Source organism: Pan paniscus, chromosome 13, assembly GCF_029289425.2.
Source record: "Pan paniscus chromosome 13, NHGRI_mPanPan1-v2.0_pri, whole genome shotgun sequence".
Taxonomy (NCBI): Eukaryota; Metazoa; Chordata; class Mammalia; order Primates; family Hominidae; genus Pan; species Pan paniscus.
This window is the reverse complement of record NC_073262.2, coordinates 55,625,030-55,697,118: the sequence shown is the minus strand read 5'-3', so window position 1 is coordinate 55,697,118 and position 72,089 is coordinate 55,625,030.

The following is a 72,089-nucleotide window of genomic DNA, read 5'->3' as shown; positions in this document are numbered from 1 at the left end:
GGTGATCTGAAATTAGACAATGTTGCACCAGGTTCTCATACTTTAATGTTCATCAGAATCACCTCAAAGCCATGTCAATAATTCAAGTTTGGACACCTTCACCCTGGAGCATGTGATTCTTCAGGTCTGAGGTGGAACCAAGGAATATGCATTTTTGCCAGCATTCCAGGTAACATTAACACAGGTGATCCTTAAACTTCATTTTGAGAAACACTTGCAGACTGATAAGATGTCTATTCCCTTTGGGAAAATTATTTGTTTTTATCATGTGGAAAATCTAAAGAAACTCATTTTTTATTTTTGTACACAGACCATACTTGATTTTTCTTCCTTACGCTGAATTTCTGTTCACTTTGAGTGTTGCATTTTATGGATACATATATTTTACAGAGTTTAAAATGTTAATTTTATAATTTTTTTTTTTGAGACGGAGTCTCACTCTGTTGGCCAGGCTGGAGTGCAGTGGTGTGATTTTGGCTCACTGCAAGCTCTGCCTCCCAGGTATAATATTTTTATAATGAAAGCCTATATGATTTGTATCTTTTTTATTAGAGGCTTTGACAGCTGTTTAACTTATCACTTGATAGTACAATAGCAATACTTTTGCATTTTTCTTTATCTATGAAATCTATCTGTCTTCATTTACTTTGAAGCCCCAAGGATTATCTAATTTTTCCAGTTTAAATTCCTACCTTTAGGAATTTTATGTGAAAGAGAAGAGATGTCCTGAAATTCCCTTGGGAATTTTCTCCTAAGGATATTTACTAACTATATCTTGTCTATCCTTTCTTTTGTTCCAATAACAAGTCATATTTCTTTACACATAGTAACTGATAACATTACAAACACAAACTTGCAAGCTTATGTAGAATTGAAGCCAGGCAAAAACCTGGAGGACGGCTATATGTCTTTTACAGAATTGCTTTTCAGTAGCATTCAAAATACATAGTTCACATACCAAATAACAAGTAAATGTAATGCTTTCCAAGATGGAACATGAGGTCTCAGTCTATTTTAAGAGGAAGAAAAGATTGGAAAATATCCCAGAAATGTCATTGTGTGAGCAGGTTGAACAATCCACTAGCATAAAAGAATTTTTTTAAAAGAAGTCACATTACACATTTATTACATTTAGGGAAGATGGTAGAATAAAAATTGTCAGATTTCCTTAGGGAAAGCATTCAAATGAAACTCCTAAACTATAACTGAATATCACAGTTTCATCCATTCTGTTTGGAATCATGGGACCAGAAAGAATGACAGGCACTCATCTGGCCATTTTCCTACCTTTAGTCAATTCCCATTACTAAAGTCACCTAAGATTAGTAAATAATCAATCCCAGTTTAAATGCCTGCAGAGGAACAAACTTTAAAAATTCTTTATTTACCAGTTCAACAACCAATGTGCAAGTTGAATCCATTTATTCCTTCTTTTATTCAATCCAAAAATATTAAGATACTATGTACAAGGTACATCATTACCAAAATCTCCAGACAAAAACTCCATAAAATTTAGTCAATTATTGAAGCATCTTTAATACATAAAATCAAACATTAGATGTGTTCCAGTGAGGCAGACATTATGCAAAATTGTGAATTTTAACTTTTTCTGCCCTGTTCCTTTTCAGTTCATTACCCACTCACATCTCTATCCCCAAATCACAGTATAGAGAAGATTTAAGGAAATTTAAACTGTTCAGCTCAGGAATTCTTGAATACTTGCTTCATTTACAGGCACATGAATGTTTAATGTTGATATTTGATAAGCTAATGATATGCACAAATGATATGCCAAATGTTGATATCTGATAAGCTAATGATATGCACAAATGTTTAGGGTTGATATTTGATAAGCTAAGGATATGCACAAATTTGTAATCTATAGAAGCTATTGGCATGTATTTGTATTCAATCAGAAATGGCATACCTATTGTTACAGGACAGGAAAGAATTCAAACTACAGATGCTCCTCGACTTACAATGGAGTTATATAACCATGGTAAGCTGAAAATATCATTAGTCGAAAATGCATTTAATACACCTAGCCTACCAAAAAATGTAGCTTAGACTACCCTGCCTTAAACGTGCCCAGAACAGCTATATTAGCTTACAGCTAGACAAAAATCATCTAACAAGTATTATTTTATAATAAGGTTTTGAGTACTATACACAGGTGGGTGTTTTGTAGACATGATGTGATGAGATAACACAAAACACAATATTCCAAAACCACTGGTAACAGTACTCTACAGAGTATTAGTTGTCTACCCTTGTCACATAGCTGACTAGGAGCTGCAAATCACTGCTACTGCCTGGTATCTTAAGAGAGTTTCCTAGCACATATCGCTAGCATGGGAAAATACCAAAATTCAAAATTCGAAGTACGATTTCTACTAAATGCATATTGCTTTCACACCATTGTAAAGTTGAAATATTCTTAAGTCAAACCATTGTAAGTTGAGGACCATTTGTATTTGGAGCTCCCCCCAACCCGTTATCTAGGTGGGAGAAAATAATAGGCAAGGGATGGGTTATAAAATGAATGCTCTATACTTACTAGAAGATGTAAATTTTTGGAAAGATAAGACTTTGATGGAAAGAAATGAGGAAGTGTTAGCCACTCTAGCTGTTGTTGGGCTAAACTCTTGGAGGTGGAATATTTTCCCCCTATATACCTATGTACTCCAATATAACAAGTCTGCGTATGATTGACGGGCATTTGGAGCTTCTCCCTTGCTTACCCACAGGATGCAGACCCCTATACTTACCTCCAACTCTGCCTTCTCTAATGTTTCTAGAATAGAAATGTCTAGAATAGATGACGTTCTCCAAACACATCATATGTGTACCTGACCTGTGCCTTCACTCTATCACAATAATTTGTCTTTGTCATGTTTCCCAGTGCCAAAATGTTCCACCCTGTATATTCTTCATTCAGAATCTTACCTGAAGTGTCCAAGGTAAAAATCATGGACATATCATGATATAATAATAAGAAAATTAACTAAAGTGCACAAAACTCAGACTTTTTCATAGCTGATACATTCTTACAAGTCTTCTTGGTTTCACCTGTCTCTCATTCTAGTCACCAGTGCAACAAATTCTTCATGAGCTCTTCCCAGCTTCACAGTGTCTTACCTCCATCCCACTCTATATGCCTCTTTTCTCCAGGCCTAAGTTTCTCTATGGAAATACAAGCACTCATACTTTACACAGACACAGCCTTGAATGTAATTCCTCATGACACAAAGTTGGCCAAAGGAGAACAGAATCCAACACATCAATGCTTCTCCCATTCTCCCCTCATCTCCTCACCCTTGGCATACAAGCATATGGTATGGAATAAATTTTGCATGGTTACTCGGCTGCACGTTCAGCCTCTCATTGCAGTAAGCAACTCATAGTCTTATATTGCTCTCTTTTCTATTCTGCTTCATTCCTCTATCCTTCACTCCTACTCCCTGGAATTATTATCCAATAAAATACTTATACATAGATTTTTGATTTAGGCTCTGCTCTCTGAAGGAACCCAGGTAAGAACGGCAATGACTTCATTTTCATACTGGTTTCCTAGAAATATTCTTCCCAATCTGTATTTATTATAGGTCAGTTAGGAGAAGAGGATATTATCAATAGAAATATATTTTGGAGAGTTCTCCTCAACTAACATACCAGACATATATAGACTGCATATATTAGACTAGTTCTGGATACTATTCAATATGATTGCATTACTTCTTGGAGTCATATTTTGTTGTTGTAGAAATATATCTCTTTTAGAAGACAAATTTCTTAGAAAACAGTAACTTATGTCAAAATGTTTAAATAACTCACTTTTTCAAAAGGCTGTTTAATGTTTAAGTAATATGTGCTTTATAAAAAAAATTATCTGCACTGCTATGTCTGGGAACCCCTTTCATACCTCCCTCACTCCCCCAATATGAGCTACAATATTCTACTTTTTAAAGAAATTTAAATTTTTGATAAGCAATAGGAACTTGGTTATTTTTTCTTTTTGAAGTGCATTACTGATCAACAAAAAAGCCACCTGTAAGCCTACTTAACATTGCATAACAAAGTTGTGTTTTTTACATTTTAATATTCTAAATAGTTCAGTGGGAAAATAATACTCTACAAACAACCTAGAAGACTGATGTAAACCCCCATTTCACTATAAAAATATAACCAATAAAGTATAACTCATTTTTCATATATAAATATGAACAGAAAAGGATTTTTTAAAATCCTGGGTATAAGAAAACAGGTTAGAAAACTCACAGTCATAGTGTTTGATATGGTTTGGCTCTGTATCCCCACCCAAATCTCATCTGGTAGCTCCCATTATCCCCATGTGTTGTGGAAGGGACCCGATGGAAAATGATTGAATCATGGGGGTGGATCTTTCCCATGCTGTTCTCATGATAGTGAATGAATCTCACAAGATCTGATGGTTTTAAAAATGGGAGTCTCCCTGCACAAGCTCTCCCTCTTGTTTACCATCATGTAACATGTGCCCTTCACCCTCCACTATGATTGTGAGGCTCCCCAGCCATGTGGAACTGTGAGTTCGATAAACCTCTTTCTTTTGTAAAATACCCAGTCTCAGGTATGTCTTTATCAGCAGTGTGAAAACAGACTAATACAGTAAATTTGTACCAGTAGAATAGGGCATTGCTGAAAAAATACCCAAAACTGTGGAAGTGACTGTGGAACTAGGTAACAGGGAAAGGGTGGAACAGTTTGGAGGACTTAGAAAAAAACAGGAAAATGTGGGAAACTTTGGAACTTCCTAGAGACTTGTTGAATGGCTTTGAAAAACTGCTGATAGTGATAAGAACAATAAGGTCCAGGCTGAGATGGTCTCAGATGGAGATGAGAAACTTGTTGGGAACTGGAGCAAAGGTGACTCTTGTTACATTTTAGCAAAGACACTGGTGGCATTTTACCCCTGCCCTAGAGATTTGTGGAACTTTGAACTTGAGAGAGATGATTTAGGGTGTCTGGTGGGAGAAATTTATAAGAAGAAAAGCATTCAAGAGGTGACTTGGGTACTGTTACAGGCATTCAGTTTCAAAAGTGAAACAGAGAATAAAAGTTTGGAAAATCTGCAGCCTGATAATGCAATAGAAAAGAAAATCCCATTTTTTTGAGGAGAAATTCAAGCTGGCTGCAGAAATTTGCACAAATAATAAGGAGCTGAATGTTAACCATCAAGACAATGGGGAAAAGGTCTCCAGGGCATATCAGAAACCTTTGCAGCAGCCCCTCCCATCACAGGACCAGAGGCCTAGGAGGAAAAAGTGGTTTTGTAGGCTGGGCCACGGGCACCGTGCTATGTGCAGCCTAGGGACTTGGTGCCCTGCATCCCAGCCACTCCAGCAGTGGCTGAAAGGGACCAATGTAGAGCTCAGGCCATGGCATCACAGGGTGCAAGCCTCAAGCTTTGGCAGTTTCCATGTGGTGCTGAGCCTGCGAGTGCACAGAAGTCAAGATTTGAGGTTTGGAACCTCTGCCTAGATTTCAGAAGGTGTATGGAAATGCCTGGATGTCCAGGCAGAAGTTAGCTGTAGAAGTGGGGTCCTCATGGAGAACCTCTGCTAGGGCAGTGCAGAAGGGAAATGTGGGGTGGGAGCTCCCACACGGAGTCCCTACTGGGGCACTGTCTAGTGGAGCCATAAGAAGAGGGCCACTATCCTCCAGACCCCAGAATGGTAGATCCAATGACAGCTTGCACCATGCACCTGGAAAAGTCACAGACACTCAACGCCAGCCCATGAAGGCAGCCAGCAGGGAGGCTGTACCCTGCAAAGCTACAGGGGCAAAGCTGCCCAAGACTATGGGAACCTACCTCTTGCATCAGCGTGACCTGGATGTGAGTCATGGAGTCAAAGGAGATCATTTTGGAGCTTTAAGACTTGACTGCCTTGCTGGATTTCAGATTTGTGTGGGGCCTGTAGCCCCTTTGTTTAGGCCAATTTCTCTAATTTGAAATGACTATATTTACCCAATGCCTGTACCACCATTGTATCCAGGAAGTAACTAACTTTCTTTTGATTTTACAGGCTCATAGGTGGAAGGGACTTGCCTTGTCTTGGATGAGACTTTGGATTGTGGACTTTGAGTTAATGCTGAAATGAGTTGAGACTTTGGGGGACTGTTGGGAAGGCATGACTCATTGTGAAATGTGAAGATATGAGATTTGGGAGTATGTTTTGGCTCTGTGTCCCCACCCAAATCTCATCTTGTATCTACCATAATTCCCATGTGTTGTGAGAGAGACCCAGTGGGAGATTACTGAATCATGGGGCAGGTCTTTCCCATGCTGTTCTCATGATAATGAATGAGTCTCACGAGATCTGATGGTTTTAAAAATGGGAGTTTCAGCCAGGCATGGTGGCTCATGCCTGTAATTCCAGCACTATGGGAGGCTGAGGTGAGTGGATCATGAGGTCAGGAGATCGAGACCATCTTGGCTAACACGGTGAAACCCCGTCTCTACTAAAAATACAAAAATTAGCCAGGCGTGGTGGTGGGCACCTGTAATCCCAGCTACTCGGGAGGCTGAAGCAGGAGAATCACTTGAACCCAGGAGGCGGAAGTTGCAGTGAGCTGAGATCACACCACTGCACTCTAGCCTGGGCAACAGAGCAAGACTTCATCTACCAAAAAAAATAATAATAATAAAGTGAGTTCTCTGCACAAGCTCTCTCTTTTTGCTTGCTGCCATCCACATAAAATATGACTTGCTCCTCTTTGCCTTTCATGATGATTGTGAGGCCTCCTCAGCCATGTGGAACTGTAAGTCTAATAAACCTCTTTCTTTTGTAAATTGCCCAGTCTCTGGTATGTCTTTATCAGCAGCATGAAAAAGGACTAATACAGTGTTAAATGCAAGAGCCAATGGATAAAGGTCAAGTGTCCAATGGATACAGTTCCTAGATATAAGTCTTAGGGATGCAGGGATAGGGCTTCAAATAACAAATGTGGTTTAAAAATGTGCCTTGGTCCTGTATAAGGCAAAGAGTTGAAAGTGAATTTCTTGCAAAGCAGGAAACTGTGAACTGACACTGCTCCATGAAAATGACAGTAGAATCGTTTTACCTACCAACCCAGAAAGCAGCAAGAAAACTTACTGTGTGCCTATAACTCAGTGGCAATAAAAAGAATCCCATGGAAGGTAAAACACCATGGTTACACCTGTACTTGGGTAAGAAGCCCAAATTTATACCATCCACATAGTGTTAAAATCCAAAACCCAGGATTTAACATAAAAACTGATGAATCTAGACTTTGGCAAAAACAAACCCAAAATTACTCTGCAGAGACACTATTTCTATTCAGGCTATAGGGGATGCTCACAGAATGAATGCATACACTGAAAATGAGCTTGTAATCAAAATTCATGAACTATTCAAAGGAAGAATGCACCATAATAAAGAGTAATCAGACAGAACAAACAGGACAATTCAGAATCAAAGAACCTGAGATACTAGATAAATCCAAAGATAAAAATTTTTTAAAGCATTTAAGAGAAGGAATGAAAAATGTAATAAGAGAATAAGGCACCAGAATAAAAAATATAGATTTTAAAATATAATATTGAGGTTAAAATTTTGACAAGTCAAACAATGGCTAGACACAGCTAGAAGAAGAAATGGTAAACTGAAGGAAACATATGAGGAAATTACTCAGAATATAGCACTAATAAAAAGGAAATGAAAAACATAGAAAAGCAATTAAGAGATAAGGAGTTTAGAATGCAAAGGTTCAACATAAAATCGATATGAGTTCCAGTGAAAGAGAATAAAGACTGGGGAGAAGCAAGAGTAAATGACTAAAAGAAACTCAATTGAAAAAAGCAGAAGACTCACAGAGAGAGAATAAATCTCTACCTAAACACATCAAAGTAAAATTAAAAATTATCTAAGGCAAAAAGAAAATATTAAAAGAAACCAAAGAGAAAAAAAATCCTCAAAGTAATAATAATTAGACTAACCAGAAACTCTTGATAAATAGTAAGAGGCCAAATATATTACTCATTCAAAGTACTGGAGGAAAACAGTCAATCAAAATTAGAAACCCAGCTAAAATAGCATAGAGGACTAAAAGAAAAAATAAATATATTTTCAGAAAAACAAAGAATGAGATAGTTTACCACCAGTGACTGTTATTGAAAAAATTATGAAAGGATATGTGTCATGAAGAAAAAGCTAACCACAGAAGAGAAGAGTAGTGTACAAGAAGCAATAGCTGGCCAAAAAAAAAAAGAGAGAGAGAGAAAATATTTTGGTAAATCTAAATAAACAATGAAATATAAAGACAATGGCCATGTGCAGTGGCTTGTGCCTGTCATCCCAGCACTTTGGGAGGCCAAGGCAGGAGTATCACTTGACCCCAGGAGTTCAAAACTGGCCTGGGCAACATAGTGTGACCCCATCTCTATAAAAAATTTTCTTAATTAACCAGGCATGGTGGCACATGCATGTAGTCTCAGCTACTCCAGAAGCTGAAGTGGAGGATCACTTGAGCCAAGGAGGTCAAGGCTGAAGTGAGGTATGATTATACCACTGTACTCCACATCAGGCAATAGAGCAAGACCCTGTCTAAAAAAAAAAAGAAGGAAATATAAAGACAGTAACAAAATAATAATATCCCCATGCATGAGATTTTTTGGTCCTGAGCAAACCTGTTATTTCTCTCACATGTATGGAAACTCCCAATTTAAGCAAATTCAAATTTCCTCACCTTCTCTGCTTGTTAGCATTGTTTCATGTTTGGCTCCTGAACACTTACTCTTTGCAAAGCTGAATTGAAATAGTAACACTTGTGGCAGTCTCTTGTGTCTAGTATTCCACCTATCCCTTACTAACATGAGACTGCCTGAGTGAAAGATGGAGAGGGGATCATTAATACTTATTCCCAGTTTTACTTGCTTCTTTGAACAGGCCCAACAACCTAGGAATGGTGGTGATGCTTAAGAAAACAAGCTGGGCTACATCATCTAAATGAAGGACTAAGACAATTCTCTTATATTCAACATTGTACCAGATGCCTAGCTAAAATAATGAGAAAGAAAAAAAGGTGTAAGGACAAAAAGGAAGAAAAAAAATTTTCACAATTTTTCTTCTAACAAATCTGCAGAATATTAAAACTAATAAGAGAGTTCAGCCAACTTTTAAAAAATAAGATTAATAATGAAAATCAATGTCTACTTATGAGTAACAGAATATTTTAAAATACGATTTTCAAAAGTTCCCCCTTTTTTTTGAGACAGGTTCTCTGTCACCCAGGCTGAAGAGCAATGGCACAATCTTGGCTCATTGCAGCCTCAACCTCCTGGGCTCAAACAATCCTTCCACCTCAGCTTCCCAAGTAGCTGTGACTGCAGGTGTGCACCCCGACGCCTGGCTATTTTTTTTTTTTTTTTTTTTTTTTTGAGACAGAGTCTTGCTCCATCGCCAGGTTGGAGTGCAATGGCACAATCTCGGCTCACTGCAACCTCCACCTCCCACGTTCAAGTGATTCTCCTGCTTTAGCCTTCCGAGTAGCTGAGACTATAGGCACCTGCCACCACACCTGGCTAATTTTTTTGTATTTTTAGTAGAAACGGGGTTTCACCATGTTGGCCAGGATGGTCTCCATCTCTTGACCTCGTGATCCACCCGCCTCCGCCTCCCAAAGTGCTGGGATTACAGGCATGAGACACCACGCCCGGCCACACATGGCTAATTTTTTAAATTTTTTTGTAGATACAGGGTCTCACTATGTTTCCCAAGTTGGTCTCAAACTCCTGGGTTAAAGAGATCCCCCCACCTCAGCCTCTCAAAGTGCTGGGATTACAGGCATGAGCCACCACACCAGCCCCAAAAGTTACCATTTTTATTAGCTATAAAAACTATAAGGTACCTAGTAGTAAATTTAGCAAAGATGTGCAAGAACTCTAATGACAATATTAAAATTTTGTCAAAGACATAAAACAGACCTAAAATAAATAGGGAGATAAATCTCATCTAATACCAAACAGTTTTCTGTGGACCTTAACAAGCGGATATTAAAAGTTAAATGAAAAAATAAAACACCAAGAATAGCCAAGATATTTTTGAAAGTGAAAATGGATGGCTAGTTCTACAAGCCATCAAGACTTATTATAAAATTATAATAATTAAAACTGGGTGATATTCATGCAGAGAAAGACAAATAGACCAATGAACAGAAGAGAGAACTCAGAAACAGGCCCATCTATACTTTGGGTCATTTGGTATACAACAGGGACAGCATTTCAAGTCAGTAGGTAAATAATGGAATATTCAGCAAATGGTACTGGGGAAATATGCTCCTGATATGAATAAAAATAAATTCAATTTTTACTTACATGACATTAAAAAATTTCCAAGTGAACTAAAGACCTAAGTGTCAAAAAAAAACTTTCAAACTTTTAGAAATAAATATAGGAAATCTTTTTAATAAATTCAGTGTGAGGAATAATTTCCTAGACAAGATGCATAAGCACAAACTATAAAAAATGATGAATACATTTGACTAATTTAGAATTAAATACTTCTGTCAAATATAAGACTTGTCTTTTAAGTGATAATACAAGCAATTCTAGTAGAAGATACATATAATATGTATATATATAAAATATATATTATATAATATATATTTTTATATATTTTATATATTTTATATATTTTATATATATTTTCTAAATAATATATATAATATAATTTTTATATGTTATATAATATATATATAAATCACCATGCATTACTATTCAAATTCCAGAAAGAATTCCTATAGATCAATTAAAAATGAAACAAAAACAATAAAATATAAAAATGGCAAAGCATATAAACAATTTAGACACTAAGATATCCAAATGCTCAATGAATACATGAAATGTTCATTGTTCTAACTAGTAATTGGTGATATAAAAATTTTTTAAAATTCAAGTTTTTCACAAACATGAGAAAACGGGAATTCTCAGTATTCTCAGTTTGGAAATACAAATCAGCACTATCCCTTTAGAATAAAATTTGCCAATATCTAGGATATTTTAAAATGTGCTTAGCCTACCACCCAGCAATTTCCTGCACAAGTATTTCCCTAGAGAAACTTTCTTATGTATGTGCAAGAAAACATATACAAAAAATGTTTATAGCAGCAGAAGACTAAAAGCAATTTAAAATTAGATGAATAAATTATGAGATGTTATATAATACTATACGACAGTAAACATGAATGAATTACAGCTACCTATATCCTCTAGGTCCATCCCAAAAAAACTGATGTTAAGTGAAAAAAAACAAATTAAATATTAAGTATGTTACAACACTGTCTAGGTAAAGTTTAAAAACGTGAAACATTCAATAGCATACTTTATATACAAATTTATGATAACATTGTCAAAAGACAAGTTAGAAAACTAGTTTTCCAGTTTATTACTGATTTATTTTGGTAAATACAATTACTGTTTCATGAAGAATAGAGGGTTTTGAGTTTATTACTGATTTATGAAGATTTCATACCAAATTCTTACTACCAAGTTGGTTTAAGCAAATGATTCATTAAAAAGTATGTTATCTTAAAAGATGATGATAGCAAACCAAAAATTGCTATTATCACTTACCTTCATTTAAATAATTTTGAAAATCTTCCAACTATTTTAACATCCCAAATTAAAATGAAGTTTCTGATTTATCCAATGATTTCTATATTTTGTATAACTCTAAATCAACTCTATGAAAGAAAATGAATTTGCAATTTTAACATTGTAATAGCATAACTTTGATAGAAGCAGATATTCTTTAAAGATTTTTAGCATTTATTCCATGAACAAACATGCCAGCATTTCCGCTGAACTGAAAAAACTTTATTTCCAAAGCCGTAAATAAATCCAAAGCTTACAGCTAATTGATGAGAAAAATAACAGTTCATAGCTTTTTTAAAAAAAGGTCTGAAATGTAAGCTTTACTAATTGTAGTTTCCTTGGAAGCATAGATGTCTATATTAAATCTTGTCACATTTTAATCTACATTTAATTATCATAGATCAGTCTTTAAATGCCTACTGATGAGAAAGAAAATCACACAGCATATGGTAACCAAAAGCACAGAAAACGTTGCAAGGCATGTCTTCTTTTGCCTTCGTGGTAAAACTAATCAATATTCTCATGCAGTCTCCCGAAATAGATAAACTCATGACACGATAAAACCATCCCTTCACTAATCGTTAAGTTACAGTTTGCATGAAGCTGTTGTTTTCTTTGGGCATCACATTCCAGTAGCAAAACTCTTGAGATGCTTATACTGCTGCATGAGAATCTCATGAGACTACTGCCTCCCATAACATACAGAGTGATGGTTCAGCTCCTCCTCACAAATCATTAGAGTCTGTGGTTTAGTGCTGCATCAGACACATCAATCATTGTGCCTACCACACCTTCCAAGGAAACTGCTGTGTGCACAGCTCCAGATAAAGAAATTAGCCATAGATTCTCCTTCTGCGGGGAAAGCTATATTCTGCATCATGCAGCCCACCTCCCCTATCTCTCCCATGGGCCACAGCTGATTGGAAAATGGATAGGTATCTGACCCAAGGTAGACCGTCTTTCAGCTTTCCAGTGGACCATAGGTTGACTTGTGAAAAGCTTAGCTGAGTTCATTCAAATCTCACTGTCAATACTGAGAAACATAGTAAGAATTGGATGTCAGCAGCGGGAACTGAAAGCAAAAGAATGTTCAAATAGAAGCTATGAGGTGAAGAAGAGGACATGATGGACTAAGTCAGGTTATGAAAAGGAAATCAGAAGTAGGTATAAGATGTTAAAGGGAAGAAGCATAGTAAAGAAACCAGGCTGTAGTTGCAAGATCAGTAGAGACAGAGAGGCTGAGTGACATTCACTACCCAGCACTGGAGCAGAGCTTCCCACCCAACTGCTGCGCCAGCCTTACCAGTTCCACTCCATTCAAGACCCCACCTTCCCGCGTTGTATATCATACACTAGGCGTCCATCCTTCTTACGGATATCCTTTAAAATAACCCCCTTTTACTTGAGCTAGACTGAATGAGTTAGGAATAGAGGTGGTTGTCATTTGTACTACATTTTAAAGAGCAACAAGCATTGCAAAATTAATGAAAACTGCATTACAGTTTCACAGTTACCTCCTATTTAAACTCATTTTGCTTACAGGATCTCCAATGTACCTTTATAATAAATATTCATGTTTACCACTACTTTTCTGGATAAACCACCCACTTGCACCAAGTGGAAAATACAAAAGTAAGCAAGAAATGTGAGAAGTTAGTATAATATTTATAACATTCTCATTCCTACCTCATCATTGATACATGATTTGGATTTTTATCTGGGCAGACTATTTTAAAGGAAAGCAGACAATAGAGAGTAAGAATGCAAAAGAATGCAACACTATTTTTTTTTTTAGTACAAGACGTTTAGCCATGCCAATCATAAATTTTAAAAAGAGAAGCACTCAGGTCTTATTTTTGAACTAATTATTTTCCATTTGTTATATCTGAACCACTCATAAGTTTAACATAGTAATGCCAAACAGAAAAAAAAAGACTCAATTTTTTTAAAGTATAATTGCACTTAGAGAAAACATAACAAAAAGGAAATTGAATACAAATTTCCCCACAACTGGTACTGAATTCCCCAAGGAAATTATTTATAGTTGGGTTCAGAATCACATATTTGATTTTTATAGTAAAAAAAAAAAAGAACTAATACCTAGTTTTCACTAGGAACTTCTGTTTTTTATGCTTCAAATATAAGAGTCAATGACCCTGAGTGAAAAGAAAAAAAATTCCTTTTTCTGAGGTACCCACAATGGTCATTTTGGGTTATTATTTCTATCTAAGTCTGTAGTACCTAACATGCTTTATATATAAAACTTCAAATCCTTCTTATGTTTCCATAGTCCTTATGATTACTCACAAAACTATTAATTGGCTGTAAATGAAACCTTACATTAAATTTCCTTTTTCCTCCTATCTTCTAATATACAGCTTTGAGAAGAATTTTCCATTATTTTCTCTATTAACTCATAAAATTCTCCTGAGCAATGATAGCAACTGATAAAGTATTTACAATCATAAAACCACAGTAAATTAGACTTAAACAGCAACAGAATGTTGGAATTTTAAAATGATGTTGTTTTCCTGTCACTCAAACTTCTGTACACTTTACATTCTTGACATTCAGCTTTTTCTTTACTACATGTAAATCAAGCATAAGCAAGACTTTATTTAAAAGTGTCACTTTTTTAGCCAAAATATAAAAAAGAAATTGATAGGCGTGTTCAAATTTTTTTTCAGTTCATTCATCCATTTATGCTGTATTTTTAAATTTTTTGTGTGTCTTTTTAAATTGATATAAATAGATGTACATATTTTCAGGGTACGTGATAATTTTTATACATTCATGTAATCAAATTAGGGTAACCAGATTTACCCATCACCTTAAATACTTATCTTTTTTAATGCTAAGAACATTTGAATTACTCTCTTCTCACTACTTGTAAATTTATAATAGATTAATGTTAACTATAGTCATCCTACAGGTCTATAAAGTATTACGTTTTCTTTCTTCTATCTAACTGTATATTTGTACCCATTAGTCAAATTCTCTTCATCCCTCCCTCCCCTCTACCCTTCCTGGCCTCTGATAACTACCACTCTACTCTCTGTGATATCTACTTATTTAACGGCCACATATGAGTGAGCACATGCAATACTTATCTTTCTGTGCTTGACTTAATTCACTCACTGTAATGACCTTCAGTTCCATGCATGTTGGTGCAAATGACAAGATTTTATTCTTTATATGGCTGAATAATATTCAATTTTGTATATTTACCAATTTTTTCTCCAACATTTAAGTTCAGGGGTACATGTGCAGGATGTGCAGGTTGGTTACATAGGTAAGCATGTGCCATGGTGGTTTGCTGCACAGATCATCCCATCACCCAGGTATTAAGCCCAGCATCCACTATCTATTCTTCCTGGTTCTCTCCCTCCTACCACCCCCTGACCTCTGACAGCCCCCAGTGTGTGTTGTTTCCCCCATGTGTCCAGTGTGTTCTCATCATTTAGCTCCCACTTATAAGTGAGAACATGCAGTATATACTACATTTTTTTATCTGTGTATCCATTGATGGGCATTTAGGTTAATTCCATATTTCAGCTATTGTGAACAGCGTTGCAATAAACATGGGAGTGAAGATGTCTCTCTAATGTATTTATTTCCTTTTTTTGGATATATAACCAGTAGTGGGATTGCTAAATCATATGGAAGTTCTATTTTTAGTTTTTTGAGGAAACTTCATACTGTTTTGTATAGTGGCTGTACTAATTTACATTTTTATCAACAGTATATGAGGGTGAAGTATTTGTAATCATAAAACCACAGTAAATTAGACTTCAACACATCCTCACCAGTGTCCCTTCTTCCCTGTCTTTTCGATAAAAGCTATTCTAACTGGGTTGAGATGGTATTTCATTGTGATTTTTATTTGCATTTATCTCTTTAGCAAAGAGCCTGGCTGTAATGTGATGTTTATCTTTTATTGATTTGCCTATGTTCAAACATCCTTGCTTCTCTGGGATGAATCCCACTTGATCATGGTGAATGATGATTTTAATGTCTCATTCAATTAGGTTTACTTGTATTCTGGTTTTTTTTTTTTGCCTTTGTTTTTTAATTTTATTATTATTATACTTTAAGTTTTAGGGTACATGTGCACAATGTGCAGGTTAGTTACATATGTATACATGTGCCATGCTGGCGTGCTGCACCCATTAACTCATCATTTAGCATTAGGTATATCTCCTAATGCTATCCCTCCCCGCTCCACACAACAGTCCCCAGAGTGTGATGTTCTCCTTCCTGTGTCCACATGTTCTCATTGTTCAATTCCCACCTATGAGTGAGAACATGTGTTGTTTGGTTTTTTGTTCTTGCGATAGTTTACTGAGAATGATGATTTCCAATTTCATCCATGTCCCTACAAAGGACATGAACTCATCATTTTTTATGGCTGCATAGTATTCCATGGTGTATATGTGCCACATTTTCTTAATCCAGTCTATCATTGTTGGACATTTGGGTTGGTTCCAAGTCTTTGCTATGGTGAATACTGCCGCAATAAACATATGTGTGCATGTGTCTTTATAGCAGCATGATTTATAGTCCTTTGGGTATATACCGAGTAATGGGATGGCTGGGTCAAATGGTATTTCTAGTTCTAGATCTCTGAGGAATCGCCACACTGACTTCCACAATGGTTGAACTAGTTTACAGTCCCACCAACAGTGTAAAAGTGTTCCTATTTCTCCACATCCTCTCCAGCACCTGTTGTTTCCTGACTTTTTAATGATTGCCATGCTAACTGGTATGAGATGGTATCTCATTGTGGTTTTGATTTGCATTTCTCTGATGGCCAGTGATGGTGAGCATTTTTTCATGTGTTTTTTGGCTGCATAAATGTCTTCTTTTGAGAAGTGTCTGTTCATGTCCTTTGCCCACTTTTTGATGGGGTTGTTTGTTTTTTTCTTGTAAATTTGTTTGAGTTCATTGTAGATTCTGGATATTAGCCCTTTGTCAGATGAGTAGGTTGCAAAAATTTTCTCCCATTTTGTACATTGCCTGTTCACTCTGATGGTAGTTTCTTTTGCTAAGCAGAAGCTCTTTAGTTTAATTAGATCCCATTTGTCAATTTTGGCTTTTGTTGCCATTGCTTTTGGTGTTTTAGACATGAAGTCCTTGCCCATGCCTATGTCCTGAATGGTAATGCCTAGGTTTTCTTCTAGGGTTTTTATGGTTTTAGGTCTAACGTTTAAGTCTTTAATCCATCTTGAATTAATTTTTGTATAAGGTGTAAGGAAGGGATCCAGTTTCACCTTTCTACATATGTCTACCCAGTTTTCCCAGCACCAATTATTAAATAGGGAATCCTTTCCCCATTGCTTGTTTTTTTCAGGTTTGTCAAAGATCAGATAGTTGTAGATATGCAGCGCTATTTCTGAGGGCTCTGTTCTGTTCCACTGATCTATAACTGTGTTTTGGTACCAGTACCATGCTGTTTTGGTTACTGTAGCCTTGTAGTATAGTTTGAAGTCAGGTAGCGTGATGCCTCCAGCTTTGTTCTTTTGGCTTAGGATTGACTTGGTGATGCGGGCTCTTTTTTGGTTCCATATGAACTTTAAAGTAGTTTTTCCAATTCTGTGAAGAAAGTCATTGGTAGCTTGATGGGGATGGCACTGAATCTACAAATTACCTTGGGCAGTATGGCCATTTTCATGATATTGATTCTTCCTACCCATGACCATGGAATATTCTTCCATTTCTTTGTATCCTCCTTTATTTCATTGAGCAGTGGTATGTAGTTCTTGAAGAGGTCCTTCACATCCCTTGTAAGTTGGATTCCTAGGTATTTTATTCTCTTTGAAGCAATTGTGAATGGGAGTTCACTCATGATTTGGCTCTCTGTTTGTCTGTTGTTGGTGTATAAGAATGCTTGTGATTTTTGTACATTGATTTTGTATCCTGAGACTTTGCTGAAGTTGCCTATCAGCTTAAGGAGATTTTGGACTGAGACAATGGGGTTTTCTAGATATACAATCATGTCATCTGCAAACAGGGACAATTTGACTTCCTCTTTTCCTAATTGAATACTCTTTATTTCCTTCTCCTGCCTAATTGCCCTGGCCAGAACTTCCAACACTATGTTGAATAGGAGTGGTGAGAGAGGGCATCCCTGTCTTGTGCCAGTTTTCAAAGGGAATGCTTCCAGTTTTTGCCCATTCAGTATGATATTGACTGTGGGTTTGTCATAGATAGCTCTTATTATTTTGAGATACGTCCCATCAATACCTAATTTATTGAGAGTTTTTAGCATGAAGGTTGTTGAATTTTGTCAAAGGCCTTTTCTGCATCTATTTAGATAATCATGTGGTTTTTGTCTTTGGTTCTGTTTATATGCTGGATTACATTTATTGATTTGCATATATTGAACCAGCCTTGCATCCCAGGGATGAAGCCCACTTGATCATGGTGGATAAGCTTTTTGATGTACTGCTGCATTCGGTCTGCCAGTATTTTATTGAGGATCTTTGCATCAATGTTCATCAAGGATATTAGTCTAAAATTCTCTTTTTTGGTTGTGTCTCTGCCCGGCTTTGGTATCAGGATGATGCTGGCCTCATAAAATGAGTTAGGGAGGATTCCCTCTTTTTCTATTGATTGGAATCATTTCAGAAGGAATGGTACCAGTTCCTCCTTGTACCTCTGGTAGAATTCGGCTGTGAATCCATCTGGTCCTGGACTCTTTTTGGTTGGTAAGCTATAGATTACTGCCACAATTTCAGAGCCTGTTATTGGTCTAGTTAGAGATTCTCCTTCTTCCTGGTTTAGTCTTGGGAGGGTATATGTGTCGAGGAATTTATCCATTTCTTCTAGATTTTCTAGTTTATTTGCATAGAGGTGTTTGTAGTATTCTCTGATGGTAGTTTGTATTTCTGTGGGATCGGTGGTGATATCTCTTTTATCATTTTTTATTGCATCTATTTGATTCTTCTCTCTTTTCTTCTTTATTAGTCTTGCTAGCGGTGTATCAATTTTGTTGATCCTTTCAAAAAACCAGCTCCTGGATTCATTAATTTTTGAAGGGTTTTTTGTGTCTCTATTTCCTTCAGTTCTGCTCTGATTTTAGTTATTTCTTGCCTTCTGCTAGCTTTTGAATGTGTTTGCCCTTGCTTTTCTAGTTCTTTTAATTGTGATGTTAGGGGGTCAATTTTGGATCTTTCCTGCTTTCTCTTGTGGGCATTTAGTGCTATAAATTTCCCTCTACACACTGCTTTGAATGTGTCCCAGAGATTCGGTATGTTGTGTCTTTGTTCTCGCTGGTTTCAAAGAACATCTTTATTTCTGCCTTCATTTCGTTATGTACCCAGTAGTCATTCAGGAGCAGGTTGTTCAGTTTCCATGTAGTTGAGCGGTTCTGAGTGAGTTTCTTAATCCTGTGTTCTAGTTTGATTGCACTGTGGTCTGAGAGACAGTTTGTTATAATGTCTGACCTTTTATATTTGCTGAGGAGAGCTTTACTTCCAACTATGTGGTCAATTTTGGAATAGGTGTGGTGTGGTGCTGAAAAAAATGTATATTCTGTTGATTTGGGGTGGAGAGTTCTGTAGATGTCTATTGGGTCCACTTGGTGCAGAGCTGAGTTCAATTCCTGGGTATCCTTGTTAACTTTCTGTCTCGTTGATCTGTCTAATGTTGACAGTGGGGTCTTAAAGTCTCCCATTATTATTGTGTGGGAGTCTAAGTCTCTTTGTAGGTCACTCAGGACTTGCTTTATGAATCTGGGTGCTCCTGTATTGGGTGCATATATATTTAGGATAGTTAGTTCTTCTTGTTGAATTGATCCCTTTACCATTATGTAATGGCCTTGTCTCTTTTGATCTTTGTTGGTTTAAATCTGTTTTATCAGAGACTAGGATTGCAACCCCTGCCTTTTTCTGTTTTCCATTTGCTTGGTAGATCTTCCTCCATCCTTTTATTTTGAGCCTATGTGTGTCTCTGCATGTGAGATGGGTTTCCTGAATACAGCACACTGATGGGTCTTGACTCTTTATCCAATTTGCCAGTCTGAGTCTTTTAATTGGAGCATTTAGTCCATTTACATTTAAAGTTAATATTGTTATGTGTGAATTTGATCCTGGCATTATGATGTTAGCTGGTTATTTTGCTCGTTAGTTGATGCAGTTTCTTCTTGGCCTTGATGGTCTTTACAATTTGGCATGATTTTGCAGTGGCTGGTAGTGGTTGTTCCTTTCCATGTTTAGTGCTTCCTTCAGGAGCTCTTTTAGGGCAGGCCTGGTGGTGACAAAATCTCTCAGCATTTGCTTGTCTGTATTTTATTTCTCCTTCACTTATGAAGCTTAGTTTGGCTGGATATGAAATTCTGGGTTGAAAATTCTTTTCTTTAAGAATGTTGAATATTGGCCCCCACTCTCTTCTGGCTTGTAGAGTTTCTGCTGAGAGATCTGCTGTTAGTCTGATGGGCTTCCCTTTGCGGGTAACCCGACCTTTCTCTCTGGGTCCCCTTAACATTTTTTCCTTCATTTCAACTTTGGTGAATCTGACAATTATGTGTCTTGGAGTTGCTCTTCTCGAGGAGTATCTTTGTGGCGTTCTCTGTATTTCCTGAATCTGAATGTTGGCCTGCCTTGCTAGATTGGGGAAGTTCTCCTAAATAATATCCTGCAGAGTGTTTTCCAACTTGGTTCCATTCTCCCCGTCACTTTCAGGTACACCAATCAGACGTAGATTTGGTCTTTTCACATAGTCCCATATTTCTTGGAGGCTTTGTTCATTTCTTTTTATTCTTTTTTCTCTAAACTTCCCTTCTCGCTTCATTTCATTCATTTCATCTTCCATCGCTGATACCCTTTCTTTCAGTTGATCGCATTGGCTCCTGAGGCTTCTGCATTCTTAACGTAGTTCTCGAGCCTTGGCTTTCAGCTCCATCAGCTCCTTTAAGCACTTCTCTGTATTGGTTATTCTAGTTATACATTCATCTAAATTTTTTTCAAAGTTTTCAACTTCTTTGCCTTTGGTTTGAATTTCCTCCTGTAGCTTGGAGTAGTTTGATCGTCTGAAGCCTTCTTCTCTCAACTCGTCAAAGTCATTCTCCGTCCAGCTTTGTTCAGTTGCTGGTGAGGAGCTGCATTCCTTTGGAGGAGGAGAGCCACTCTGCTTTTTAGAGTTTCCAGTTTTTCTGCTCCGTTTTTTCCCCATCTTTGTGGTTTTATCAAAGACTTTTGGTCTTTGATTATGGTGATGTACAGACAGGTTTTTGGTGTGGATGTCCTTTCTGTTTGTTAGTTTTCCTTCTAACAGACAGGACCCTCAGCTGCAGGTCTGTTGGAGTTTGCTAGAGGTCCATTCCAGATTCTGTTTGCCTGGGTACCAGCAGCGGTGGCTGCAGAACAGCAGATTTTCATGAACCGCGAATGCTGCTGTCTGATCGTTCCTCTGGAAATTTTGTCTCCGTGGAGTACCCGGCCATGTGAGGTGTCAGTCTGCCCCTACTGGGGGGTGCCTCCCAGTTAGGCTGCTAGGGGGTCAGGGGTCAGGGACCCACTTGAGGAGGCAGTCTGCCCGTTCTCAGATATCCAGCTGCGTGCTGGGAGAACCACTGCTCTCCTCAAAGCTGTCAGACAGGGACATTTAAGTCTGCAGAGGTTACTGCTGTCTTTTTGTTTGTCTGTGCCCTGCCCCCAGAGTGGAGCCTACAGATGCAGGCAGGCCTCCTTGAGCTGTGGTGGGCTCCACCCAGTTCGAGCTTCCCAGCTGCTTTGTTTACCTAAGCAAGCCAGGGCAATGGCAGGCGCCCCTCCCCCAGCCTCCCTTTACTTGCATTCTGTTGAAGATTATCACATCTATATTCATTAGAGATATTGGCCTGTAGTTTTCTTTTGTTGTGAGCTCATCTGGTTTTGGTATCAGAGTAATACTGGCCTCAAAGAAGAAGTTTGGAAGTATTTTCTTGAGTTGAATAGACATGGTTATTGTTTTCATCTGCTTGGTCTGTCATAACAAAGTTTCATAGACTGGGTGGTTTAAACAATAGATATTATTTTCTCAAAGTTCTGAAAACTCGAAATCCAAGAGGAGGGTGCCAGAGCAGTGGATTTCTACCTGAGCAGAATTCGTATTAGTTCTTTAAATGTTTTGTAGAATTCACCAGTAAAGCCATTAGGTCCAGAGTTTTTCTTTGATGGGAGACTTTTCATTACAGTTTCAATCTCATTACTCATTATTGGTCTGTTTAGTTATTCTGTTTCTTCATGGTTTACTCTTGGTAGATTGTTTGGATCCAGGAATTTATACATATCCTCTAGGTTTTCTAATTTATTGTGTATGGTTATTCACAATAGTCTCTGGTGATTCTTTGTATTTCTGAGCTCTCAGATGTTATGTCTCCTTTTTCATTTCTCCTTTTATTTGAGTATTCTCTTTTTTTCTTAGTCTAGCTAACAGCTTGCTGATTTTATCATTGTCATAAAACTAACTTTTCATTTTGTTGATCTTCTGTATTTTTTTAGTCTTGATTTTACTTCTTTCTGCTCTGATCTTTATCGTTTCTTTCCTCTACTAATTCAGGGCTTGGTTTATTAAATTTTCAAGTTAGTTCCATTTGATTTATAGTGACCCAGATAAACTACTGCAATGGACTGAATTTTGTACCCCAAAATTCTTATGTTGAAGCCCTAACTCTCAATGTAACTGTATTTGGAGATCCTATAAGGAGGTAACTAAGGTACAATAAAGTCATATGGGTGGAACCCTAATATGATAGAATTATCATATCATATAATATTGCCTGTCCTTATAAGAAAAAATACCAATGAGCTTGCTATGTCCCTCCACCTGCTTCTCTTTCACACCACACTCCATGCACATGCTCACCAAGAAGAGGTCACATGAACAGTGAGACGACAGAAATCTACAACACAGAAATAGAGGCCTCACCAGAAATCCACTGTTCTGACACCCTGCTCTTGGATGTCAAGGTTCCAAAATTGTGAGAAAGTAAATGTCTGTTGTTTAAGCCACCCAGTCTATGAAATTTTGTTATGACAGACCAAGTAGATGAAAACAACAACCATGTCAACATTAGAATCTTTAAACCAGCATACTTGAGAACAAAAGTGGGTAGCAAATTATATGAACAATCTCTATTAATCTTAAATGGCTGACCTCATAAATGTGTAGCTTGGTTGACTGCAGAACCCAGCACGATTTGCACCAAAAAGTCCTGAAGATTTGCTCTGAAGATGTTCTTAATAATGCCAAAAATTACTTGATAAACTTTAATAGTAATTTATGATTTTAAAACATACTAGCAAGTATCAGGAGTAGAATAAAGCTCCCTAAACATGATAAATAATTACACACACTGGAGAAAAATTTAGACATATACCTTTCAAATTCCAGGAAAAGGCAGGAGTACCTGTTATCATTGCTACTGTTCAACAAAGTACAGGATGCCATAAAGGAATGTTCTCCTCCTCAGCTTGTGTCAAACTTTGCCATTTGGACATGAGCCAAATCTGCTTGTTTCCCGATCTTTCAAAGTCTTTTTGTTTGTTTGTTTGTTTTTTGAGACAGAATCTCACTCTGTCACCCAGGCTGGAGTGCAGTGGCACAATCTCAGCTCGCTGCAACCTCCACCTCCCAGGTTCAAGCGATTTTTTTGCCTCAGCCTCCCAAGTAGCTGGGACTACAGGTGCCCACCACCACGTTCGGCTAATTTTTGTATTTTTAGTACAGATGGGGTTTCATCTTATTGGCCAGGCTGGCCTCAAACTCCTAACCTTGTGATCCAACCGCCTCAGCCTCCCAAAGTGCTGGGATTACAGGCATGAGCCACCGCATGTGGCCCAAAGTCTTTCTTAAGTCATTATCATCAGCAGAGAATCTCACAATGTCCCCATAGAAACAATTCTATAAATTCCAGTTTTTATTTCTCTATGCATGAGTTCAAGTTAGATTTTTCCAGAAGAGAGACAGATACCATACTATTGTCATCTAGTGATTCTCAATGCCTCTTTTTATATATCAAATAAAAGTATAGATAAGATAATCTACATATATGTGCAATTTAAAATTATAAAACTGTAAATTCAAACTGCTATTATATAAAGTCTTAATTATATTTTAAAAATGAAGCAACTTATAATAAAATGTGTCTTAATATAAAAATTTTTGGACAAAACTACATTATCAGATATAATGAAGTACAGTCCACACACCACACACACACACACACACACACACACGCCCCTCCCACAGATACCAAAATCTAAGGATGCTCAAGTTCCTTATATAAAATGGCAAAATAGTATTTGCATATAATTATGCACATCCTCCCATATACCTTAAATAATCTCTATATTATTTATAATACATAACACAATGTGAATGCTACATAAATAGTTGTTATTCAGCATGGTTTTTTATGCGTGTTACTTTTTATCGCTGTATTGTTATTTTTTGTTTCCAAATATTTTCCATTGAATCCATGGATGCACAACCCATGAATAGGGAGGGCCAACAATAAGCTGATATTTGCCTCTATGTATAGAATTGCAGAGAATCACACTGCCTCAAAGCAAGTCTGATATTGGTATCTGGCATTAGCATTTCTTTCAATCATGTGATTTACCAAAATAATAAACAATTCTTGGTAAGGTGATGCTTCAAAGTGTAAACGTGCCTTGATTTATTCAGCAGGTTTATCTCTCCAAAATTCAATAGATATAACACCATGAAAAAAAAACATACTGACATGTAAAAAATATTTTGCATTTAGACTCAGTTATTTATATACAGGTTTTTCTATATACCTCAATGTCTGGTCAGAAGATCAAAATTCATAGGAGTCTCAGGACAACTCTTCATTATGTGGAAATATTTCATGCATTGTAGATAATATAGCACCCTCAATAGCTGCCAGTAGTATTCCCCCCAACACAAACAATCACTGTGAGAAACTAGAAATGCCTCACAAGTTTTTTAATGCCGTCATGAATTACTAAACACTCCCTTAAGAGTGGTAGCATATCTTTTCATAAACCACTGATCAACACCACCATTTCTCCTCTGGACTCTTTCCATGAAACCCAACCCAAACCTCTCTGCTCTCCTATTTACGAAGCAAAAACTCCCATACAGCAATGGCATTAAATAGATGTTTTTAGAAAAGGGAGAGAACGTAACATTTGTGTTTATATTACTGAGTCTGATTTAGCCAAACGAATGTGCTTTGTTATAATGATATAAATGTAGAACACTATTCAGTGATAAAAAGAGAAAATTGAGATTTTTTTTTTAATCTCATTTCAGAGTCTTTGTCATCTTGGATCTTTCACACTAAGCAAAGTGCACATAGTAGCTGTGTTATGTTATGATGTTACTGTCTTTTGTCAACATATACTTTCACAATGTTTTTGCCTGTCCTGTTTTTCTAAGCATATAAAGGTTCTATAATATAGCTTCCTTTATTAAGTTGTGAGCATTCCACTTTTTAAATTCATATTTCTCCTTTAGTTGAAGTTCATATAAAAAGACTCCTCTTGTGTTGCACAAAAGTAATCATCTTTATCAACTCTTCCAATGAGTTAACATTCCATGATATGTTTAATTTCCTTTACTATTTTAATCATTAAATTGTACTTTATGTTCATATCTTGTGAGTGTCAATAGATCACTGGTTTAATGAAGTGTAATAAATGAGTTCTTAATTGATTATTGTTCTCATTAATCACTGTAGTTCCACAAAGAAGATCAGTGAAGTACACAGATATAATGTGGTGTCCTAGAGCACAGTGTGGATGCCAAGCACAGAAAATATAATTTTTTAAACTCAGGAAAAATAAGCCCTATAGCATCACATATTAGAATCATATTGACATTTGGAATTTTTTTTAACCCAGTCTGCACCACAAGCTGTAATTTGGTTTTTAAAAATACCTATAATAAAAAAAAGTTCTTCAAGGTGTAATTTCATGATCAAAATAGATTATTGCCCCCACACAGCAGTGTTTCAAGACATTCCAGGTGTTTTAACTGACAGCCACTGATGTTTCAAACTGTGACCATGCACTGCACTGCTATTTCTGCAAGAGATAGTGATGGTTACTTGCATTGGTATAACGCAAGTCTAAACTACCCCCAAAATACAAAGGAATCGCTTTTGGAAACAGTCATCTACATGTTCTACTGTCACTACTAAATAACCAGTGACAAAGAAATTTTCATCTACCTTTCTAAAATGTATTTTATTTCAAATGTCCTTGTAGAAGAGCAAAATGCAAGTTCGTTTATTCCAAGCAGTTGACAAAAACACTGGAAATATTAAGAAAATTGTACTTGGTTCTTCTGAATAGTAAATCAATTGCTTCATCTTATCTTTTTCTACAATTATAATATTCACAATGCTATTTTGGTAACTATTTTAAAAGGATCATTATTAATCTTTTATATCCCTGAGAAAACCAAAGGTTAGAAAGCTATTATTTAACTATAATCAAAAGGCTAGAACACGGTAAAAAACAGGACGTAATTTCTGATGTTTGGACTCCTAGTTAAATGCTCTTCACATTACACCTTCACAGATTCTTTACTGTGAGTACAAAGGATGTGATCTTCCTCTTGCAACTCTAATTCTCTTTTTGTCTCAAAACCTGAAACCCTGGAAGGGTAGTGTATGTGCACAGAGTCCATGGCTGAGGATACAGGGAATCATTACAGCTCCTTTTTTGACCCCTATCTTGAGGACCTTTAGAAAATTCTTTATAAAAATACTTTGTGTTATTTCACATAAATTCTTTAATGGCATAGCATGAAAGTCCATAGAGCATACAATATATGACAGATGGACAAAGCACTCATACTTTGTTGGTGGCCAGGTCCCAACTTGTTCCTTGTGAGTGCTTTGTGGTCCTGGGACTAGGCACATCAGTTCCACAAAACCTGTCAATGGGATTTGTCCAGTGATGAATCACCCTTCACTTACATAGACCTACTGCCCCAGCACTAACGAATAAAGTTATGTAGGGCTTAGATCTTAGATATATGTCCAGTAGTAGCCTTGTTGATATGACACTACCAATAAAGTAATGGCAGAATGGATGGCCAGATGTCTCTCCTCTCTCTGCTCCTCATTCCCCACCTCTCTGACTCTCCATCTTAGCTACAGAAGTACAGAATAAAGGCCAAGATAAAGTGAATATCCCTTAAAGTGTCATTATACATGAGAAATGAAACCTGGCTTAAAAATAAATCATAAAAGAAATATGAATTCAATAAATTACTCATTAGTCTTTTGGTTTATTGATCTTTAATGAATTGATCCAGAAGCCCTTGCTCCCAAAACCACAGTAATACATCCTGCCTCAGATGTATGCAGGTCACATAGGCGTGGTCAATTACTATTCTACACCCTAGCTATGCTCAAGGTATGTGACCCAAGTCACTGTGCTCTGGGAAAATTGCTAAAGCTGTGAGTAAAGCTGCTCCCGCTTCCTTTGGTATCTCAAGCAATAAGGACCATGTATGCATCAAGTCATCAGTGGCCATCTTGTCACCTGATGGAGGGAGATACTGAGAATGTAGCCAACACAGAGGAAAATAGAACCAAGGTATGGACAGAAACAAAACCCTAGTTACATAGTTGAAAACACGTAGCAAGCTATTCCTGAAGACTGATGTCTCTAGACATTTCAGCATTGTGAGACAATACATTCTTTTTTTGGTATCAAGCCCTTTTAAGTTTCTACCACTCGCAACCAAGGGCAGACCAAAATATTATGGCACAGCACCAATAATATTTTTAAATACTATGGAAATGTAAAAAACTTTTATTGTTGCCAAATAAATGCAAAAACTTCCTCCAAAATATTACATTTTATCTGATTCAAGTCCAGTGACTCCTTCAATCTTGGATATATCTTTAATTCAATTCTCACTGTCCTATAATTGATAAGTCAGTATGACCATTATACAAGATTAAAAGAAAAGTTAAAGGAAAACAACACAGATTTATTCAAACTTAACTACAAAGCCCATGGAAGAAATAAAAAGGTGTTATGAAAGTAGTGTATTTGTGACACTAAGAAACACTATTCTGACTGCCAAATGGAAAAACATTAAACCCATTATGAAAATTATTCCATTTATTGTGCCTAATAAGTACTGCTGTATATGTCCATGAATAGAGTTTGATTTCAGAGACTTTGTGTTAATCAGCATACAAATTTAATGATGACTACTCTTCAAAAACAAAAAATACGTTTACCTCAAAGAATAGGTAATATTATTTAATAGCTCTTTCTCTGGAAATGATCGTATTCATACTCCCCCCCTAACTGTTCTTTCACATATAACTCATCAATCAGGAACCATGCCATCATCCCAAATCGTATTAAAAGATTATTTTCACAGGAAAACTCAATATCATGAATTTCATTCCTTTGAATAATCTTTTTACATTCTAACTCTACTTTAAAAACTTTGATCCATAAGAAAGTTATTTTCAGGTTATGCTCATTTCATTTAAGATGAATGACAGTATTTATTTCAGTTTCTCATTGTGTATTCAAGTCTCTATTGAACAGGGGAAATAAAGATTCTCTTTTTGCTTAGATCAATTTCTTTGGTCCTAGCATTAAGAGGCTGATTTACATGAGAGAAAGCAATGTCTGAACATTACAAATATTGAATCTGATTTTCCTTCCTTCTCCACCATTAGAGATAGTAGGCTGGCAAAGATACCAGGGAGATGCTGCTGGCTGTGGGTCCCCATGGAGAGAAGGAGTGCAGTTACAGAAGGGTGTCTTCGCAGAGTTGCCACTGGTGAACACAGCACACACGCAGAGGGTGGTACATGGAGTACTTTGGCCAAAACTTCTCTAATCTGGGATGAGGCTACGGAATACTGTCTCCCCACTAAACCCACTGGAATCCCAAATCTGAAAATTCAGCTAGGAAAGCAGCCCCTCAAAACCTGCTACCTAATCCCTTAGAATGCCTACAAGGAAACTCAGCCTAAATGTTGGCCACAGGAGAGAAAACAGGTGGGAAGGCAGGATGAAAATTTGTATCAAAGAACGAAAATGTTTTTCTCAAAACCCTGGAACATCAATTAATTGCCACTCCAAGGGCAGGACTCAGAATTCAAGAGTGAACTTGTAGCACATTTTAAAAATTGCAACTGTGACTGAGTTTTAGTAATGTTTTCCTCCTGGAATGTACTTAGCTATGTATATTTGAATCCTACCTATCTGTCCTGCTGGCCCAGTTCCAATTCCACCTCCTCCAGTGAGATTCCTCTAACTTCTCCAGCTTGAAGTCAGTCATTCTCTTCTGAAATAGGATAGTTCTTAACCTGTTTCCTCTCGCATGAATCCTCTTTTACTCAAACTTATATTACTGCTTTATAGCAATGTTCATGTCTTATCTTCCCTTTTAAATTATGAACCCAAAAAGATTCTCTGCCTAATTTAACTTTTTATCTTAGCAAGGTACCTTGTACAATATAAAGCATTCAATAAATAATTGTTACATGAATGGTATAGAGGAATGGATGGAGAAAATGTTAAAGACCAAGAGCCACTCAACTTTTTCTTAAAGAGCCAGAGAATAAATATTTTAGACTTTGTGAGTCAAGAGACAAAATTGAGAATATTATATAGGCATTTACGTAGCCTCTTAATATGTAACTATTTTTAAAAGTAAAAGCCATTACTAACTTTCAGGTCGTTTGCACAAAAACGGGCAGCAGGTGAGATTTGACCAACAGGCTGTAACTTGCCAAGCCCAGGGTTATGCCATTTTTTTAATTCATTCATTAGGAAGGCTTGTTTTCAACAGATTATTTTTAATTATTTGATTTACTCTTGAAATAATGTGTGGCATTTAATTGGGGCACATAATAATTGTTTTTGGCTACCAAGAGCCAAACCTGATTGTTCTACTTATTTCTGAGGCCCACTTAAAACACCTTGAGCTCAATGCTTCTCTCCATATGTTCCTTATTTTACTGTATATTACAATGCTTTGTAAGGTTGAAGGTATCAGATACCTAAGGATAAAAATTGTATGATCTCTGAGAATCCCAAATAGTGGAGAGAAAGTCATGTTCAGTGATAGAGCAGTGGTAAAGGGAAGGTAGACTCAGGAAGCAGCATGTAATCAAGTTTTCACCTCCATGTGTAGAGTGGTATAGTTTGCAATAAGGCTAACCAGTAGGGAGAGCCAGGCTATGCACTAGAGTGCATTACCTGACTGTCAGAGAAATGCACCACTAAAAATATAACTTAAAAGGACAACTGTAGACTTTCACTTCTGGCCATGATGGCATAACTGGTAGCAGACTTTCCTCTAGCAGCAACTAGAAAACTTGGCAGAATATACGAAGTAACAATTTTTAGGCATTGGATGGTAGACAAAGGAAGACTATGATTCCTGGGGGAATCCAGGCAAACATGGTAGGCCCTGCAATCACCTCAGTTTCAGCGGATACGCTTTAAGGACTATAGTGGAGCGAGGAGGAACCCAAGCAAATGGTGAAAATATTTGAATTAAGGAAACAAAGATCAGAACTCAGGGATGCTATGAGAGATGAAATGTGTGAGGCAGAAACCAGAGAGGAGAAATAAAAAGAACTCCAAAAATCTACAAGGGAGTACTCTTGAATGTTCTCCTCAATACTAAAGGGCACATTCATAAGGTAAAAACTCCATGAGGCTCAGCAAATAACAATTATAAGGCGTTATAAGCTTAATAATTCCAAGTGCTTACATAGGGCTGGGAGGTAGTGCCAGAAGAAGCAACAAGCCTTGAAGAGCTTCCTGGCATGGCAGCTGGCACAGCACCAGGAGATGGCTACATGGGGTATGCAGAAGACACTCTGAGATGGCCTTGTTGAGCTTTCCCCAGAGCTCCCAGAGCCAAGAAGGCAGCCAGATGATTTTCTGTGTCCAAAGGTGGTGGAGGGATTTCATACATAAATACAAGAGCAGGCAGTGAAGAAGTTTTAGGACCAAAGGACAGATGAGAATAAGCATACCTAAGAAGATGCCCAAGGGCCAGATGATGATGCTGTGAACCAGGTCCACCACACCCCTCCACACATATCCTGGTATCTACGCTCTAAAACAGAAATCTGGGAAAGGTGAGAAACTGATTCGAGAAAACAATTAATTGACCAAGATTTTAAGTTGTAATCATGGGAATTAGTTACAGGGGGAAAAAGGCATTTCTTGCCAATCTGTGTTTCACTACATTATCATTATCATTATTATTATTATTATTATTACTATTACTGAGATAATGGTATTGCCTAAACAAAACTCCTGTTGCCCTGCTTAGTATTAGGCTCTTCCTGATCTCAATTTTTATATTTGACTCCATCTATTCTCACTGGTGTGTTTCAGCTTTGTAAATCCCATTTCCAGCCCCCACATCTGGCTTTCCCTCCATACAACTGCCTATGCTTGAAACCTTCCTTCTCTATCAAAATATGCCTCTCCTCTGCTCTCTAGAGATTGTGCTCTCCGCTGTGCAATTTTTTAATTCTTCCAAAGGAATCTATTCAAAGGGATATGTGCCTGCCAATAAATTAATGTCATCTCTCTCATAGGTAAGGTATTAGCACAAACACTTCCTAAAGAATATGAATGACAGTCAACTGTTGCAAAAATTTAGAAAAAGATATAGTTTATCATCCAATCCAGGACACTTTTTAGAGGATGCTATGGTTTGAATGTGTCCCCTCCAAAATTCATGTTGCCAATGTGATAGTATTAAAAGGTGGGCCTTTAATGGCTGATTAGGTCATGCTGGCTTCTCCTTTGTTCATGGGATTAAAATCTTTATAAGTGAGGCTTCACACCACTTTAGGCTAGCTGGCTAGCTTGCTCTTCAGCTCTTCCATCATGTGAGGATGAAGGAAAGCAGCCCTCACCAGACAACTGAAACTGCCAGCACCTTGCCTTGGACTTTCCAGCCTCCCGAGCTGTGAAAACACAATTTCTGTTTTTTATCAATTACCTAGTCTCAGATATTTTGTAATAGCAGCATAAATGGACTAAAACAGAGGGAAAGTGGTGTTAATAATTTCTCTGGGACAAAACTCATAAATTGGGTCTGATCCAGATGAACCTGGGTGTATGATCACACATAAAATACTCCACTACTACAATAAAAAATACCAATTTTCCAAAATATATTAAGTACACTTTTATTGTATAATATGCCTAGTTAATGGAAAGTAATCCAAGAGGGAAAGAGGCGGATGAAGGGACTGAGAGGAGAACCGTAAGACAGAGCTGTGCAAAAACATGAACAGTTCAAAAGGGAGATTGCCAGGTCAAGAAGAGAATTGAAAAAGGCCATCTCCTGCTTATGTAGCCCTCATCATTTCCCCTCTTCCATTTTCAGAAAATTACCTCTGAAATGACCTCTGCTACAAAATGATCTTTTCTATAGATGTATGCTTTACTGATTTCCACCTCAGATCCAGTTTCTTACAGATCCACATAGCCTCAGCTCCTTGGAGTTCATTCATGACCCAATTGTTTACCTTCACTTACCTATATATGTTTAAATGTCATATTATAGATATTTTGAACATACTCACCCAAATTGTCCCTCCAATTTGATTACTTTTTTTTTTAAAAGTCCACATCACATTATGTTATTTTTTTCTGTAATTCCTTTAGTTTGAAAGCCTAAGGTCTCTTTTTTACAACAACAATAACATTATACCTTATAAAAATGGCAACCTTTAAGACTGCCTTAATGTTATCAAATATCCAAACTAGTCAAATATCCCCCATAAAATGTTTTGGGCTTTCTCTTGTTATTGTTGGTGTCTGTGTGTTTGTTATTAATTATTGCTTTGTTCAAATAAGTTCCATATAATGCATTCCATTGACGTGCTTAATTTTAAAGTTTATAGTTTATTGGTTGAGGACATGAAATCACTTGACCTGTAGATTTTCCCAATTTTTATATTTTGCTCGTTGTACCTTCATATTATAATCTAACCTATTTCTCTGTCCTGTATAGTTCACATAAATTGACAGTTAGAATTAGAGGATTGATCAGATTGAGATTGAATTTTTTCAGAAATAGAGTTTTTTATAGGTTATCTTATGTATTGCCCTAGCATCATATCAGGAAACAAATAATGGCTGATTGTTTCTCTTTGTGATATTTAGATTCTTGACTGAATTCATGTATTGCTAAGCCTAATCCATCCATTATAAAGTTTCCCAACAGTTTCTCACCTCATGATTTTATTATCTGTTAATAATGATTGCCTAGATGCATTAGTTCATCAGTACTGGGAAAATAATAATATTTTAATTCTATCACTCTTTCTACATTTATTAGCTAGAATTATTCTATTAAAAAAAGAATTTTCCCTTGGGTAGTTTGTCCAGGAAAGGTATAAAAGTTTCCAGTTTTCAGAATAATTCACTGGTTCCCTAGCATCCTCCAAAAGTGACCAGCTTTTTTTTAGTATACATATTCATGTATTTTAACATATTTGATATGTTTCAATTTATGGAAGTTTTTATTCTTTTTGGCGATAAAATTCTTTAGCCCATAAAAAGCTCATCATGTTATACCCTAATACTTTTGACCCAAGCCTCTCAGTTTTTGAAAAGTTCCTTGAATTCTTATATAAGATTTTTCAGGCTCATCTCATACATTCTCTTTTCCCAATCTGGAACCAGCTATTTCTCGAAAGATCCATAGTTTCTTTCAGTGAGAAATGGTGTTTAGAGATTACTAGTAGCCTCAAGGAGTACTCACTGCCACTGTTTCTAAGTTTTTCAGTAACTAGAACCATATGAAGCTGAATTTTTTAAAGTGAAAATGCATCATGAGTTTATACTAGTATTTCCAATCCAAATTTGCAATTATATAATTTTTACTTTATTTTTTACTTGTTTATCTTCTTTTCAATAAAAATTTTGGCTACTAATAAGATTACTTATTTGCATTAGCTTATTATAATTACAAAGTAACAATGGCAATATTTTTACTAAAAATATGATAAAACAGGCAAAGATGTATTTACAGTGACTTTACTCTTGGTATATATACCACTATAGATGTACAGACATATTACTTTGTTTTAAAAGTATTTGAAGTAACTCCTCTTTGCTGACTAAATTATCAACTCAATACATAGTTACATTCAATTATTTTATTTGCTTTATATTTTCAGACTTTTTTAAATGTTGTTTTAATTTTATATTATAATAAAATCTTTTCAGGATTCTGGAGTTAAATCTATTTATATAATCATTCATTTGCATTACCTTTGTTTCATATTCCTTTAACTTTTATTTACATTTATTTATTTGATAAATAAATTTAAAGATGACAAAAGAAGGCATCATTCATACATGTTCACGCCAAAACCAACATATTCCCCAATCTAGTATTCTCGTAGCCAGATCCCTCCAACCTCCCCATATACATGTTTTTTCATTTGTTGGTATACATTTTTTCACATAAGCAACAGACAGGTGAGCATGCGTGCATGCACACGCATACACACACATACATTCATAATTTTCCCATTTTAGGTAAAAGGTATTTTGAACACACTGTTCTGATCATTACTTTTGTTTATTTAGCAGTTCCCTTCAGATTCATTCCATGTTGATATAGACACATAATTCACTCTTTTTTATGGCTTCTTAGTACCCCTTCTGTGTGGGCACACCACAAAATATTAAAAGGCTGCAATGAAGAGAATTGGGTTTGCTTTCTCTGCCATTGCTAATTTCTTTCTAATGTTCTTTACAATGTAACAACTAAAATTTCCTCAGTAACCAAAACCTAATACTTAACATATCTCACACTCCTACTAAGTCTCCCAGCCCTTTGAACACCTCATTTTGTTTATATGGCAACATTACTACCACAAACACCCATCCTCCCTCACAACTACTATCTTAGAACTTATTCGTCAGTAAACTTTAGAAATTATTTAGTTCAACTACTGTATTTTCCAGGTGAGGAGACCAGTCCCAGAGAGACCATCTGATTGTAATCAAGGTCACACAGCAGGGATGGCTCATCTAAGACCAGGTGACTTACCATGAAGTTAAGAAAGCACATGCTTTAATCTCATTTTCACAGGCCACTTCTAAGACCCAGGAAAAAACACCTAGCAATGTGTTTATGTTATCAGATGTCCTTGTGAAATTTTTAGAAATAACTTATTTTAGCTAAATTAGGACCACTGTCTCTGTTCACTCTGATTTCCCTCCATCATGTTTGGGTCAGGTGGCATTGGAGTGACAGTGGGCATCTTTGAAATCTAGCTAAGAGAATATTTATTAGGTGAGGAATATACTGCTCCTCATCTGAATGGATATGAAGCATGCCTTCCCTTGTCATATTTAAATTCATGTATTAAATAAATGAGATAAAATTTAAACTAAAAATTAAAGGAATATGAAATTTTAAAATGATACAAATGAATGATTAAATCAATAGAAATTATTCAGACACTAAGAAGGACATTATTACCAAAAATTTCAGGTTCTATCAAAAGTAGTAATTCATTAAAAAGAAGAGATAATCTTTAAATTAATTTAAAACAATTCAAGAGTAATTGATAAATTAATGAAGAAGAATGTGTCTCATGAATATATTAGAAAAATACATTTCTTGCTGACTGAACATGAAATACTGACACTGACCAAGGTAACATAAAACAATAAAACACTGTTACAAGGACATTGATGAAAAACCTGCTCTAATGAGTATCATCAATTCAAAAAGTATTTAAAATTAGTCACTGCCCAAAATCTTTAAACACCCTGGAATGTTGCAACTCATGTGGAAGAAATTTGATCATACTTCTCCAACTTGACAATTTATTAACGTTACATGATCTTAACAATAACAAATTAAGAGCTGAAAGAAAATTTTCTAACTCTAAAAACCAATTTTGATCTATTGTAGGAGTTCTTTTCATTACAGATTACATGATCAATGCTTCTTTAAAATGAGGCAAAAGGAAAAGTTTAACAACAAGCTAGAGTAGGACTTGTCATTCTTGAAGGTAATCCTTATAAGAATAATGGAAGTAAGTAGAGGTACTCTGTGCTAGACACTATGGGATTTATAAGGATAAATAAGACTAGTTTCTGCTGCTGATTTAAGAGAATGTACTATGATAAACAATAAAAGTTTGTGGAAAACAAATTTACTGGAAAAAAAACAACAGCAATTCATTCACATCCATTCAGGAAGGCAAAATTTTTTAATATTTAATGTAGGTGCTGTTTCTTGAAGGATGAAAATGATTTCAATAGATAAGGATGAAAGATAGGGCATTCTAAGCAGAACTAATAAGATGCCAACAAAGATGAAAGCAAAAAATTATGCACTGTGCCAAGAAATCCTGTATGGCCAGTCTATAAACTGTACATTGGAAAGACATATTAGAGAAGGAGTAGGTCAGGATCAGATAGGACATGAAAATTTGAACTTTATTTGGCATTTCTGCAAGCAGAAAAGTACATGGTATATTTTTGATGATGCAGGGTGCAGCATGGAGAATACATTTGAGAAGAAAGACATTTGTGGCAGGGAAAGGAGTTAGAAGGCCTTTACAATATTTCTAACCAGGGCGAATGAAGTTTAACCTATGGTTGCAGATCAAAGCATAAATTTATGATGCACTGTGAGGTAGAAGCCAATAGAACTTTGAGAAAGAAAAAAAACTTTTATCTGACAAATGCAAGCCCCTTTAAATTATCAGGCCCAGAAAGACATTTAATACATAGGTAGTCACATCTCACTCCCCCTTAAGCTAAATAACAACCTCTTGAAACCACTTGATCTGTGGGCTCTAGACTAACTGATGCCAAGTACACATTAAATGCCATGCATCCTCCAGTTCAGCAACATATAGCCAATCACTAATCAATGTTATTTCTGCAAACCAATGAGAATCCTTGATGAACAACTTTTATAATCACCCCTCTCCTGATTTGTCCCTTTTTCTTTTAAAACAAGGCTTTCTTCCCCAAGGCCCCTTGGAATTGTATCCCAGGCTGCAGTCTCAACCTTTGCGCTTGAATAAACTTTATTTAAACTACATTCTGACTCATTTATTTCAGATTGACAGCTTGACAATGGATTGGGTATTGGAGGTGTAGTAGGAGTAAATAGTCCAGGTTTTCAAATCTAGATGCAAATTTCCAGGGGCAAAATAAAAGCATTCTTTTTCCCTTTCAAAGTAATATAATAGTAAATTGTATGTTTCTTCCTCCAACTATCGTTTTCAAAATCCTACTATTCATGCCCTGTATTATCTCGGGGAAATACAAAATTTTAAGGAAAGTGAAGGGCTTTCTATCACTGATTGCATCAAAAAGCTACTGAATAAAACATAATCTTATTTGTTGATTTTCATAGGAATTTTATGCTCATTTCATCTTAAATCTCTTGAACTGAAACTTTGCTGTCTTTTCTCAGTTTTTATGTCCTTGTTTTTCCATGCGCATATTAAATTGCTTGATTGCAAGAACTCTCATCTGATTATAACAACACAAAGCTGAATGCAACATATTAAAAACTGCAGAGTGCCCTGGTCATAACTGTACTCTAGATTTCCCCTAAATTGGATGTGCAAACACTGTTTTCAAGCAGCCAGGATAACATGGGATGAAGTCACAGGCCTAGTGGACTGCCACTATTCAGATAACAATAACAATGATGTAGCTAGAGTTCACATCATACTTGATTCAGTTAATCAATCAATCCATCACTATGCTAGTCCTCATAATCAGTAAGAGAGAATTTTGAAAAATCATTTTTACCTTCCAGGAACTTTCTGCCCCTTTGAGATGAGAAGAAAAACAGTCTTACTGTTTCAGATAAGAATTTGATTAAACACCACAGTAAGTGGTTCAAACTTAGTTAAATAGCTATTTAGAAAAGAAACCATGTACACTGATTGGAGAAAAGGGAGAAATCTTCATGTAGAAGGAAAGACATAGTTGGTTCTTGAAAGATCAGTCTGCTTAGGACCAGCAGAGAAAAGAGAAAAAAGCACAAGAGCATTGAAGGGACACAAATTCGCAGCACTGACTTGAGCCCAGTATACACACAAAACAGAACCGATGCTGATTTGGATGAAAAGAAGGCAACTATTAAGAAAGAGGAGGATAAAAGATTGCCCAAACAGAAGGACTTTATCGTGGAAGTCTTGTTAGACACAATTCTATGGGTGAGGAAAGTTATTGAAATTAATGACTAAGAAAGTAAGATAATCCAAGTGGAATTTTTAGGAAGATGAGCTGACAGGTGTGTTGACAATCACTTGGATACTAGAGAGACACTAGAAGCAGGAAGGCAGTTAGGAAGCTACTCTAATAAGAGGTACGGACAGCAAAATGATTGGGATACATATGAAATGCAAATGAAAAGAAGGGAAAACTAAGTCCCCCAAAAGAGATTCTGTGACTCTACGAGCTGTTAGGACTGCTATGATTATTCAAAAAATGGAGAATTTTAAAAAAGGCAAATTTTTGGCTGCAGTCAAATGCTAAATTAAAATAGGTTATTTTCTTCACTCTTGAAGTACTATTTTATCCATTTTTTCATTTGGTTTGAGCATACCTTCTTGGTTAGCCATACCAAACAAGAGACACTAAGGCCTAAAATACAAATGTAAAGTTTCAGGGCAAAAAGAAGAAAAAAAATTTCCAGGATTGGAGGAGAAGAGTGTTTCTCTTAAAGTTAATAAAATAGAATGATGGGAAAAGAAAATATGGTAAATTGAAAGATTCTCTAAAAAAGAATAGAAAGAAAATTAATATTATATTTATTGGGCACCTACTTAACTACCTCTGCTTATTTAATTCACTACAACTCAAGAAACTTGTTTTCAAATTAAAGACTGAAATGTTGAAAATGTATCCAGATTTACAGTTTAAATACAGGAGAGGGAGGGTTGAAATCAAACTCAGCTCTATCTAGTTACAGAACCTGCTATGGAATGCAGCCTCGACAATCTAAATCCTCCATGAAGGAATTAGGCTCCTTTCCCTCTTCCAGTCTCCTTCCTGGGAGCTTAGATGAATGGAAGCCTTTCCAGATATTAATAGGGGAGAGTCCTATGTTCAGGTTATTTAGAGAAGTGCTGACTAGAAACTATGTTCAGGTTATTTAAAGGAAATAAGCCTGTAATATGTTCCTCTCATTGACTATCCAAAGCAGAGATACTCCATACTACATGGTCCAAAATAATTTATCTACAGAAACTTTCTCAAGGTGCATCTTATGGAATTAGTGTTCTAATTAGGTTGGATAATATGATCTGGTACTTCTAGTGAGGAAAAAAGGCTTAAAGGGTAGAAAATAAGAAGGCTAGTGGTATATACTCATTTAAATGTAGAAATAGAAGTGATGAATATACATTCTATTGAATTTTACTATGTAGGAAACCAGATAGCAAGCTTGGGGATAGTTGTAAGAGAGATACTTTCCAGTGTTGCATGGCCTCAGATTTGTGGATAGGAAACCCACCAGAGCTTCTGATATGCAAACTCTTCCCATGACACCATAACAGGGCCTTCACCAAACACAATCTCTGACTTGTTATAACTGTTCCTGTTTCCGATGACTTCATTTTTGGCAAAAAGTGAAAGAGGCTAGCATTTGGAAACACACAAATCAAAAAACAAACATGAGTCAAAAGAAAACAATAGCACATAAAATTATAGAGGAGCTTTCCTCTAATTAGGTAAGATTTAAAATAAAGACATTTAATTCTTTTTCTTTCACTTCTCTCTTTGCATATTTAACTATAAAAGTAATGCATCTCTCTTTGCATATTTAACTATAAAAGTAATGCATGATTTTTTTTAGAAGAAATCATGCACAGGTACTGTATAACTGTATCCATAGAGCTGGGACAGAAATAGAAATAGGTTATTGTTGTTGTCTTTTTTTAAACTTTTTATCCTTTTATACAGACAAAATATTGTATACCAGGTATGTGTCACTCTTTTAATTTTTAAAGAAAAAAAAGAAATTAATTAGATGTCTTTATCCTGAAAAATACATGACCCTCATCTCTATCATGAAGATAGCTATGAAATTTTACTCCTTTTTCTAACAAAATTGTGATCATTTTGTTCTAAAGTTGATGTTTTTATTTATTTTTAACATGTTATTGATACATAATAATTGTGTGATACATATATTTTGATACATGCATACAATATGTAATTATTAAACCAGGGTATTTAGGATATCTATAACCTCAAACATTTATCATTTCTTTTGAAATTTGATTTTTTTCATTTATTCTGTCTTCCTATGCCCATGTACATATGGGTATACCCCACTATTCTTAATAACTGCAAAGTATGTGACATTATACAATAACTTACTTTATAAAATTTTGTAACATATCAGTTGTTTTCAGCTTTCTACTGCAAGAAACGCTTCTATGAACATCAATCTGGCACCTCTGTGTATTTGTAAGATGAATTCCTAGAAGTAGAGTTGCTGAGTCAAAGGGCATGTAACTGCCTATTAAGTGAGCTGAATTCAGTGAAGTATGAGCACACCACCTTCATTCTGTCTCATGATGGTCTTCCTTCCTTACCCTTCGAGCAGACTGTGCAACTTTCCAGTCATTCTTACTTTCCAACATTAAAAAATCTAAGCTAGTCATATGTTCTTCCAATTTAAATCTTCTTTCTCCCAACTCAGACCTGATCTCGTTTCAAGATTCTCCGGAGGAGAAGGGAAACAAGGACTATTCTTTTAGTATTTATCTCCTCCAACAACCTGAGATTTAGGCAGTTCTCTTGAGGTTTCTTTACTGGGCTTGAGGTAAGGGAAGGGGAGAGAATCCATCTTAGTTTCAGTCTCTTTTCCTGATAATTCTTGCCATTTGGATGATACAGTAAAGATTTCAGAATCAGTTTGCATCCACTTTGGCAATTCTTTCATAGGTGATCTAAAACCTCTTTTTGGAATAAAGAAAAATTATCACCTATTGTTATTAGTTTTAGGACATTAACTCAGACCAGAAAAATGTCCTATTTAATAATTTGTTATACATATTTTAAATTTTAACAGATATTAATAAATAGTAGTAGTTTAACAAATTTTCACTTCCACTAAAATTATATCAAACACAATTTATCCTCATCCAAATTTTGAATCTTTGCCAATCTGGTAGGTGAATAATGTAGTATTTAATCTTTGTTGATTTTCATGTCTAGATGAGCAATTGAACACCTTTTTCTTTTTTATTTATTTATTGGCCATCTATATTTATTTTTCTGTTACCTGTCTACACATATACTTTTCCATTTTTGGCCAGGCGTGGTGGTTCACACCTGTAATCCCAGCACTTTGGGAGGCCAAGGTGGGTGGATCACCTCAGGTCAGGAGTTTGAGACCAGCCTAGCCAACATGGTGAAATCCCGTCTCTACTAAAAATACAAAACTTAGCCGAGCATGGTGGCAGGTGCCTGTAATCCCAGCTATTCGGGAGACTGAGACAGGAGAATCACTTGAACCCGGGAGGCAGAGGTTGCAGTGAGCCGAGATCACTCCATTGCACTCCAGCCTGGTGACAAGAGTGAAACTCTATCTCAAAAAAAAAAAAAAAAAAGAATTACTTTTCTCTTCGCCTATTATTTTTCCCCCATTTGTATTTTCATTTTTAATCTTGAGTACTTGTCATTTCCTGTTCCTTTTGCCTGCTTAGGCTAGCTAGCTGTTTTCCCAAATAAAGAATGTGTGATTTATTTATCAATTATAGCTTGTTTTCTGTTTTCCAATTTATTAATTTGTACTCTCATGTTTAATTCCTTTATTTGGTCTTCTTAGATGTATTTTGTTTAATTTTTCCTAACTTCTTAGGTTAGGAAATCTTAAATTTTTAATATATTTATTTATGTTTGTTTAATACTGTAATAGTTTCAACCGTAAGTATTCCTCTTAATACCACTTTAACTCATGTGGGGGTATTATTTGATTTCTAGACATTCTGAAATTTTATTTTAAATTTCATCTTTCATAAGAGTTACTTAAGAATGAAGTCAAAGATCATCGCATTGCCCAAGTAGATACCACTGTTTAAATTGTACTCTATTTGAATGTCACTCTACGGAACAGAACTTGGGCCCAATGTGAATGGTGCCCACAGAGCTGCAAAACATGGTGGCCCTGAGATGTGTGTTTCAACCTTTAAGTTCTTGGGTGTAAAAGTTCTGGGTTTTGCTATTAATTACTAGCTTGAGTGCACTGCAGTCAGTAAATGTAGCCTCTAGTGTTTCTAATGTTTAATATAGTAAGGATTTCTTTAGGCCTGATATAATGGTTGACTTTGTAAAAACTTGTCTTTATGGTACAAAGTCCAATATGTAACTATGAGAATATCTATATTAATTTTATTATTCTGATTTTTACAGCATTACTTACTTTTCATCTACTTGATATGTCAGGGGCTGAAAGATGAGACAAAATTTTTTTACTAATGCTGAATTGCCAATCATTATTACTATACAATATGTTTTTTGGTACACAAAGTTTTGTAATAATTATATATTTGTTGTGGAATTTACCCTTTATCATTAAACTGAAAATTGCAGTTGCTTCCCTAATATCATTCAATCTTTCTCCAATTACATAGAAGCTATATATAGATGCTACATAGTTTAGGTGGAATTGAGTCACGATCCAGCTCCATGGATGCTACCTGATTAATCTAAATCAGTAATTCTCAGAATTTATGGCATCAGGTCCCCTTTATACTATTAAAAATTATCAAAAACTCCAAAATTATTTTGTTTATGTGAGTTATATCTATCAGTGTTTGCTATATTAGAAATTAAAATTTAAAATTTTTAAACATTTAGTTAAAACTAACAATCATATATATTACAACTAGCATTTTTATTTAAAAATCTATAATTATCATACTAAAATAAATGTAGTGAGAAGAGAAGCATGTTTTACATTTTCACAAATTTCTTTAGTATCTTAATAGAAGATAGATTGTCATATCTGCTTTTGATTTCATTTGTTGTGATATGTTGTTAAAATAAACTATATAGAGAAAAGCCAGCCACATACAGATGGGTAGTTTGAAAAGGGAAGAGTATTTTAGTAATTTTCAGATGATTATAGATATTCTTTTTTGATACTATACTACAGAAACAACTGGTATCTTAAATGTCAGTTGGAATACGGAATCTGAAACCATGTCAATGAATATTTTATAACCTTTAAATATTGTTACATTAAAATTTATTGGCCTATTTTGTAGTTCAATTGGATCTTTTACCAAGCATGATTTTGTAGCATCACACATTGATCATCTGAAAAATATTGATTCTCAAAATGTTACTTTTCTAATTCTGACACACTTTATTATGTTATATCCAAAAAAATCCACATTTGCTAATATTTGCATCAATATAACTGCAAAAGCTTCTCAATATTGGGAAGCTGTTGAGCTCAAGGTGGTAGACTTAAGTTTTCCAAAATTTGAATTTTTGCCTGAAAGCTTGAATTTCATCTTTGGCAAAAAATATTGTCAGTAGTTTCCTTGAAGTGACAGATTCACTTCATTTGTTTTCAAGAAAATGTCTGTCAAGTACCCAAGTCTGAATAACAATCATTTGTCTGTCAGTGGTTCTCTGGAATAAAATGCTTTTACATGAAAAAAGCAGATAGTTCAGTCATGTCTCACACTACCTCAAAGTGCTTTCTTTGCAATGACCACAATACTCCCAGATGCTGTATTCATGCTGCATGCTTACTTCTCATTTCATCACACAAAATATTAAAAAGACATGTATTCAAGGGTCAAGATTTAATAAAATTAATAGTTTTTACTGCTTTATCAGGGACATTCTTAGGTGAAAATGGCATTTTTTTTTTTTTGGCTGCAAGTAACTGACGGTGAATGCCATGATCCCTGGTGCAGTTTGGTGCCATTGCCTTGAATCACACTGAGGTACCAACAGTCTTATCCCATCAGCTTTTGTATCATCATGGCCAATGTCAACAAAGGAAAAAGGGAAAATAACCTCTTAGTATTACTATAAAAATAGTTGTGCACTTGTGGACCTCTTGAAAGAGTCTTGGGAACTCCTGGAGATCTACAGTTCACCCTTTGAGAATTCTCGTCTAATTTAAACAGCTGACAATCCCTATCTGCTTTTCCAATGGGATTGGTTTAGGATTTGTTGGGGTTGAGGTAGGGAGAAAAGTGATGGCATTGAATGAAGAGTCACATTCCCACAGTTGTTATGGGAAGTCCTCTTGTGACCATGAGGAAGCAAGTCTGAGAATAAGCCATACAAAGCAGGGTGCCGACCAGGAACCTTCACAGAAAAATAAGGCCAAAGACCCCATGGTACCCACTGTTCCACTAGACTTTCTGGTTACATGAGCTAAATGGTCCCTTCATTTTCAAGCCAGTTTGACTTTTTCTGTGTTCTAGGCGTTGCCATGAGCAAAACAAACAAACAAAAAATCTCTGTTCTCACAGAAACTAATCTAAGAATCTTTCTCGTTACAAGTAATTTCTTTCATTTACCTTCATTTTTTAAAAGATATTATTTGTTCTTATTTCTGACATTTATATTTTCTGATTTTAGCACTTGCTTTTTTCCCGTTTTTGCAAGGTTGTGTATGCCCTCTTTTAAGAAGTTTAAATTATACATTTAAACTATATTTCTTAACGTATCTACTTTAGAATTATTATCTGATTCCTTGATTTTAGAAAAGCACACTTACATTTCCTTCTACCTCACATTTTTTTCTCCACATGCCCCATTATTTGGCACTTTATTATTTTTATATTGTCTATATTTATAACACTTGGATTTTTCCCAGTAACCACAATTCCCATAATTGTTGAGCCCGAATTCTAATATAAACATATTAACTACCAGTCTGCTAATACCAGCTCCCTTACTTCTGAGATCTGTACCGTAATTCACTTTTTGACTGCCTGATTTTAATCACGTATTGTTTTCAAGGGCTAATTTGTGCTATATTTCCTTTTGCATATTTATCAATCTCTGATTGTAACCTTTATCTTTCATAGAATTAAAAAATCATCTAGTCACACGTCTTCCTCTCAGATATATGATGCTGTTCCATGACACTTTGTTATTGAAAGCCACTATTTCTGATGTCTAAATGTGTTAACTTTTTTTTTCTTTTGCCCTAAGAATTCTTTCTAGAACTTTGAAATTCAGGGCGCACATCCCACATCTTAAGTTATAGATGAACATCCTTAAGATGCACATCCGACATCTTAAGTTCCAATAACCAACAGCCATTGGTAAAAGACATCTGCCTCTGGAGCTCCTTGAGAGGACCAATTAGCAGAATCAGCTCTACTGCCACCACCTTTTCATTGTAAGAACCAGACTAGAGAGAAGCCATTGCCTTTAGGGGAATCTGGTGTTCAGGAAGAAAAGCTACTTCTTTCCCCTTGAGTAAAGGAAGAGAGATACTCTGACTACCAAAAGGTTTTTAGTCACCTTGAGTGGGATGGAGATGCCCTTCTAGGACATCCAGGGGGGTGCTTACTTGTAATAGATATTGCAGTGCAAGTCCTTGAGTTCTCATACAAGCAGAGCCTATGTATACATGGCACATATATAAAACTTATTGATTCCATTCCTTTATTTTTTCCAGTTGTTTGTATTACACTTTAGGATATCTGCTTTTATTTGTCTATCCAGGATCTAAACTTTCTTCCTAACTAGAAGGAGCCCCCATTGTGTGAGACTTTATAGAAAGCAAGTTCCCATGCACCCACTATAGCATCAAAGAGGGAGCACCATAGTTCTGCTCCTTACCCCTGTGAGGCAGAAGAATAGGGTCTGAAGGCAGGGAACCTAAGGCCGATTTCAACTGACTTACTAGAACTGAATCAAAAAGAAAACCCCACCTCTCCAAGCCCAAGTAACAAAAGGATCAGAGGCTACTCCCTTTGCAACCACTCCCCTTTCCACTGCCTCACAGATAAAAAATGGAAAGTACCTCTGATTAGTCCCCTCCAGCAACCAATCAGACTGACCACAAGCCAATCCTTCATTTACATAGGGTGTAACAAAGTAACCAATGGAAACCTCTACAGAATATTTAAACCCCAGAAAATTCTGTAACCAGGGCTCTTGAGCTACTTGCTCAAGCCCATTCCTACTCTGTGGAATGCACTTTTGTTTCAATAAATCTGTGATTTAATTGCTTCATTCTTTCATTGTTTTGTTTGTGCATTTTGTCAAATTCACCTGGACAACTTGTAGTCAAGACCCTCCATCGGCAACATATTTTGGTGAGTCGGCCAGGAGGCAAACTCCAAGTCTGGGATTTATTTTTCTCTTTTCCCCTTTTACCTCTGCTCCATACAGGGGAACCCTTTTTTCTCTCTCTCTCTTTCCCTTTCTAACTTAGGACCCTCAGTGGACAGTGCCTAAGCACAAAGACAACTGCAGGTTTCTGGCTGAGGCCACTCTCCCGTGAAACTGAAAGGTTTTCATGTGGAAACACCTGACCGCCACTACCCAGTTTGGGTGAGAGACCTGCGTCCTTTTCCTCTATTTTTTCAGTCTTTCAGTGGCCGTATCCTAGTAGCTCCTTGGTAATTGAGGACAACTGACTGGGGCCACTCTCCACTATTACCTGAAGGCCAAAGAGTGAATGGGGATAGTTGCCGTGCCCATAAGGGGGAAGGACTCTTTTCTATCTTTTCTGGTTATAGTTCCCGATTGTTATGTGTGATACAATTGGCAGCAACAGCTCATCCAGGACAAATTCACAGACGTTTCAGATGACTTAAACCCTCTTTTCTTATGCTAAATTCTTCTTTAGAGTTAGCCCATAAAAGATAATGTCTGTTAGGTGTCTTGACCTCCCTTCTCCTAACTGGTGTATTCAACTGGCTAAGGACAAAAGAAACCCACCTAGCCCCCTATGCAAAGAAGGTTATGAAGAAAAGAGATTTTATATAAGAAAACATCTTGAAGCTAGGCACAGTGGCTCATGCCTGTAATCCCAGCACTTTGGGAGGCCAAGGCAGGTGGATCATGAGGTCAGGAGATCAAGACCATCCTGGCTAACATGGTGAAACCCCATCTCTACTAAAAATACAAAAAATTAGCCAGGAGTGGTGGCACGCACCTGTAGTCCCAGCTACTTAGGAGGCTGAGGCAGAAGAATTGCTTGAACCCAGGAGGCAGATGTTGCAGTGAGCTGAGATCCTGCCACTGAACTCTAACCTGGTGACAGGGTGAGACTCTGTCACAAAAAAAAAAAAAAAAAAAAAAAAAAAAAAAAACAGAAAGGATCTTGCATGGTAAATTCTTGTCCTAAACTCAAATGACTGGTTGTTTAAAGATTTTAGGACAAGTCAGAGAGTCCAAGCATGTCATAGATGGTCTGTGTAAGTCATGACAAAGATTCATGAAAGCAAAGTATGCAAGAAATGTAGTACAATTTAATGTGGATTTCTTTTTTTTTTTTTTTTTGAGATGGAGTCTCACTCTGTCACCCAGGCTGGAGTGCAGCGGCATGATCTCAGCTCACTGCAAGCTCCGCCTCCCAGGTTCACGCCATTCTCCTTCCTCAGCCTCCCAAGTAGCTGGGACTACAGGCACCCACCACCCACACCTGGCTAATTTTTTGTATTTTTTAGTAGAGACGGGGTTTCACCACATTAGCCAGAATGGTCTTGATCTCCTCACCTCGTGCCTAAGATTAGAGGGTTAAAGGATTGTTTTTAGTGAGATAGGAAAAGTCCAAAGGTTTGAACAAGTTGCAGTTTATGAAAATTAATTGTAAAAGAGATTCTGTGTATGAACATATTGGCTAAAGTCAGAAGGGAAAGCTTGGTTTATCAAATTATAAGGATGTTAAAAGTTGAGGCCTTCATCCAGTAACAAGAAGGAGAGTTCAAATTGGGTCATCAGTGGTGGAGGAAATTATTCCAAAACAATGCTGGTACCCATCTAAGGTCAGAGATGTCTGACAGACTAAGATGGGGGCCCTAAAGGGGGACCCCAGTCAGGGCCCAGGGTTTTTCCAGGGGGATACCCCAGATAAAATTTGGGTCACCTAATAAACCCTCCACTTTTCAAAGTCCTCTTTTCTGTACCACTATAGGCAACTTCCCATCTATTCCACCTGATTCCCTGCTTGGCTGGATCCTCAACCACTGGAATCAATTTGACCCTAACAATCTAAGGAGAAAACACCTGATTTTTTATTGTAATACTGTCTGGCCACATTGCCAGCTGGAAAGCCAAGAACAATGGGCAGTCAGTGGTAGCCTTAATTATGACACCATCCTGCAATTAGATCTGTTTTGCAAAAGGAAGCGTAAATGATCAGAAATCCCATATGTAGAGGCCTTTATGACCTATACCAAAACCCAAAAATCTGCAAAAATGCCATAACCTGCCCCCCAAAAGGAAAGTCCTAAGTCAGAACTAGATATTGTAAATGACCCCCTTTTACAAGGGCCACCTGTCTGTCAGGGGGAATAGCAACCACCCCCATATAACCCCTTGCTAAGTGCTCCTGAGGCTCAAGCCCAACAGCAAACAGTGGGAACCTTGCTAAGTACCCCTCACACTCAGAGGGGAACACCCTATTCAACTCCCCCTCCAGCCCTGCTACCCTTTAAGGAAGTAGCAGGAGCCAGGGATCCAGTCTGAGTTCAGGCCCCGTTCTCTATAACTAACACACAACAATGTAAATAAAAGCTAGGAAGCTAGAAAATTTGCAGATGGGTTCTAAACTTTGATCTTAGCCTTTGATCTCTCACGGAGAGACGTCCAATTCATGCTAGCAACCTCTTGGACCCCCTTGGAAAAATAATGAATCTTTGAGATTGCCCACTGCAAAGTGGACAATTTATTTGCCCAAAACCCTCAGGGCAATCACTTGGGCCCAGACATAGTCCCCACTACTGATCCTAATTGGGACTATAACACCCCTGTAAGGATGAACAACTGGGCTAAATTTCTTGAGGCTCTCCTTAGAGGAATGAAAAAGGGAATAACTAAGGCAGTAAATTATAATAAAGTAAGAGAAGTTGCACAAGGAAAGGAGGAAAATCCAGCCATGTTTTACGGCAGGATGGAGGAGGCCTTTAAAAAATGTATCAGTCTAGACCCTTCCTCTTCTGAAGGTAAAATAATAATGGCACAGCATTTCATTAGCCAATCCACCCAGACATTCCACATAAGCACCAAAAGCTAGAGATGGAAACTAATCAAAATCAGTTTCTTGATACTGCCTTTATGGTATATAACAATTGTGACCGGAGGAAGGAAAGGGGAACAGAGTAAAGAAAAACAGCAAGCCAAAATTATGACAGCCATCATTGGTGATGCCCTGAATGCCCAAAGAGATTCCAGGGGAAACCCAAAGGGCCATAAGGAAAATGCCAGCAAAGACTCTTGCTTCAAGTGCAAGAAAAATGGGCATTGGGCAAGGGACTATACTAAGCCCCTGCCAGGCCCCTGCTGTCAACGTGAAGGCACCAGTCATGATGCTTGGCACTGGAGAATTGACTGCCCCCACTCCCACAGAGGGGCTCAGTCAGTCAAAACTCTAGCACTGCAAAAGGAGGAATTAGATGAAGACTGAAGGGGCCTGGGACCTTCCTCACCACCCCTGTCCAGGAACATCATCATTACTACTGAGGAGCCACAGGTAACTCTTGATGTCATGGGCACCCAAATTCAGTCTCTTTTTGATATAGGGACAAATTACTCTGTTCTTACTCCCTATTATGGTTAAAATAGAGGCACTGCTGCAATTTAAGCACCACCACCAATTGAAATTGCTAATAGTCAATAATGCAGACAATGTCCCGGACTACATTAATAAACAGGTTAACATACCAACATGGTATACTGAGAAACTGGGGAAGGCTAAAACAGCAGTGCCAGTCAAAACACAGCTTAAAAACCCCAGCTATTTTTCTAATCAAAAACAATACCAAACTGAGCTTAAAGCAAGAAAAGGCCTATTACCCATAGTTGAGGAATAAATAAATAATAAACAGGTTAACATACCAACATGGTATACTGAGAAACTGGGGAAGGCTAAAACAGCAGTGCCAGTCAAAATACAGCTTAAAAACCCCAGCTATTTTTCTAATCAAAAACAATACCAAATTGAGCTTAAAGCAAGAAAAGGCCTATTACCCATACTTGAGGAATTACTTACCCATAGACTTTTAAAACCGTACAGTTCTCCCTGCAATATTCCCATCTTAGCTGTTCTGAAGCCTTTGGAGGAATACCAGCTAGTACAGGATGTCAGAATAATTAATGAGGTTGTTATCCCTGTCCATTCATTGGTGGTGGGTCCATATACCCTCCTGGCTCAGGTGCCAGGGGATGCAAAATGGTTCTCAGTCCTAGACCTGAACGATGCTTTCTTCTCCATTCCTCTAGCCCCAGGGTCTCAATAACTTTTCGCCTTTGAATGGGAAAATCCTAATACCAGAAAAAAAACAATATACTTGGACAGTACTCCCTCAGGGGTTTCGAGATAGCCCCCATTTCTTTGCCTAAGCCTGAGGGAGGGGTCTGAGGGATCTGCAATTGGAGAATGAGAGTACACTTCAGTATGTGGATGGCCTTCTTATATGTAGCCTGACCCAGAAGGTTTCTGACCAAAATAGTATAAAAACTTTGAATTTCCTCAAAGACAGTGGATACACAGTGTCCAAAAAGAAGGCTCAGTAGGTCCGAAAATTAGGGTATGTCTTAACACCCAGAGCCAGCAAATATCCCCAGAATTAGTGCAAGTCATATGCAGTTTGTGACTCCACCACATCAAGCAAAAGCTTCATTCTTTTCCGGAAATGGCTGGATTTTGCAGAATATTGGTACCAAATTTGGGGCTCATATTAAAGACCCCATATGAAGCAACAAGAGGGCCTGAAAATGAGCTAATGAAATGGAACCTGGAAATGAAAGAAGCCTTCGTCAAGCTAAAATAGGCTCTCACCCAGGCTCCTGCTCTTGGCATCGCAGACCTCACCAAGCCCTTCTCCTTGTATGTAGCAGAGAGGAAGGGCATAGCTGTGAGAGTGCTAACCTAGAAAATAGGATCAGAACCCAGACCAACTGCCTACTTTTCAAAGAAGTTGGGTGGAGTAGCCTCAGGATGGCTGAGTTGCCTGCAAACATTTGCAGCCACTGCTATTTTAGTAAAGGAAGCCACTAAAATCACCCTGGCTCAACTATTGGAAGTTCAAACCCCACATCAGGTGAAGTCAGTCTTAGAAATAAAAGGACACATCTGCATGATGGGGGAAAGGTTAACCAAATACCAGGCCATGCTGCTAGACAATCCAGATATAACCCTTAAAACCAGTAACACCTTGAATCCAGCTTCATTGCTACCCACAGGCCCAATAACTGATCATTCCTGCGAGCAGGTTATCGCACACAAACATGTCAGCCAGCCTGATGTAAAAGATCAGCCTCTCCCAGATTCCAGAGGTGACTGGTTCACAGATGGAAGTAGTTTTGTGTCAAATGGGGAGCACTGAGCTAGATACGCAGTAGTAGGTCACAACATCATTACTGAAGCCCAACCACTGCCCGCTGCCACATCAGCACAACAAGCTGAAATCATTGCTTTTACCTGAGCATTAATGTTGGGACAATGAAAAAAGCTTAACACCTATACAGATTCTAAATATGCACTTCTCCTGCTTCACGATCATGCTACAATCTGGAAAGAAAGGGCACTACTTAAATAAAGCATGGTCCTGAACTGCTTCAGCTACTGGAAGCAATGTACCTGCCAAAAACATTCCCTGATAAAGCATGGACCTGAAATTCTTCAGCTATTAGAAGAAATACAGCTGCCAAAGGCTGTAGCTATTATCCATTGTAGGGGGAATCAAAGGGACTTAACCCCCATAACACAAGGTAACAGAAAGGCTGATAGGCCAAAGCTGCAGCCCTCAGGGTGTAAGTTCAACAGATTCTAACAACGATTCCTTTCTATGATTCCCCAATAGAACCTGAATATATACCACAGGAAAAACAGTTAATAAAGGAGCAAGAGGGGGCAAAAACAAGGATCTTGGTGGCATATGGGACTAAAAGTATCTCTCCCTCAAACAGCCCAATGAAGAATTATAAAAACCCTCCATGACTCTTTCCATATGGGGAGAGATGCCTCCCTGGCCTTGGTTAACAGGCTCTTCTTTGGTGGTTAAGCAAGTCTGTCAAGCCTGCTCGCTGTATGCAATTAACAACCCAGGAAACAAAATGTCTCCTCTAATAGAACCAGTCCAGAGGAGAGGAACTTGCCCAGGGGAAGACTGGCAATTGGACTTTACCCATATGCCAGCCTGTAGAAGATAGAAGTTTTTGTTAGTACTAATAGATGCCTTTACTGGTTGAGTCGCAGCTTACCCTGCCAGAAAAGGCCAATGAAGTTGTGAAGGTCCTCTTAAAAGAAATAATGCCCTGGTTTGGATTACCTCAGAGCCTCCAAAGTGATAATGGCCTGTCCTTTATCTCCCAAATAACTCAAGCGGTTTCTAAGGCTTTAGGGATCAAATACTATTTACATTCAGCATGGAGTCCTCCAACTTCCGGGAGAATAGAAAGGCCTAATCAAACTCTAAAATGGGCGTTAGCTATGTAAGGAAACATCAGATACTTGGGTCAACTTGCTGCTCATAGCCCTCTTTAAGGATCCATAATTCCCCTAGAGCAAAAACTAATATGAGCCCATATTAAATGTTATATGGGAAGCCATTTTTAACAAATGATATAATTATTGATCCAGATACTGCCAGTTTAGTAAAATACCTAGTTAACCTGGGACAATTTCCGCAGGCTTTACAAAAGTTTGTAACTCTAAGGCTCCCCATACTGGGAACTAACCAGCAATCCCAAATGAGGCCAGGGGATAAAGTACTTATTAAAACATGGAAGGAGGGTTCACCTGCTCAACAATTACAACCCATGCAAGGGTTGTAATGGAAGGGACCATTTTCAGTGGTACTGGCCATACCTTCTGTGGTCAAAGTACTAAGATTAGATCATTGGATACATCTTTCCAGAGTCAAGCCTGCGATACCTGAAGCCTTGGACCTGGAATCTGAAGCTCCCATCAGCCACTACACCTGTGAACCTGTGAAAGACCTCAAGTGCCTCTTTAAAAGACAGCCAAAAAAATAAGTAAATGCCTACAAACTTCCTTGGTGTCTCTGTTGCATAGTTACTGCAGGCTGGATAATAGTAGCCATTTTTATATTTCTGCAATTTAATTGCCTTCTTCCAGGTGGATGGAATCACTTCCTTTGTAATAATTAAGCAGAGAGTTTTAATTCATTTTTATAACAAGAATTCCTGACAGCATAGGTATCCACCCCCTGAAGTTCCCATTCTATAGAACAAAATAAAATATAAGTATTTTTTTGTTCTATCATGGTCACCCATAGCCTGTGTATACTGAGAAGATGCATACCAGGAATCAGCCTTATTTTACAATAGAGCTTCACTTTACCCCTCCGGCTATTAATGGATTCTGGGTATTTATTAAGAACTTTAAATTCAACACAAAGACTATTCAATACCACCGGCTCAGCTCTGAAAAAGGACTCTTGGCTTTCTTTATCTCCATAATCATCCAAATACACTGCCATCCCAATCCCAGCCCAACCTGGGGCCCTTGAAAAAATAACCTATCACCCTAACTACAAGGGAGGAACTCCCTTCAAGTTAATAGGCCTGGATGACTTACATGACTTCAAAATTATGGAAATGACAAGGGCTACAAAGACAGGACAAGCACAGTCCTATCAGAGCAACGTTTCTGGGAATGCATCCCTACAGAAACCCATTTGAGGCCCAATATCAACACACACAGAGGTAAAATTCCAGGCACCACTTTGTATTAAGAGAAGCCACATTTCTGGTCAGGCCCTGGGAAACTTGAAAAGTCATCAATGTAACTGCACCCTAGAGATTAACCCCTCACATAATCATGTAAGCTACGCAGTTACCCAAACTGCATCATTTAGAAAACCTGTATGGTTTTCATGGAAACCATTCCTAGATAAGGGCACTTTAAAGGATATACAGTATAAGTACTGTCAAAGTAAGCCCACTAGCTACATTCACATTTTGCCTTGGGAAGACTGCACTAATTCTGAGACATCAGTTGCCTTTTGGTTCCCCAGTATGAAAATACCTCTGGGTGGTTGTTAGTGGACTCTAAGTGTAACAACTTCTACTGGGAAAACATGACTGCTGGGGCAACTCAGGATACTTCCCAAAGTCCTTTCCAGTCTTTAACCAGGGCTACCTTAGCAGGGACCTTAACCACTTGGGAAAGTGAAAACAAGCTATCCCATATGTTCACCATAAGAAACGATTTTTGTCTGAAAAACAAGGAGTCTTTTTCCTGTGCAGGATCAGTTCCTACTTATGTTTACCAGCCAGTTAACCTGGAACCTGTACACTTGTTTATTTAGCCTCCGAAATTAATATAGCTCCCAACAACCAATCCCTCATTATGCCTTTAACCTCAACTACCGGACACAAATGTGCCATCCAACTCATACTCCATTTGGTAGAGCTAGGAATAACAGTGGGAGTAGGAACTAGAGTTAGCAGACTTGCAACTTCCTTATCCTATTGCCAACATTTGTCCAAGGATTTTATGGAAAGCTTGAATGACACGGCCCAAAGTACTGTCACCATACAAAATAAAATAGACTCCTTAGCAGCAGTCACTTTGCAAAATAGAAGTGAACCAGATCTCCTGGCTGCTGAAAAGGGGTGCTTATGTCTTTTTCTAGAGTAAAAATGCTGTTTTTAGGTCAACCAATTAGGATTAGTAGAGATGCCACCCAAAAACTAGCCGATTGGGACTCTAAGATACAACAGCTGTCTGAGTCATGGGCTCCTGATCAAAAATGCTAAGTTGGGTTCATAGCTCCTTCCTCTGGCAAGCCAATTATTAATAATTATACATGCCTCGGTCTTTGGACCATGTTTGTTAAATCTTTTAATCAAATTTATTTTCTCTCGCCTAGAGACCATCAAGCTTCAGATGATCATGTGACAAGGTTTCCAGCCAGTTCCTGGTGAAGCCACCATCACAGCCATCAAGAAGCTACCCTGTCTCCACTAGACAGAACAGGGAAAGAATTCCATGATCTCCAGTAGGTAGGGACTGCACTTCAAGTCAGCATGAAGCAGTTACAGAAGAAAAACATCAGGCCCTCTGCCTCCCATAAAGATTTATGGGGATCACATCTCTCACGGGGAAATGAGGCAGGAGAATAGGGTCTGGAGGCAAGGAACCTAAGGCTGATTCATGCTGACTTCCTAGAACTGAATCAAAAGAAAAACCGCACTTCTCCACACCCAACTCACAAAAAGATCAGAGGCTACACCCTTTGCAACAATCCCCTTTCCACTGTGTCACAGATGAAAACTGTCAAGTACATCTGACTGGTCCCCTCCCACAACCAATCAGACTGGTCACAGGCCAAGTCTTCATTTGCATAGGGTGTAACTTTGTAACTTCACTTCAGCCTCTGATTGGTTGCCTCCCACCTCTGGAGCAAATAATACAAAAAAAGAGAATGGCTAGAATCATTTGAGGTGGCATCTGTCATCAGCACAAAGTCCAGTGCTGGTCTCCAGCAGGGCTGACTTCTTTTTAGTGTTTAATTAATTAAAAATTAGGCCAGGCACAGTGGCTCACTTCTGCAATACCAGCACTTTGGGAGGCCTAGGTGGGCAGATCACCTGAGGTCAGGAGTTCAAGACCAGCCTGGCCAACATGGTGAAATCCTGTCTCTACTAAAAAAAAAAAAATTAGCTGGGCATGGTGGCACACACCTGTAGTCCCAGCTACTGAGGCAGGAGAATCGCTTGATCCCAGGAGGCGAAGGTTACAGTGAGCCGAGATTGCACCACTGCATTCCAGCCTAGACGAGACAGCAAGCCTCTGTCTCAAAAAAAACAAAAATTAATTAATTAAAATTTCTTAATTTTAATTTCTATTTCTTACAATCAATACTCTAACTGTTCCACTCACAATTAGGACAAGCCAATGTTTTTTGGTTTTAGTGTACAGTTATCAGATTAACTAAAGAGTGTATGTACTAAATGAAGATTAAAAATACAAACAATAAAGCTGTAAAACCCTCATATATCTTACCTCTTTTCTCATATACTTCTCTTTTCTTGGGATCATAAAAAGAGAATACATATAATTTTTCTTATAACTAATGGATGCCTGGTACAAAGCCAAAATAGCAGAGATCCTTCTTCTGACCAATTTAAATTGGGTGACATGTAAATGAGGTTATATGTTTCCAAATTAGATTTCCTGAAATTTGTTTTATTATCATTAATCTTTGGCTTAGAACACGAGTAGTTGGTTCCAGAATTCACATAATGAAGCTAGGTGAAAATGACTATATGGATACACTCCTCATACTGCTAAGACTCATTCTGTCAAATCCCTTCATGAATCACTCCCCCCGCCATCATGAGTCACTGAAATCTACTGCTATTTTGTGTCTTTTTCCAGGGAAAAAAAAATCTTTACCAGCTCCTCACAGTTCACACTCTCAAAAGTTCTGCCCCATTATTGTGGGGATATTAAATGCCAAGCTCTTGTTTGAAAATACAGGCTGCTTTCAATAAGGCAGTGAAACTGCAATCGATTCTCTGCCTTCAACGAGATTTAGACACTTTTGCTTCAATAAAGCCTGTTATTAAGACACTTCCTTTTCTAAAGCATTTCCTGACATTTTTTTAAATGAGCCCATTCTCATTTTATAAACCATCTTGAATCCTGTTACCTTGACAACAAGATAACATATTATGTACTTCCTGAAGACCAAGAACTAAAGGCAGGAGAGTCTAATCTAGCCCTTCTCACCATTTAAGAACTCAAATATGGAAAATTTGTGGCATGATGATAAAACATTTACCAATAGCTTCAAGAAGTGTAAAAATTATTGCCTCATTCACATTTTTCAGATACATGAAAGTATTTTATGCAACAATCAATACATATAGAGTGCTTATATGTTTCAGGCAGTGTTATAAATCTATAAAATTAATAATTAAATTTTCCTAGCTCTCTGAGTGATATACCCTTATTACCCCCATTTTAAGGATGAGAAAACTGAAGTATAGAAAGTTTAACTTACTCAAAGTCTCAGGGCAAGTAAATGTCAGAACCTGGTTTCAATTAGTTTTGTTCCTAAGGACCAAACAGAATCTCAAATTGAGTTATTTGTTGTTTGCCTATAACTGAAGATTATTTGTCACTGCACTTGAAATTTAAATCAAATTTAATGTTTGGTGGCAAAAAGTCAAAACTACTTTTTCCACATCACAAAGAGAACTGTCACACCAAAGGCAAGACAAACACTCCCACCTGCGTTACTCAGCTCCAAATACTTTGGTCTTCCTTACCCCATTAGATGTCAAAGAAAGCCAAACAAGAGATGAACAATAGCTAACATTTCTGGAAAGAACCATATTCTTGAGACCCTTTATACACATTGTTTCTTCTTCTTTTTTTTTTTTTTTTTTTTGAGGCCAATTCTCGCTCTGTCACCCAGGCTGGAGTGCAATACTGCAATCTCAGCTCACTGCAACCTCCACCTCCCAGGTTCAAGCGATTCTTGTGCCTCAGCCTCCAGAGTAACTGGGATTATAGGTGCGCACCACCACGCCCGGCTAATTTTTGTATTTTTAGTACAGATAGGGTTTCACCATGTTGGCCAGGCTGGTCTCAAACTCCTGACCTCAAGTGATCCGCCTGCCTCGGCCTCCCAAAGTGCTGGGATTACAGACGTGAGCCACTGAGCCCGGCCTACATTGTCTTATTTTAATACTCCTAAAAAGAAAGGCATTTTTATCTCTGCTTAATGATTAGAAACTGAGGCTCCTAAAACCATTCAGAGGTAGAGCTAGGAAACAAATGTAGCCTGGCTCTGTCATACACCGCTACAGTTCTTACCAAACGTGCTACCACTGAAAACTCGAAAGCCTAAACTGAGGTGGGAATGCTCACTGATCCACATAATTACCTCCCTCTAAGTAAAAACACCAATTCCTCTACCCTTTGGTTCAGATGCTATGCCTTCAATCTGTTGATGTTTCACTTGAATCAGGCAACAGAGTCACATTCCGGAGTCTATTCAATTTCAAAGCTTGTATTGATTTTTGTTTGTTTCCAAAATATCTTCATTTTTAACATCATTAGCATTACATCCTCACAATAGAGTCCCCAAAGTTGAATCTGGAGTTTAAGGAAATAAACTCCTTATTTCCTAGTTTTTGTGGTCTTTAAAACACATTTTAAAATTATTTAACAAAAGAAGTCCTATCAAATTACATTGCCACCATAAGCTTATGAATGTAATATATAATCTCAAGAATTTTATTGTATCTTTACAAAATTCAACATTTTGCAGTTTTTTTAAAAACCACCATTTTAGCAGAAAATAAAGGCATCTAGTTATCATTCTTTCCTTTTTTTTGTCGTTTTGTTTTGTTTTGTTTGTTTGAGACAGGGTTTCACTCTGGTTATCCAGGCTGGAGAGTAGTGGTGTGATCTCAGCTCACTGCAGCCTCGACCTCCTGGGCTCAAATGATTCTCCCACCTCAGCCTCCCAAGTAGCTGGGATTACAGGCCTATGCCACTATGCCCAGCTAATTTTTTGTATTTTCAGTAGATATGGGGTTTCGCCATGTTGGCCAGGCTGGTCTCAAACTCCTGGAATCAAGCAATCCACCCTCCTTGGCCTCCTAGAGTGCTGAGATTACAGGCATGAACCACCATGCCTGGCCGATTTTTTATTCATTAATATCCATTCTCAACACTCTCAAAGAAGAAAAGAGAAACTACCATTTCAGAAAGATAAAATAATAAAGTAGTTCCTTAATAAGCTAGTAGTTTCTAATAAAACTTCTCCCAATTTCCTATGAAAATATCTACAATACAGAGAACACAGGTGAGAAGTCACAAATGATGTCAAGTTTTCTACACACAATTGGTGGCTAATCCTGTATTGCTTACCCTCAATCACTGCCTCATTGCCAGCGCTGCTGTCTATTAGCTCTGGACCTTGAGCAAGTTACCGGCTTCTGTCTGTCTTAGCTGTCACATCTGTACAAAGGGAACAGAGTAGAACCTATCTCAGAGGTTGTTGTGAGAGCTAAGTTCGCACATGCAGAGTTCCTAGAATAGCACCTGGCAAAGAATGTCTAAATACATATGAACTGGCATTAGCTGGCATTATCATTGTCACTGTTTTTCCAGTGTTTCTGAAAGCACAGAAAGTGTATCACTGCAGATATACAAGATTAGGGGTGATATTCAAAACTATTGTAGGGTATACCTGTAGGTGTCATTAAATGGCACAAATCACATATAATAAGAAAATTATACCTTCCTTTTTGAATTTTCATTTAGTACTCTGATTACGGCAAGATTAAAGTTTCAATTTGATGCCACAAATGTCTTTATCATCTATCTGACAATTGAAAATCTCCTTCATTACCTAAGAGAGCAGGTCTCAGACTACAGGGAGTAGTATTCCCCTAAAATTTAATAACAAGTTGATTTGTTTTAAGCAATTTGCTTTCTTAAATATTTTCTATTCCTATCATGTTTTACTAATTTTTCTTTTAGGATAACGTAAAGCTTCTTTTATAAAATATTCTTAACCAAAAAAATGAAGGCTCTATTTAAAGAAAATATGAAATGGGCAGTAAGCAGATGTGGCAAAAATCAAGAAATATACTAAAAGATTTAGTTTGGGAAAGACTCTAATACTGTACTGATACTCCTAACTAGACATCAGCAAACTTTTTTCTGTTAGACAGATAGTTAATATTTTAGGTTTGCAGAACATATAGTCTCTGTCCCAATGACTCAACTCAGCAATCGATAATATGGAGATGAACATGGCTATGTTCCAATAGAAGCTTTATTTATAAAAATGGGTGATGGGCTGGGCACAGTGGCTCATGCCTGTAATCCTAGCACTTTAGGAGGGCTAGGTCAGCAGATCACCTGAGGTTAGGGGTTCAAGACCAGCCTGACCAATGCGGTGAAACCCCATCTCTACTAAAAATACAAAGATTAGCCAGGTGTGGTGGTGCATGCCTGTAATCCCAGCTACTCAGGAGGCTGAGGCAGGAGAATCGCTTGAACCCAAGAGGCAGAGGTTGCAGTGAGCCGAGATTGCACCACTGTACTCCAGCCTGGGCGACAGAGTGAGATTCTGCTTCCAAAAAAAAAAAAAAACAATTGGTGGTGGCTGCTGCATTGGGCCCACAGGCCATAGTGTGCCGATAGTGCTCTAAACTATGAGAGATTAGGATCCTGGAATAAATGTTTGATTACAGTCAAAGTATTCTTTCCAAGGTCTCACTACTGAAACAGAAAATATAATAAAATAGTTCATTTGAGATTGGGAGGTTTTTTTGAATAATGACTCTCTATTAATCTTTCAAAAGGCTGTGGCAGGGATGTCAGATAAAAAACAGCTTCCAAGTTTTAAGAAGAGAGAGAATGGATGAACAGCACCTAAACATCTTTTGCTAATTCGTATGAAAAATACATGTATAACACCAGATCTAGGCACTGTCCTAGCAGTTTACATGTGTTAAAACTCACTTATTCCACATAAAAATTCTTTGAGGTTGGTAGCAGTATATTCCCATCTACAGATAAGGAAAATGAGGCATACAAAACATCTTGGAGAGGCGAATACTGTGGGACAGTATTTGAACGCAGACAGTAGGCTAAGAGTCCATGTTCTCACTCTGCTGATGATGCTGCCCTCAGCATCATGCACAGTGGTTGGTTGTGTTTTCCTGCAAGCTTTAGCTCAGCTTAAAATCTGCTTGATACGGCAGGAATTTTTTGCCTTGAGAGAAACTCAAGGTTTTGAACAAGGAAGAACATTCCTTGAGCAGGAAATGAGAGCAACTGAGAGCAATTTCACATAATGAGTTATCACAACTTTGTGAGCCTGCAGTAACTAGCTTTGTGGTAAGTTCTGACATCCATAGCCTCATATAGGTAGGGCCGAGGAGAACCTGCCAAGCTGTTTTCAGTGGTTACACAAACACAGAAGCATGGTGGAGGCTTCATTTTAAGTACTCGCTAGGCAAGAAGGACACCCTATTTCAGGTAAATTAAATATTGATTTAAAAACTTAAAATATTCTTCTCTTCCAAGTTCTGATAGTTATTTTTTTAAGCTAGCTATAAACTGATCTTAATGTTACATATCAACATGGATGGTGCTCATCTTCCCAAATTTTATGTTTATAGCTATGTTTTTGTGAAAACACAATTTCAGAGTGTGTGAAATATATTTCTGATGGCTTTCATACATGTCCCATTGGGACATAAGCCTGAAAGAGAACAATACCTAGCAGTGATTATGGAAATCAAAAATGAAGGTTTACAGCCTAAAACAATCAACATGAAGAAAGGCATGCCTTCTAAGTGTTCCCTACTCCAGCTATGGCAAATATTACACAGATGACAACAATGAAAGTACAAAAACCGCTTCCAAAGCTATTGTTATGAAATATTCCAAAAAATGAAAATATACTTTCATTTAGAAATAAATGTAAAACTTCTGTATCTTTTTGAAATTTAGAATAAAGAAAATGGTATCATTGAGCAACAAAACTGGGGTTTGAAGAAGTTTTCCTGTTGGTTTGCTTGTTTGATTTCAGCAATCATGTGAATAATGAAGAAAATAGAAGATATTTGGGGATATTAACTCATCACCCATTAATCACTGTACAATTGTGCCAGGAGCAGGGGTCGAAGAAGCATCTGGACGTGTTCTAAGAGCAGCAAGAAGGATACTAACAGTCTTGGTCCTTAACATCCTTCACATTCTGCTTTCTGATGCCCCTTTTTAATTATTACTCATCTTCCTTCTCCAGTGTTCTCACTCTCCTTCTCCACACTCTCAGAACTTCCTTCCTTCCACAGGAATGAATGCAACTGCCTTTCCTGGGACTTTTACAAGAGAGCAAAGGGAAGAGATATTAGGAATTTCCATGCATTGCCACATCTTTCTCCTCCTTATCTATTCACAAGGTTGGCCCTGTTACTGTAGCTGCTCTCTGTTATCCTCTAGAAAGATGAAACTTTAGAAAACAAAGGACAACTACTCATGAGAATTAAGGAATAACATAGCTTTTAAAATTGGCTTTTTTATAATCACCTTTTTACAAAAATAATTTAAGGAAGTTTTCAGAGACATATTCCAATTAACATTATTAAAACAAGTAGGTGAAGTTTTAGGGCAACAGATTAAATGTAAGTAGGAAAAAAAAGATAAAACTGGATTGAGCTCATATACTCATGAAACACACCCCTGAAATTTCCTCTTCTTATATATGGGCCACAAATTCAGTTTTATAGAGGTCAGTTCAAAAAGGAAAGAACAATTTGTTATATTACTCATGGTAGGCATAAAAAGAAATTATAACAGCTTCTCAGAAGAAGCCCAAGTATTCCTGGAGACCACAGATAGAAGACAATGTTCTCAATAACATTATTACAGGAAGCACAGTAAAAAGTTTTGCAATACATATCACATACTACCCTCCAAATCAAAATTTATAATAAGCTATTCTATTCTACAAAAAAGTTCATAAGGAAGGCATCAAAATACGGGGATTCAAATCAAGAAACAGGCCAAAAAATGTGGCAATTACATAGGGGCTAGTGGCTAGAAACATTCCGGTTCTCTCTTTTTTTTTTTTTTTTTTTTTTTTTTTGAGTCAGAGTCTTAACTCTGTCACCCAGGCTGGAGTGCAGTGGTGTCATCTTGGCTCACTGCAACTTCTGCTTCCCAGAGTTCAAGCAATTCTTGTGCCTCAGCCTCCTGAGTAGCTAGGATTACAAGCATGCACCACCACACCCAGCTAATTTTTTTTTCTTTTTTTTTTTTTTTTTTTTTAGTAGAGATAGGGTTTCGTCATGTTGGCCAGGCTGGTCTCGAACTCCTGACCTCAAGTAATCCACTCACCTTGGGCTCCCAAAGCCCTGGGATTACAGGCATGAGCCACTGTACCTGGCCCCCAGTTCTCTTAATCTTAAAAAAATATTTCTCATACCACCAAAAATTAGATTCACCTAAACTTAGAGGATGCACATGTTAGCCAAGTCTCTGATATAGATCTGATATAGGTCCCAAATCCATGACCATCGACCATTTACCTATTGTCCTGCAGATTTCCAATGCATATCTTCTGCACTGAGAAGGGAAATGAACCCTTCACTCATCACTGGGGCTGAGGCCCCAGAGCCCTACATGTTCTTCTATCCAGTGAGCCAGGCTGACCACCTATGAGCCACACATGAAAGAGGTGAATACCAAAAGTCCGCTGGCTTTCGAAATTGATTTCTTCTAACTCATCAATATTTTATCCCTGAACAAATGTGAAAGCAGAGTGTCACCAAGGTTCAATCTGTATCATTTATTACTCCTTCAAATTAGCCTTTGTAAATATCAGACGCTGCACCACAGCACTAAAAATGAACCACTGCTACGAACAAGAATGGAGCCTGGTTAAACACAGCAGCAGAGTTTGCTCAGATAAAAAACAAACCCCAACTAAGAGAAGGATTCTAGCATTGGAGTCATAATAAGGTAACTCAGGTTGAGTAGACAGCCTCATTATAACCTCCTGGAATTCTGCCATTTGTAACAATAGTGACAAAAAATCCCTTTCAGTATGATATATCTTAGCCAAGTGCTTAACCCAAGGAGATTGTACATTAGTAAATTTTATGTGGCTATTTATACAATACTTAAAGGTAAATAATGCTCCCTCTCACACTTGTATGCACATGTGCCCCCCCCAACCCACACACACACATACACTGCCAAGTATGTTTTAGGGTGATAATGCAGAGTGTGAGAGCATTCTTCATGTCAAGGTTGCTCTGTAAACATTTACAACAAAATTTACAACACTTGCCAACTCCCAGACAAGTGCCTTTAACATGTACTAAAGAAGATGGTAAAAATTAATGAAAGAAAAAACTATGGGAAAGCAAGTTGGGTCTAGCTCTGTGTCCCCACCCAAATCTTATCTTAAATTGTAATCTGAATTGCAATCACCATGTTGGGGGAGGGAGGAGATTAGATCATGAGGCCAGTTCCCCCATGCTATTCTCGTGATAGTTAAGTTCTCCCAAGATCTGACAGTTTTATAAGGGTCTTGTCCCCCTTTCACTCTGCACTTCTCTCTCCTGCCACCCTGTGAAGAGATGCCTTTCACGATGATTTCCTGAGGCCCCCCCCCCAGCCTTGTGGAACTGTGAATCAATTAAACCTCTTTTCTTTATAAATTACACAGTCTCAGGTATTTCTTCATAGTAGCATGAGAATGGACTAATACACAGGTTAATAAAAAACTCAATATGTGATGATATGATTAAATACTGAATGTGGTGAGTACAATAGTTTAGACACAAAAATAAACATATTAAATGCATTCATCAACTTTATCTCAGATTCATTCTACTTTTCAATCTATAGCATACTCTAACAGGCCAGAACACATACGGATTAAGGAAAAAACCCAAACATGTTTATAATTCTGCCTACAACTCCAATTTCCAGGGCTTTCTTGCAGGGATTTGTCTCTGAGAGAGCAAGGTCTTTCTCAGCTTCTTTCAGTTTTATTCTAGTTTGATTGAGCTTAGGTGATTCTTTTTTTCACCTTCTTCAGAGTTTTGTTAATTAGTACTGAGCATTAGCAGACCACACAGATAAGCTGACAAATGACCAAAAACATGTTAATGGAATGCTGCTCAAAATTCCCTTGCTGCCTGTCAGAAATAATTGGTACCTTTCTTCAAGCTTTCCTAGGAAAATGACAAATCAAGAGGAAATGCCTTTAATTTCAAAGGGTCTTATTGGCTCTGGATCATAAAGCATGGCAATTTATTTTACCTTTTTTATTATAAAAAATATAACAATACTTCTGAAGGATTACTGATCGAAGTTATGGAGTTTAATATCTGTCAAAGTAAAAATCCCAGGGCGTATTTAAAAAATCTGAGGATACAAAGCTGCTAAATGCCTCGGTCTGGTTCCTTCACAGAAGTCACACTGTCTAAGCAAACCAACACTTTTGATATGAAGATGCAGATACACTCCACGCTGGTCAATGAAACAAATGATAATCTATCATCACGTAGAAGTAAATGTATAGGCTACTTTCTGATTACAATCCAGATAAACAAAGGGAAAAATATACTTTCTGCTCATTTAAAAAGTTATAACATGAAGCTATAACCACCTCTGTTTGTTGTCCAAGATAAAGACAAAAGAAGTTTCCATAAAGCTCAGACAAGACTGAGCAAAACACAGCATGGGGCTGACAAAATCTGGGGGATCTGTTTGTTGATAACAATGAAAACATCACTTTAGAATTGGAATCAACCAAAAATATATTCTTAACTTTTTAACTATTCTTTCATCTCCCACTTAATGTTATGATACATGTTTGCCATTTCCTTATTAACTATGATAGAAAGTACAATTATTACTATACTTTATTACAGGCTGTGCGGATGTAGCCTGTGTGAGGAGTGGGTCTGAGGCAACTGTGATCTACATTTAAGTGAAATCTTCCCTATGCTTTTTTAGATTGTATATGCTTCTTGGAGACCATCAGAACTGTTTCACCATGTCAACCTTTCAACGTCTAATGAGCTACATAAATACAGTAAATTTGAGTTTTAAAAATCATAGCATTAGTACATAAAATGCACATGGAGCCTCATTTCTAAATGTCCATAATTTAATTCAAGAGGTAGGCTGGCGTGGTGGCTCACACCTGTAATCTCAGCAATTTCAGATACTGAGGCAGGTGGGTTGCTTGAGGTCAGGAGTTCGAGACCAGCCTGGCCAACACGGTGAAACCCTGTCTCTACTAAAAATACAAAAAATTAGCTGGGCATGGTGGTGGGCCCTGTAATCCCAGTTACTCAGGAGGCTGAGGCAGGAGAATCGCTTGAACCCTGGGGGGCAGAGGTTGCGGTGAGCTGAGATTGCACCATGGCACTCCAGCCTGGACAACAAGAGTGAACCTCTGTCTCATAAAAGAAAAGGTAGTTGTGGCTATTTGAGCATAATTATGTATATTTTATGCACAGGAAATTAAGCCATCTCAGTTTGGAAATTGAAAGTCACCTACTATTGTATGCAATGCCTCTATTGGCATGGTAAGGTTTTTGTTTTAAAGACATCTAAAATCTTGAGCATATCAGTTTCCTACACTACTGAAGTAACACATCTGATCCTTGTTTTAAATTTCACCAAAGTATGTCTCTGTTTCTTGAGAAAGCTGATGTCCTGCAGTCTATTTATTGCTTTCAGAACCTGGATTTTTCCATCAGGAGAGTGGGATACTTTTCTCTTTTCTTTTTTTTTTTTTTGTTTCAGTAGATAAAGGGGGACTCCAAATGAGCAGTTAATACATGCAATTTTTATTACAATGTATGATCTTGTCCACTCTTAATGAAATTTCATACATTTGGGTTTTTCTTAACTCATCTTCATATATATATAGTAATTTCTGAACATTTGTTAGAATTCATCCAACTTTGCATGTAAACAATTAATAAAAAGGCTCTAACAGAATTTTAGCTGTGTGGGGTATAAACCTTACTTTAAAGGAATCCAGTTAATAAATACTCAAGCTTTTAAAAGCAGATTACTTAGAGAATGATTATTCAAAGACTCACTGAAACTTTTTTCCCACGTTTCTTTCAGTAGCAAATTCTCTAAGGGCTTTGAAATCAGTGATTCAGCCAGCATGTGTTGATTTCCTACCTTGTGCCAACTATTCTAATGAGCATGGGGTTAAAAAAGATGAGAAAGTCCCAGGATCTTCTCTCCTGAAGCTCAAGTTTAGTGGTTGAACAAACCCATAAACAAATAATAACAGTTGATACATTTAGACTCTATTTTGTCTCCAAAAGAACCTGAGTCACTAAATTAAAATTATTATAGAGTAACCACAACATTAGAAGTATAAACAAAGCCCAGAAAGTAGCAAATATAATTCAATTTATACTCAGATGTACTAGAATTGGTGATGAATAAGAGTAGAATCCCTATACAGAACCCATAGATTGGAATTGCAGAATGTCAAATCATAACTTTGAATACATTTATATAACTAAATTATATAAATAAGCAAATATCTATCAATCAATAGTTGGCAGATAAGTTGTTTATGCTACTTTGTCATGTCTATTGCCAATCTGAAAGGTTGCTGCTTTATAGATGGCCACACAAATACCTATTTGAAGCAGCACTTTGAGTGGAAGGCGGTTGGGGGAGCCCAGAAAAAAAGTAATAAATTTGCCTGTGTCTTCTCTTTGTTTCCTCATCTAATCTAATTTTTGGTGATTAAAATCCTTTGAGAAATATTAGACTTCTAAATGAATAGCTAAATAAAGCATCGGCCCTGTAAAGATTTGCTGAAATCATTACACTGTAGTTTTAAAACATTAGACCCATGATTCAATCTATATGTAGGACTGAAAAACAAACTTGTTTTATGTTCCACCTACAGTTTCTAGAAAGTTGCAAGCTACTGCTACAGGCATGATATATATAGGAACTTTAGTGGACGTGGGTTTATGTTTGGCTAGAATCAGAATCTCTTTGGAAAAAGCAACGCTGCTGTCCTTGGTCCTGATACCCCTAGGTATGGGCATATAATTCAGGCCTGGCCACAGGAATTGAGTCAGGAATGAATTGAGTCAGGAATGACCACGTAATCCAAGTCAGTCCAATTAAGGTCATTGGCAAGGCCTTGGCTGAGCTACAAGGAAAGAGATGATAGCTTTAAGAATAATCTATGTCTAGAAATGCTGGTGGCCAGCCTCACCCCTACATTGGAAGACCCTACCTATGAATGAAGCTGGCTCAAAGAAAAGCAGACTCAGGAGACAGAACAAAAGACTCAGATCCTTCATGATGTTAGTTATACTTCTATATACAGCATGCTTGATGCCAGATTCTCCTCTTGAATTTCTTGGTCAACTAAGTCTTGATTAACTAGTTTACATGTATAGTGAGTACTCTATATCCATGGGTTTTGCATCCTTGGGTTCCACCAACTATGGATCAAAAATAGTTGAAAAAAAAAGAATGGTTTCATCTGTACTGAACATGTACAGACTTTTTGTCCTGTCATTATTCCCTAACCAATACAAGAACTATTTACATAGCATTTGCATTGTATTAGGCATTATAAGTAACCTAGAAACTATTTAAAATATAAAGGAAGATTTGCATGGGTTACATGCAAACACTACACCATTTTATATGAGGGACTTGAGCATCCATGAATTTCAGTACCAGTGTGGAGTCCTAGAATCAATCCCCCATGGATACTGAAGGACGAATGTATATACTGTGTACACATACAAAGTGTGTGTGTGTGTGTGTGTGTGCGTGTGTGTGTGTATTTTGACTTGGATTTTGGCATCTGCAACCCAGAGTTCTGATTAACACAGTGCTCAACAAATATGAGTTCCCTCCCCCTCTCTTCTTTCCCCCCTAATTTCTTCATGTCTGACTTAGAAGACTGCCAAAATTGGTACATTAGACTATACAGACTTTTTAACTGTAGACTATTAGATTATACAACAAATGAATTTATGTGAGAGAGAAAATTGTTAAAAAGGAATAAATATTATTGCATCTGAACATCATTTTTTAAAATTACTAATTTTATGTCTGATTTGTCATTTCGAGGTAGAAAAATCCCAGTTTCTCTTTGACTAAAAGATAAAGTGACATGAATTTAAAAAAAGAACTCATCGTGGCACAAGAAGACAGATGAATACAAGCTTCACAAGCCTAATTCTAGAAACTCCCCGGAACATTCAAGAGAGCATACACTATAGCAGGGGTCCCCAACCTCCAGGTCATGGACTGGTACTGGTCTGTGGCCTGTTAGGAACCAGGCTGCACAGCAGGAGGTGAGCTGCAGGGGAATGAGCATTACTGCCTGAGCTCCATCTGCCTCCTGTCAAATCAGCAGTGGCATTAGATTCTCATAGGAATACAAACCCTATTGTGAACTGTGCATGCGAGGGATCCAGGTTGCACGCTCCTTATGAGAATCTAACTAATGCCTGATGATCTGAGGTGGAACAGTTTCATCCTGAAACCATCCCCCACCAGCCCGTCTGTGGAAAAACTGTCTTCCACAAAACCGGTCTCTGGTACCAAAAAGGTTGGGAGCTGCTGCACTTCAGTATATGTCAGTATTTAATGAAAGCTCTTACCTTACTGAAAGACCTAATTCCAAGAAGATTTATCCATTTTTTTAATTCCTTTGTAGTCTGAAAAGTAAATGTGTGATATCTCACTCTATTCTTCAGAATAAATAAATAAATAAATATCTTAATGCCGTTTTCTTGCTAAACTTAATAGTGGATTAGCTAGACCATGTACAAAATAAGAGACGTCAGAGGGAAGAAAACTGGAATGGTCTTAGTTCTCACAGAATATTCTAAGGAGAAAATACAAAATTGTTTGTTTTTCTATTGATGTTTCCCCAGTGAAAAGCAATGGGTAAAAATTAGGGAACAGGTTATGTTGATGAAAGCCTGCACCCTCATGTCATCAACACTTTAGAGGAAATTAAAAGAAAAAGCACCTCTTTATTTTTGGCCCAGGTGGGCTTTGAGGAGTACTATGTAAAATAAAGCAAATTACTCAAACCCCAAATTACTTTTCAAACCCCTCTCCTTTCCATGATGTCCCTCTTGAAAAGGAATTGTGTGCTTTTCCAAGAGCATGCAACATATATTTGTTTGTATCTAATCAAGTCATTTATCTTCACTTAGTTTTATACCTCCTGTAGGTGCAGTCAACATATCTTATAAACCTACTCACAGTGAAAGCAGAAGAATGCGTATGCAGTCCTAGGATTTGGCACAGGCAATCTAAGCTTTAAATTATGGTATTGGTATCCCAATTAAAGCCAAGATGTGCTTCCAAACACCCTTGGATAAGTAAGCAAATACATGTAATGTCACCTCCTTTCTTAGCTAATTCTTATCCTTTATTTATGTCACTTACTCAGTATGTTTTCTACTTTTTCTTCTTTTTTTAATTGCTACATAAACCATCAGAAAAGACCATGCACAGCCAACCTGCTGCCCAAGCGAAATCTCTGTTTAATATTTCAGTGTTTCCAAAAATGATGTGCCACTGGCTTGGCTCTGCCTGTAATATTGTTTTCAATTTCCATCTGCCTTGGGCATCTTCCTCCTGCCACGTATCCATATGAGCCTAACTGCATCACATGCAGTGCTGGATGCTAGAAATGCCCTGATACCAAAATGTGATACAAGGATAATCTGCTTTTTCCCTTATAATTAAATGAGAAAACTGTGGGTATACTGTCTCCCACTCGGCCCCATCACAAATGCATCCAACAGATGCCACCACACATGACCCAAGTTAAGTACAAAGGAATGATGTAAATATGCCCCTTAAAAAAATTTCACTGAGGACTGAAACCCCATGAGGTTGGTTACCTTGTGAAGGAAAGCAGGTGTTCAGGTAAAAGGAAGGGCATAGCAATATCCAAGTTAACCAGCACTTTGTGGCCTCTGTACAAAGCCAAGTTACACACTTGCCTCATGCTTTAACACACCTGTCATCTCCTATTGTGAGCTATCCAGGCTCTGAGTTGGTGACAAATTAGGATTAAACCCACCGACAACTATTCACTCCATGCCCATCAGCATGTGCTCTGAAAAGCCCTCAGACCCCTTCAGACTCTTTAGCAGCAGCCATTGTTTCCTTTGATAACTGCTACCTTCCAGCAAACAGCATTCAGAAAGACAGCCCATGTGAGAACACATGCTTTCATCTCTGCACTCCCTTGCTGCTAACAAGCTTCCCTATAATAATCATATAAAATCTAACTATGTACATTGGGAAAAAAAGGCATTTTGTTAAAACCAAACCAAGCAGTGCAGATGAGGTCTGCAGCATAAATTAGAGCCACGAGGATACTGTGGATAAATTACTGATGATTCTGGTTACAAAGTGTAATCATTTGGCTTAAGAGGATTAAGCACAACAAGAAATCTTGAATTTTACAACTTTACCCCCAAATTCAGTCCAAGGTCAGGCTTTTGGTCTTGATTTTACTGATTTATCTTTAATATTATCATCTAACCTCTCCAAAATTATTTTTTTTCCTAGAGTTGATCCATATACCAAATAATCATCATTTAATACTGCATTATTCTCCAGACATTTTATGCTTAGGTTTGGCATGAGATACTGAAAAATGATCAGAAGATATTAGGCAGCTGCTAACAATTTTTTGATACGTACGCGTTCCCTCTAAAAGAAAGCCTCAAATTTTCAAGTGTGAATTCACATTTTCAGGCAATTTATGTGGCCTTTAACATCTTGAGTAACAATGTAATTATATAATAATTAGCCAGACCCACCTCTCCTCATAAATTTTGTCTGAATCCATTTTGGGTTGCTATAAAGCAATATCTGTGGCTAGGTAATTTACAAGGAAAAGAGGTATACTTGGGCTCTGCAGGCTGTACAAGGAGTGTACCACTGGCATCTGCTTCTGGGAGGGCCTCAGGAAGCTTCCAATCATAGCAGAAGGCAAAGGGGGAGCAGGCCATCACATGGCAAGAGAGGGAGTGAGGAAGGGAAGGTGTAACAGGCTTTTTTAAACAACCAGCTCTCACCTGAATTAATAAAGCAATAACTCACTCATTAATCCAAGGAGGGCACCAAGCCATTCATAAAGGATCCTCCACCATGACCCAAATACCTCCCACCAGGCCCCACCTCCAACATTGGGATCACATTTCAACACAAGATTTGCAGGGAACAAATATCCAAAATATATCAAAAGTATATCTGATTTCTCTAAAAATTTTCTGTCATCTGCCATGGGTTCCCATGTGGTTCCCCACTTCCTGTCCCCTACTAAATAATCCTAAAGAAAGAAAATAAAAGAAAGAAGCAAGTCATAACTGTCTTCTACATTTTGGTGCTGTATGGCATTTCCATTTCTCTTTAGTTCCCATTCCCTGCCTTTCTTCAGCCTTTAGCATTTATGTTAATGCCCATCTGGTTTATGGACCTCACAATATGTATTTCCTCTTGGCTTTGATGGCCTCCTTCACAAACCAGCCACAAACACCTCTGAACATCCTCATCATAAAGCCCATCATGAAGCCTATAAAGGCCCACAAGACTGTAAGTTCCATGAGAGCAGAAGCTGTATCTTACTCATTTTTGTACTGCCCACTGCATCTGGCAAAATGACCATCACATAATACACCACTAAGTTTCAAAAAATATT